General features: G+C 44.6%; 1 protein-coding gene across 5 annotated transcripts; it reads left to right on the top strand.

The window, feature by feature from the left end:
* Positions 1 to 14,706: 14,706 nt before the first annotated feature.
* bcor (BCL6 corepressor) lies at positions 14,707 to 55,337 on the top strand. 5 transcript variants are annotated; one of them, XM_038299647.1, is made up of 14 exons: positions 14,707 to 14,771; positions 25,244 to 25,325; positions 25,956 to 29,096; positions 31,690 to 31,746; positions 32,292 to 32,460; positions 33,341 to 33,628; positions 35,413 to 35,700; positions 37,892 to 38,211; positions 39,153 to 39,428; positions 49,491 to 49,657; positions 50,038 to 50,183; positions 51,834 to 51,911; positions 53,937 to 54,090; positions 54,175 to 55,337. In XM_038299647.1, exons 1-14 carry the CDS (start codon positions 14,722 to 14,724, stop codon positions 54,503 to 54,505), a joined length of 5,547 nt encoding a protein of 1,848 aa, XP_038155575.1. In that variant the 5' UTR covers positions 14,707 to 14,721; the 3' UTR covers positions 54,506 to 55,337. The 5 variants fall into 5 exon arrangements, with proteins under 5 accessions (XP_038155575.1, XP_038155578.1, XP_038155574.1 ...); XM_038299650.1 differs by having other exon boundaries at positions 35,410 to 35,700; positions 39,225 to 39,428; XM_038299646.1 differs by having other exon boundaries at positions 35,410 to 35,700.
* Positions 55,338 to 56,426: the final 1,089 nt, after the last annotated feature.

Below are 56,426 nucleotides of genomic sequence, written 5' to 3'. Positions count from 1 at the left end.
GAGGGGCCTTTAAAAAGGGGGCACAACTGCATGGGCACCCCTGTTTATCTGTGTCTAGAACCACCCCTGTAAAAAAAAATAAAAAAATATATATATATATATATATGTGTGTGTGTGTTGTTGTGTATGGTGTTGGCAGCATGATGCTGGGGATCAGTTCGCTCAGTAGGACTGGAGCATGTTAGTTTAAGAAGCTGTTTTGTTCATTTCATTAGAACTTTTCCATGGATCACTAGCATCCTTTTTTTTATTGCCACTTTGGCGCCTACCAATAATTCATGCAGATTAAAGCTCTGAAGTACAGGCTTGCCTTAATAAGTATGTAGAGCACGGTTAGGATCATTTATTTTTACTGTGTGCTGTGATTTCATATGCAACACTTGTCGATTTCTCTTTCCCTCCCCTCAGCAGTGACATTGAGTTTGTGTCCATCCCTCAGAAGGAAGCTATGTAGTTCCTCTATGGTTCTGCATTAATGTACCTGAAATATCTGTAGAAAAATGATGGATTGTTGGATGCACGAGAATATATAAGGATTAGATTTATACTTTAGTTTGTCATGAGTAAATTATTATTTTTATTATTATTATTATTTTGGCACATAATGAGGGACATACTATAGATTCTTCAAACAACATTCTGCTATCTACTTTGGAATATCTTGATATTAAAATATATTTCAACCGAACATATATATACCCAGATGTGTAAAAGATCAGCCTCCGTGTATATCTGGGCATGCGTTTGGAATAATTCTCCAAATATCCAGGAGCAGGCGTTCCTGCCGCTTCAGGGTCGTTGTGTTTTTTATGTCGCCTGTATTTCCCAGCGCGCCTGTTTTCTGCCAGAGCGCAGCAGCGCAGCGGCTCTTTTAGCGCTCCGAACCGCTCCCGAAAGGGTTAAATTAATCTCTTTCTCTAGCCTCTCTCCACACACACGGACACACACACACAGGCTGCCACCGCCCCAGATAACAGAGGGGCGCCTCTCCCCAGCCAGCCAGCCTCCGCTAATCGCAGTGGCAGGAGGGGGGAGTGGAGTGCCGGCGGCCTCTCACAGCGCTGGGCTTTTTATTGACGCTGCCTGCCTGTGTGTGTCATTGCAGTGAGTGTGTGTGGCTCCACGCACGGCTGTGCGTGCCCGTGTATGCGTGGCAGAGCTATAAAGAGGTGTGTGCGCGCGCGTCCCTGTCTGTCTGTGTGTGCGCTCCCTGCCAGCAGCGGAAAGCAGGGAGAGGCGGGGAAGTGGGAGGGTGGGTGGCGAGGTTATGAGCGGAACTCGACAGAGGCCGACAGACGAGAGAGGAGGAGGGGGGAGAGGAGGTGGAGGAGGCGGGGGGAGTCTTTCTTGTGCTGCGCTGAGAGCCGCCGCCGCTTCTCCTTCCTCTCAGATAAGCTTCGTTTGAAGGTTTTCATCTTTATCCTCTAATGAAAACCGACGCCGCTGTTCGGTGTTTCTGCCCTACGCGTTTATGATCCCCCCCTCCTCCTCCTCCTCCCCCCCAAGGTCGGAATAAGACAAGTGTGACTGATCGCTTTGGTTAGTTTATGTCACCCCCCCCCCCCAACCCGCTGATTGATCCCATCGATGAATTTAGCAGCCTTATCGATCAGAGCTTGATCTATAAGGCTCCGCTGCTCTTATTGGAAGCTCTCCATCTGCTCTCCCTCCATCTCTCTCGCTCTTTTTGACTCTCTTCTCGCGAGCGCTGCGTTTGGCTGGAAGCCACGCTCGCCCTGCCGAGCCAGGCTGTAATTATCCCCGGTGAGGCCGCGCTAACGCAGCGTGGCGCGCCTGTGGGGAACCGGTTAGCCCTGCACCATCGGTGGGGGCGCGTGTGTTGATCCCGCTCCAGCAGCTCTTATCATGGCGATTTTAAAGCTATTTCACAAATGTAAAGCAAAAAAAGGGATTCCGATCTATGTTTTTATTCCAGGGCGCAAAAAACCGAATGGAGTGCGCGTTTTGGTTTTTTATAGAATGTGTTTTGAACGCCATAAATCTATTGATTACGCGCACGCTCGCGCCTGAACGTGCCCGAGAGTGCTCAGGCAAGTTTCTGTGTGTGAGTTGCAGTAAGCGATCCATAACGATCTGCAGGTGGATTGTGCTGATTAGTACCGGCTGCTGTGGACTGAGCTGCGTGCAAAGAGCTTCCTGCAATCTGAGCCTGCCGACCGAGAGCCTCTCTGTTTGTGTGTGCGCGCTGTGCTCGCCTGTGTGTTGGCAGGCAGCCCACTTTCTTTTTTTCTCTCTGCCTTCCTAAATGTGAGTCAGTCGGGGCCGTGCGGTTTTCGTCTCTGTTTTAAGCATATCTGACGAAACGTGCACTGAAGGTGCGTTTTGAACTTGCCATGCGAGCGCGTGGGTTTGCCAGACTTCTGCTTAAGCGTTTGAATGCAACAGCAGATGGCTGGATCGCTGATACGCTGCGTGTGACTGTTAGTGGGTTTCTGTGTTTTCACCATTATTCTGACTTTTCAAACACGCGCACGGTGTATATATGAACGTAAAAACAATGGGATCAATACTTTTTAAGCATGTTTAAAGGAAGTTTGAGCGTTTTTATGACCATGGTGGGAAGCTTTCCTAGAGAGATGAGGCAGCTTGAGGGGAAAAGATGGTTGCCCTTTGTTTGCCATGTTCTCCATGAAATTTGGTGTGGAAATGTTCTTTGTGATGTAAAGGTTGACCCTCTGATCAGTTAGGAACTGTGTTTTGAGCCGTTTGGTCTCCTGAAAACATGTTCTAAACTAACTGTTCATCACAATACTCCATTCCCCACTGTGCAGCACGGCAGTGGCAGCATCATGCTGTGCAATGCCTTGCTGAAACTAAAAAAAAAAAAATGGTCCAGATATCACATCTAAAATATTTGACTTCACAGAATCTGAATTTAATCGCTTGTTATGACCTGATTATATTATGTTGATGTAAATAATAATACTGCACTTGACACAACTTAAAATCTGCCCTGTTCCAAATGATTTTCTGAACATTTCAGTTAATAAACCAAACTAATATATTGACATTGGACCAACCTAATCTAATTACTTTTAACTAAATTAACAAGAGTTAATGTTTGTATAGAAACCAGGTAATTTAAATATAACCAAGTTGGATGTTTCACATATCATTTGACTTAAAAAATAATTTCCATTTCCCATCTTACAAACTCTACATCGTGGAAAGGTTGCCAGTCCATCGCAGGGCAACACCACCTCTAAACTTAATTTAGAGAAGCCAATTAACCTAACAATCATGTTTTTGGACTGTGGAAGGAAGCCGAAGTACCCAGAGAGAACCCAAGCATGCTCAGGGAGAACATGCAAACTGCATGCAGAAAGACCACGGGCCATGAATTCAACCTGTAACCTTCTTGCTGCAAGGCAGCAGTGCTAGCCACTGAGCCACTCTGTCATGGTCTGGGACTTGGACTTGTACATCTATTTAGTTCAGGTTAAATCAAACTTGATGTCTCAAAATCCAAAAATAACGAGTTACAAAATCAAATCAATAATTTTATCTAGTTTAGAGTGAAGAGCATTAGTTTCAATGAACAGTCATGTTACACTTTTTTTCAGTGTGGAGAGGATTTTCTTCAGATCAGACATAGAAGCTGGTTAGAGCATTCTAATCTCATTGAGAAGCCGTGATTTTAATGCATGGGATTTGCAGAAGGTTTGGGATTTTATTTACATGTGGGAATCTCCATTAGTTTTTGCTTTTACTTTATTTTTTTCTTTAGTAGCATCTGGCTGGCTGAAGTGGTAAGTCACCCGCCCTGCAAACAGGAAGCCAGGGTTCGTACAGTTGGGGGGGGAATGAGCTGCCAGTGTGGGTCCTTTGGCCAGACCCGTTAAGCTAATGCCTGTTTTGGGGATTGGCGGCCTAGTGGTTAGAGTATGCGTTTAGAATCCTGAGGTTCTGAGTTCAAGTCCCACTCCCAGTTTCTGCTACTCTGGGTCCCTGAGCAAGACCCTTAACCCCCACACTGCTCCCTGGGTGCCGCACAACGGCAGCCCACTGGGACTGGTTAAATGCAGAGAGTTAATGTTGTTGCTATGCACTTGTGAGAGTGTAACGACAATAAAAAAAAAGCTGGAAAAAAACAAAATGCTGGAATCTATAAATCAGTGTCCCAAAATGGAAGCAAGAGGACAGGATCTCTGTTTTTAAGCGACATTCTAAGTCACTAGTACACAAGTGTGAGCTTTTTCAAAACCACATGCCATTCGTGGTCTGGCTTTCTAAACCACAAAGTTCACACACGGCCATAAAACCACTGCATGGTCATAAAAAAAAAAAAAAAAGGTCTGGACTCGCTCACCAAGCCTGTTTCACTCTCAGCAAAACTTTTTTTTCCTCCTCCGTCTGGTGAAAGTACTCTGGTGTGCTTTTCCGACAGAAATCTGGTTTGCCCCTTGGTTTCTCAAAGCAATATTCATCTTAATCCAGTTTTCCGTGAGTGATGGAAAGGGCCGGCTGGCTTCAACACCCTTGGAGGCTGAGCAGAAGGGAGAGAAATGAAGGAAAGACCTGATGTGTGCTGTTGCTTCTTTTTCCACACCTCCCTGACCTTTTTGCATGATTATAGGTGGGTCATTAGCAGGGATTTGTTTAAACTGCTCAGGGCTGTTTTCAGACGTTACTTGAAGGAAAGTCTCTTTGGCGGAATTTCTGTTTTTATTTAACTTTTTTTTCTTCTTTAGAATAAGATGAACTAGGGGGAAACATGTTTAATTTTGGTTTGGTTGCGTTATTTGAAGAGCTGCAGGGTTGAGCCTTCCTACAGAAGTATGGGCAGAAAAATGTTTAAAGGTTTTGTTTTTCATTTTTCTAATAAAGTGGAATCTTTTTGTTTTTGTTTTGTCTTATAAAATTTAATGAATTTGGAATCTTTGGTAATATGGTAATATGCTCTGCCTCAGTCTGAATCAAAATGATTTAGGTTCGGAAAGTGCAGCATCCCTTGATCTTAACATGGATTTATTTATTTATTTGATATATATATATATATATATATATATATATATATATATATATATATATATATATATATATATATATATATATATATATATATATATATATATATATATATCCTTTTCAGTTGAGTTCAAAACTTGTATATTTTTTCTCAGAAAAATGAACGGTGCTGACTTAGAATGGCTCTTTGGATTATCCCTATGTCGGTGATAGGATTTCCACTGGAGACTTGCATCTGATTTTAATTCAGTTTAGCCTCGGGGTCTTAGGTAAAAAAATAAAAATAAGAAAATAGAAGAATATCAAGGCTGTTGACTTTTTTTTTTTTCTCACTGGCCTTGTAAAGGGGCTTCTCCAGAATATCTAATTACTTATTTTGATTTTATGCACAATGAAGATCAGCCATCTGAAAACACTTTTTTCACACCTTGTGCTTCTCCCTGTGCAGCAGCAGCAGCAGAGGAGTTTCATTTGGATTGCACCTCGTCTTTCAACACTTTTCTGTTTCTTTTTGGTTTTTTTCCCCCCACTGTTTCCTTTGTAGTGGAAGCCCCTGCTGTGTAAGTGGTCCACTGCTTTCGCTGGAGCTAAAGTCACACTGAAAGGTGCTTGAGTGTCTAATCATAGAAGTGAGATGAGCAAATAGTTTTTTCAATTTATCTGGCCATCAAAACTTTATAGTATAAACTTTGGAAACAAAGAATAAATGGTGTTTCTCATCACATGGTTCCCGATGTTTAATGGATATTATTAACAGCAATTTAACATTTTTGCAACTAATTATGCCTATATTAATGTGACCTGCGAAAGTTTATATTACCCTAAGAAATGTTTGAAACTTATATATTGTATTTGTGTTTTATATGGTCGATCAACAGAAAGCAGGAAAATTATTTTTATTTAGCTGCAAAAACTAAAATAAATCCATTGTCACAATTTTTTTTTTTTTTTTTTTTTTTTTTTTTTTTTTTACAGTGTCCTGTCTGGCAATGTGGCAATAAGAATAATTGTCTTGATGCCAAACAGAGCCCAACAGATTTTACTCTCACAGGTGTAGCAGTATGGCAATTGCCATATTGCTCCACTTGTTTCATGCATATAAATTGCTTTATTATAATTATGCAGGGAGTTTTACAGTTTATATGGACACTGTAATGTAAATAGAGCAGAAAAACAGAAGAAGAAAAGGAAAAAAGAAAAAAAAAGAGAAAAGATGAAACAAAGAAGAGTTAGAAAGGAGACAATGACAAAACATTTTCAGTCTGCTTCATCACCTGTAACGAGATGAAAAAAGAAAAGCACCACCGAAAGACAAGGTACGAGATATACAATAAATCAACACCTTGAAACTATCGCTCAAGTAATATTATTGAGGCCCCGTCCACACGAAGACGAACCCTGGCCTAAACGCACAAGTTTTTCACCAAACCAGCCTCTCATCCACACGAAGCCGGCGTTTCGGGGGTCTGTAAACGATCTTTTTTTTATTCAGCCTTCAGAGTGGGAAGATTTCGAAACGCCGTTTTCGCGTTTCCATCTTTACCCTCTAACCGCATTTTTTTTTTTTTACACGCATGCGTCATAGCGTCGCCTCTAAACACGCATGCGCGACACATCACAACAACAATGGCGCCGTTGCTGCTAATGCTACTCACCCTGCTGTCGGGCTTACAACAGAATCTTCTTCTTCTGGAATATCTCCAGGAAGAACAGAGCAATATCGACGACATAGTTCAGCACCTGAATTTGACTGAACCACGAAAATGGACCCGCAGGGCAACCATGTATAAATATTAGTGCGCATGCCCAACATTTCGTCGCTTATTTTTGCTTTGGCACCACAGCGCCACTTACAGGCATGGCATACATTTTGCAGCGTTTTCATGCATTCGTGTGGACGCTCACATTTATTTTACGTCTCCGTCTTTACGGCAAACGTTTTGGAAAATATCAGCGTTTCGTGTTCATTTTGACTTCGTGTGGACGGGGCCTAAGTCTGACATGTACTCTGTGTTACCTGAAGATATGAATGTGGGGTTTCTCTATTGTTACAAATTTTAGAGGTCAGTAGAACCATTTATCCCAAATGCAAACGGTCACCTGTGATATAAATCTACAGAGCACATCACTTTTAACACACCATCCCCACTATGAAACATAGCTTTGGCAGCATCATGCTGTGATATTGCTTTGCTTTGGCACTAAAAGGGAAAAAAAAAAAAACTTCAACCGTAAGGGTAGAGGTCACATTCTTGCAGGACAAAGACCTCATAAAATGTATTAGATGAAGGGATTATTCATTAGTTAGAATGGCCTAGTCAAATCAGGGTATCAAACCATTTAAGAACAAGTGATTTGACTTTGATTTTCACAGACACTGCATTAATGTAACTGCGTTAGAGCCATTTTGCAAGGAAGAAATGCCAGAAATTGTCAGTCTCTAGATCTGCAATGATGAAAGTATTTGAAATTTGTGTTGCTTAATTATACAATGTTGGTTTATTGCATAAAATCCAAAAAACTTTACCAAGGTTCGTTTGTGTAAAGACCAAAATGTGCAAAAATGTGGTAAATCAATGTATATCTGAATTGTGAATGGATTTTGGTTTTTCTTTAACCGAATCATTGTAATTGCAATGACCTGCAGTGTGAATTTATAGTCCCCCGCTCTATATTGTGGTTTAGCAGCTGTGGTCAAAGCAAGCAACTCTCACTGATGAAAGGTGAGGAGAGGGTGGAGCTGAGCAGAGCAAACATGCCCGCTAATTCACCCTGGATTTGTTTAGGTTTTAGAGAGTTTTTCTTCCAATCGGTGTGTCAGAAACTCCATGCAGCATTTTTTTTTTTCTCTGCAGAGAGGAAAAAAGAGGAGCTTTTGTTCTGAATGCAGGCGGACGCCCATCCTGCTACCTTTTCGCCAACAGCGGAAGCCCTGAGCTCCACTTCCACCGGCCTCCTAATCTAAACTTCTGGACATCTTGGCCTTCGAGATGAGCTTAGCTTTTTTTTAAACGCATCCATATGCGAGTGCTCTGCGAGCTTTGTGTTTATTTGTGTATGACTGTCTGGTTTAACTCCCACTTTCAGCAGCTGCGGCAAATGCAGCCAGACCTTCCATTGCCAAGGCTCCCTCTTACTCCTACTCTGCTTCTGTCTGCCTCCAACGGCTGGCTGTCTGTCTTTCTGTTGGCCTTCTTTCTTTCTTTATTTTCCTGTCCACAAACCCCCCACCCCCCCATCTCTCCTACACACACGCAGGCACATGATGCACACACCTCGGGCTTGATATTCATAGCCTCCTCCTCCTTTGCTTGACATGGGAGCTTTAACAGATGTGCCCCAGCCTTGAGCTGCCTCCCCCTCTGTCCCTCTTGCTCCCTCTGTGTCTCTTGTGTTTCACAGAGATATCTTTAGGCTTGGAAAAAAAAAAGACAAATAAACAAAATTGATTTGCAATCTATTCCCATAGCGTCTAGTGAAAAGGCTGAATGAAGCAAATGAAAAATGGTTGAAAAACTGTGATGGGAATAAAGAGTTTTGTTATGAAGCCTAATGAGGTTCGGACAAAGAAAAACATTCGGATTATTAAGATTATGAATAAATTGTCATGATTAGAGCAACAAACTGCAGCGATCTGTTGTGTATACAGAGGCAGCCTGAGGCATACGCGAACAGACCTGCTTCTTAGGGCCTCCAGGCCATCAGGGGGCACCTGAGAGCACTTTAGCTATCATTTTTTTACCTCTTTCCTGTAGGTGGAGCAGCTGGAGGTAGACCGATTCCCCCAAGCACTTTAACAACGTCATCTAATAAGTTTTGTTGGCTTGCCTTTTGCAGAAAATCCGCTTTTATCTAAATACGTATGGACTTTAATGGATGGAACTAGACCGGTTGACCCTTACACACACACACACACACTTACTGGATGGATGGCGTCTCCACTATTATATCTGATTGATCAGCCTGAAATCTACACCTAGCTAATTAAAAAGGATAAGGGTGATACAAAGTAGATTTTTTTCGCCAAGTTCTGAAAACATCCATCTTGGCTTGGGTGATTGTAAACAGAAGAAACAACTGCAACCGGACAAGCAATTGCAGTTGCATGACTTATGGAGTTATGTTGCCTAACCAAACCATAATCCATACTAACGAAATACAATATTTCATTTATCTTAACTTACCTGCAGCAGGTATGCAATAACATTTAAAATAGTAATTTCTGGCAACTGACAACACAACAAGATGCCATTTTTAGCCACTTGTATCCAGTCCTGTGCTGGTTTTGACTGGCCACCTCCAGTTGTCGGTTCATTTGCCTGCAGCTAACGTTGACTTAACTGTGACATCAGCAAAGAACGGTTTATTGAACTTAAATTAATAAAATAAAAATACATAGTTTGATATTTAACAGAGCATTACAATATTAAACATTTCTGCTGCTTGTGACTTTGCTGGAGTTACATTTTGTTAAAAATAAACTTTAAGCTATTCAATTAATAAGAATGGTCCCTCCTCTCCAGGTCCACAGGGTCTGCACTAAATGACTGTAAAACTCATCTATCGTCTGAATTAAATGCTTTGAAAATCACCTTCTCTTCACAATCTTTCTACTTAGTAGATATTAATCAAGTCATGCATTAAAATGTTGAAAATATATATATTTTTTGTTAATTCAGTTAAAAATGTGAATCTCCAAAGGATTCATTAAAATGTGCAAGTAGACATGAAGTGATCAGCGTATGGAAAAATTGGTGCAGAAATATCCAGTAGAGAACCATAAAAACCATGAAGCTTAAATACTCGGCCGCTCACGTTGCTGTCTGTATATATTGTGACCCTCCAAGGACCTGGCCTACCCGAACTAGGTCCTTCAAAGGCCATGAAAATAAAGAGGCCAGAAGAGTTGGGGTATAGATTCAAACAGGTCTAGCCTTATCCCCCGTCATCACCTAGCGCCCGTGACAGCTGACTCAAAAAGCAGGTAAAGAATGGATGCCGAACTTCTTACTCCTCTTGTGCGTGCTATTTTCATTTTTGAGGAGCTTCAGTAGCAGTACCATTATCGCACATATCAGATTTGTAGTCCCTGCTCTGCAGAGATATTGGAATCTGAGCTGAAATATCAGCCAGTCCCATTTGCACAGGGACAGATAAAAGCTTTCACTAAACCAAACAATACCTACTACATATCTGACTCAATAACAATTTAAAACAACTATTTTAATTGCTTTAAGTCAAAATTATTCATATACTTATATTAAACTGCGCTTGAAATATTCACCACTGTTTGTTGCCTTTTCACTTTTTCCTCTTTTTTCCTCTTCGCAATGAATCATGGGATACCCTAGATCAGCGGTCCCCAACCTTTTTTGCGCCACGGACTGGTTATACCACGTCCTCCTACACTGCGCAGGGCCTGCCCCATGTTTGTTATTCGTCACCGTTGTTGGGAAGCAACAGGCTAAGGCAACAGCAGGACGCTGACAGCAAATCCCATAATGCTTTGTGAGGAGAGTTCTCTGCGCAAAGCATTCTGGGATATATCTGCCTTTTCCGAGGACGTTCTTTTCTTCTTATATACTACGTAGCCACTTTTTCTCCTACGACCCTCGGCCATTTTCAAAGAACCGCGGTAAGAAAGTTGAGCTTCAATGACTGTCTGAAACCATAGCTCACCACACATATACGCCTGAAAGTGCTCATGTGCAGAAAAATATAGCTAACGGAATGAGCACGTAGGACGGCCTTAGGTAAACATATCATCAGAATGATTGACAATTAGGAGGACAACTTATTTAGATGATCCTCCCAGAAATAAAAGATCGTCATCTATACCTTTAACTGGCCGTTTGAACAGATGATCACTACTTTCTGCTCCCTGTTGGTCAGGTAACTCCGCCTCCCTGCCATCTTTGTTATTTGTCGCTGCCATGATGCTTTGTTACGAGAGCTCTCACAAAGCAAACTGGGATATATCTGCTCATCTAGTTACCATGGATGATCACTACTTTTCAAGGTGCATTGTGGGAAATTTCGAGTCACCTGATTTTTCATCCACTAGATGTTCAGACGCTCATCTAAAATGGCGTAATCACTATATAGGGCCCTATATAATGAATCACTATATAGGGGCCTATATATCACTATATAGTGAATCACTATATAGGGCCCTATATAGTGATTCACTATATAGGGCCCTATATAGTGATTAGGGTGAAAGTTTGAACACAGCCCGGATCTGTCTTTCCAACCGGGCATAAAGAAGGCTGCATAAGAAGGAGTCTTCGAATCCCAAGGGGCCACAGCACCACACTATACACAACATAATCGGCTGAAGAATCTGGCCTTCGGAGGACACAGCTGCTGAATTCGAACTCAACCATTGACAGTCAAACGAGAATGGCTAATCACAAGAAACATGCTGCAGCTGAGGCAGAGAGAAAGGCACGGCACCTGAGGAAGAAGTACCAATTTAAATGGAGGTAGCATAATTGAGATGCACAGAAACCCAGGGAAAAAACTTACAGAAATCTTTCAGAAATAGTTCTATAAGAACAAAAAGCACTTAAAGGAATAGTACACCCAAAACATGATTAGCCTTCATTTTCTACTCACCCCCATGCTGAACAACACTCCGGAGTACTTTTTTGATATCTCAAATGCATCTGGAGATCTGGGAGGCTTCTTGCTGTCTGCTGACATTCAAATAATGGAGGTTTATGGCGCTCGAGGCAGAAAGGTCCATAAAAGTCCACAAAAAACGTGTCAATATTCCTCCATACTGCTCGTCCAATGTATTCCAAGTGTCCTGAGTGGGTAGCGTCCAGAATTTACTCGAAACGAAGTCATTTAGAATGTTTTTAGAGCATAAACAGTAGTGTATAGGATTTCCTGAAAGCGCGCGGCGGCGAGCTCACGATGCTACGGAAACCGTGGCAGACCAAACCAGATGAAAGTGCGCATTCAGCTCGGCAAAGAACTCGTGCTCTTCCTCAACACTGAAGTCCTCAGACATTTTTCTTTCGTTGTTTCTTTCTTTGCACAGGTAAACAGCACATTTCTTCTTCTACGCTTGCATTATCGGCAGAGCAGACGCTGAATGCGCACTTTCATCTGGTTTGGTCTGCCGGCTTCCGTAGCGTCGTGAACGCGCAGGCGCACGGATGCTACCCACTCAGGACACTTGGAATACATTGGACGAGCAGTATGGAGGAATATTGACACGTTTTTTGTGGACTTTTATGGACCTTTCTGCCTAGGGCACCATAGACCTCCATTATTTGAATGTCAGCAGACAGCAAGAAACCTCCCAGATCTCCAGATGCATTTGAGATATCAAAAAAGTACTCCAGAGTGTTGTTCAGCATAGGGGTGAGTAGAAAATGAAGGCTAATCATGTTTTGGGTGTACTATTCCTTTAATAACCTAAGAAATTAAACATAAAGCATGAACCAACAAATGGTCACCATGGAAAACCCCTAAGTACAAATTCTCAAAAAATCTAATCATTACATGAGCAAAATAATAAAAGGTCAATCTACTAAATATATGCCTATCAGTCTATAGTGTGTTCCCTTTTTTAATGAATCACTGCATTAATGCAGCATGGCATGGAGGTGATCAGACTGCTTAAAGAGGCCTAAGTTAAACCCTTCTGCATTATGGAATCTGTTGTATCTTATATTCAATACTCTATTTATCCTCTGCAGGATTTGGGTCACACAAGTTTTCTGTTCACTTAAGTATAGTGGTACCTTGCCATTATAGCAGGTAGTACTTTTATCAGTGGGGGCAGTTTGAAAAATAAATCGGCATCTCTATGTCAGTTGTCATCAGTGAGGCATGAAGTGCTACTATTGTTTTCTGCAGCAGAAGATGGTATGGTTCTCTAAATCAGCCTGGGAAGCTGAATCCAAGATGCTCGGATTCTATGCTCTCTTCCAGAACCCTGGACATAGATTTCTAAACATAAAACCAACCTTATCTTAATCTGATTAAGTCAATCCCTATTAGTTCAGGAAAGATATTGGAGTTTCTGAATAAGGCATAACACTTTTTGTTTCCCAAGAGCTCCTACTCCAGCTGCTGTCTGTAGTCTGAGAATCACATATTTCTAATTTCCATTTCCGTAATGCATGACTTAAATTATCTGAGAAACTACACGCTGGTGGCAATCTGTCTTTTTCCTATGGAATCTATATAATATATTAATTTCACTTTTAAAATTCAATTACTGAAGTTAATTAACTTTTCTATGATGTTCTAATTAACTGCGACGGACCAGGAATGTGAATTCGGGCCCCAGATCAAATTCAGCTTGGAGCCCAATACGTTTATGTTTAAATTACCCCAAAAATATATATACATAGATGAAAAAAGTAGATTTTTAACAATAAGTGGTCTTTATTGTTTAGTTTATATCTCGCTCTAAATGATCCATGTGCCTCATTTGGCCCCTAATGTGTTTTTAAACCCTGCCTTGTGCTCTTTAGGAGTTTCAGCGGAGCCTTCTAGGTGTGTGCGTTTCTCTCCGGGAACGTGTTTGTGTGTGTCTCCGTGTGCGCGCGCAGCCAGTGCCGTGCGCTGAAGGCTTATGGTAATTGCGGTCTCCCGACTGGCCTTCTGGGTAGAGTCTGCGCGAGTGGGAGTGGAAGCGAGTCGCTCGGTCTCGGCAGCGTTCATCCATTCTCTCTCGCTCTGCGTGTGTGCGGCACTCCCCGTAATCACACAGCTCTGTGTGCGTCCTCGGAGCGAACCGAGGGGCTCCTGACACGAGCTGCTCTCTGCGACTCTGGAGGAGGAAAAGAGAATCACGGGAAGGAGCTGAAAGAAAATCAGAAACTAAACAGGATACATTTTCTCTAAAGCTTTTTTTGTTTGGTCGTCGCACGGATTGGAAGCAGAGAGGTGGGGGGACGCGCTGTGATGAGCGGAGCGACGCAGAGCGGGAGGAAAAGGGGCTTTTTCCGAGCACGGCGTGCTCAGCGCAGACCCAACATGGCGCTGCTGCGAGGTACGGACGAGCTGATTTAATTTCTCCACCAGACTCGTTTCACCACCTTTATTCTACGAGGGTCTCGGAACATTTTTTTTTTATCTTTATGTCTCATCGGACCTTCGTGTGGATTTTTTTCAGGACCCCCCCTTCCATCTTTCAGCGCAGGATCTTTTTCTAGCTCTATGGAAGCTCCTAAAAAGTGCGCTTTAAATAGAGACTAAAGGATGAGAGTCTGGTATAGACAATAGAACAAACACAGAGGGACTTATTTATAAATGTAGCTTCGTTTCGTGACAAGTGGATAACCTGTTAGACACTTTTTTTTTCTTGTCTCCTCCTGGTCGGGATCGTTCGTCTCCAGCATTTTGGACCAAGCTCTGCGTAAAAACAGGACAAAAGAATTGAATCAAACTCTACGGAACTTGCACCATTTAATCAGGTGAGCCAAAAACAAAAGACTAATCTGTGTTTTATTTCCTCATCAGCATATGTGAAATCCCCCTTTTTTCCGGAGCCCCGGAAAAAAAAGAAACGTGCTCAGTCCTTTATAATTGTCCTCATAACGGTTTGACTGCTTTACATGATTCATTGTGATTTTCATGTGGATAAAAAAACCCCAAACGGGCTTGATCCTGATCGCGCTGATGTGCGCAGGGACTGTTGGAGAGGATCGGACCACTTCTAAGAATAGCGCATAGGGTGGTCTTTGTGCGTTTCGGCGGGGCAGCGGCATGTGGCTGATAAACAGCAGCGATCCGAGGCTCCTGTCAGCCGGGCGGAGGTGAGAAGGACGTCCCAGAGATGAGCGAACTTGAAAGTGGCGCCGTCCTTGGGTTGGTGTTGGTTGTGGTGGTGCCTGCTCGGGTTTTTCGCACCCCTTTGTGTGTGTGTGTGCGTGCGCATGAAAGAATGCCTTTGAGGGGGGGGTGGCGCGCGTGGTTGTGCGCGCACACGGAGCTTCTGCGCTAAACAAGGTTACAGGAATCCAGCCTCGCCCTGAAGCAAAAGGCAGAGCAGCGCTCCTCCGTTGAGACAGTCCGGTTCAGTTGGAGGGCATCCCCCTCCTGTGCGCCCCCGCTGCTGCTGCGCGGTGAGGAAAGGCTTTGTTTGGACAGATTGGACCCTCGTCAGTCCCACAGGCATGTGGAGTTGTGCACCGCTCACCTTCCTGTCTGTAGAAGTTGATGAAAACCGCTCTGGGTCCGTGCCGCCACCCCCCCCCCTCCTCTCAGCGTGTCTCGCAGGTGTTCTCGGGTCTGACTTTATGCGCTGCGGCTTGTTGTTTCTCCTCCCTACCTTTCCGCACGCAGTCTCTCCCTGCGCGCAGGATTAATGGACACCCCTTATTCTCCACAGGATCCCCGGAGCTCCGTGATGCCTTCCCCTTTCTCTTTATATCCAAACAACCTAGTTTCAAAACAGCCATTTATCACTGCCACTGTAATTTCCCTAATTGCTTGGCGAGTTTCGCGTAGTTTCCAAAAGCAGTCTGGTTTTTATTTTATTTATTTGTCGCCGTGGAGCGCATTTTGCAGCCTGAAGTTGCCGTTTAATTGAAATGAGAGCCGCAGGGCTTGTTGGATGGGTTCCAAACTGACGGTTTAAATCTCATCTGCAGGCTAGGCAGACTGCTTTCTGACGATACCGTTAAGCATGGATCTTTTTTTTAAATGTATTTATCTTGCCTGTTCGGGTAGGATGGAGCGTCAATCCATTAATTAGGGGGACGCCCACCCCCTCTCAGGTAGATCGATGCGCTTTCATATTGGCTGGCTTTAGCTCAGTGACTGATTTAGTAGCAGCGACAGAAATAACTCTTCATCCTTCCCGGCGGCCAATCTGCACAGATTAGACCGTATAGGCTCTATATAAGAGCGCGCGCATAACCCACTGACAGATTGGAGGAACAGGATCAGGACCTAGCGTTTATGGGACGTTTCCAAGGAGCAGAGAAGGGGGGGGGATTAACTAGTGGGGGGGCGAAGGCTACTTCAGTGGGCTTTGATGCAGAAAGGGAGCTTTGTTGTTTGGATTAAAGCGCGGCCCCAAACCTTCCAGCCTGATGCTTCTCTGAAATCAATCAAACTTACTTTAGATATAGTTTGTCACATAAAACAAGCAGCCACTGGAAAATTTCATTTTGATTTATCAATAAGTCTTATTTATTATAAGCACATAAGCTTTGCGTGATGGCATCAGGATTGGCAGAACAGTATTTCTTTTGTTGTGCTTTTTTTTTTATTGTCCGTTAAATGAAACCCCTCCCTAAACGTGTTTACACTCATTGTTTTGCAAAAAGTTGAGCCTTATGCAAAAATACTGCATGGATTTCAGGAAGAATTTGGCCCAATTAAAAAAATAGCCTTTTAAGGAACCAGAGCGGATTGAGCGTCAACATCTGTTGATTTGCTCATTAATATTCCTAATAGGCCTACTGTTTTTCTAGGAGTTCGTATTGGTGCCATAAAGTAAATACACCTAAAGAACCAATAGTGCACCTTTTGTTAAACCATACTTTATCCCTCTACTGGGTTTTTCTCTATGTTCATTTGCATGTGGAAAAAAAGCACCTGGTTTTCTATTTTAAATAAAAGAGAGGATATTGGTGTGGAGAAAAAAATACTTAAGTTTGTTTTTTTAGTCAGTGTGAAAACATTCCTCCCTCCAAAGTTCTACATCTTATTTGGACTCTGATGGATCCGCGTAAAGCTGAGAATAATTAGTGCAGTGTTCCATCCTAAAGCACGTCTCCTGTCACATTACATTTCAGCAAAACCAAAAAAAAAAAAGTCGACTGCCTCATGCTGTGGACGCCCGAAAGCACAACACTTCACATTTTGTGTGGGCCGAGTTTATTTTTAGCGCGGCCCCGTCGGACTGTTTTGCGCATCATTTTTCCACTGAGCGCGCTGTGAAAGTCGCTGTGGGGACTGATCTGTTCTCCAGGTGTTAGAGCACAGACAGGGAGGGAGCTTTGGCTTTTTATTATTCATTTTTCTCTCCTCTGCACGTGTTGAAGGAGTTATCTCTCTCATAAGCATTGTTTATGATTACCCAGTTTGTCAGATTTCATTTGATTCTAATATCTGGAGGGTGATATTAAGGACAATATTCACCTGTCGGTTTATAGTTTGTTGGATCGTTGTGGTTAAATGTCACCTGGATGCAGCTCCGGCTCGGTTCCTGCTCCTGGTGGGTGGGGTGGGGGTCGGGGGCGCTCATTGTCATGGTGAGTGATGTGTGACAGTGTTTGTGTCAGCGTGGTGCTCCGTGAGAACCTGCTGCGTTAAAGAGAATGGGAACAACCACACCGCCTCCATTCTAAACCCATTAGCCTCGTGTTTGTCCCCTTTTTTTCTAATCTGGGATCAATAGGGACCACGGCGGGGGGAAAATTACGCACGGGGAGAGCGCGTCGATGCAATCACGGGACGGGCTTTTTGCTTATCAAATCCATTGTGTCAGAGGGGGGAAATGGAGATAAATTAGTTTGAAAGAACAACTGATGTTCTGTTTTATATCCAGACGGAGTCAGGAGGGTTTTTTTTTTTATTGTTGCCATGCTTCCCAGACTTCAATCACGCTTGGATATAAAACAACAGACTCGTCGCTGCCGGCGCTGCGCTGCTGAGGCGAGATGCATGTGAACAAGAGCTGAGGCGCGACAGAGAGCCGCGGAGAGATCGGTTTTCCAGGCGCTGCGCTGCTCCCGGAGGAGACGTCACGGTTTGATTGAAGCTATGCTCCGCGTTGGCCTCCAGGGACTTGGCGATGAAACAGGAGAACCTCCCTCCTCCTCCTCCCCCCCAACACACAAAGCCCTCCATCTCCCTCCTCCCCCTCTGTGCTCCACAAAGCTTTTTGTTTCGACGAGGTCTGGAGCGCACGGGTCACTTCCCCGCAGAGATGTCAGGGCCCCCAGCGCTGCTGTTTTCACCCCGCGCGCAGGGAGCGCATGGAGACGGAGCGCATTATCCACGAGCACAGCTTCAGCTTGGCATTTTCAGATCGGATCTCCCTGCAGCCGAAAATACATATTAGGATGAATTTGTTGTCGCATTTGAATCGTAAACATACACAAAATAAAACTATTTTCGTCGTTTGGGCAGTTTAATCCGAGGTTGGAAAATGCAGATGGTTTTTCTTTGTTCCTCTCTTCAGATCGTTCAAAGTCCTTGGTTCTTTTTCTCTAGAAGACAAAAAAACAAACAAATGCGAGCCTATTTTCCCTATTCAAGCTGTCACCTAACCTTTAATCCTGCCCTGGTATTTCACAGATCTCTAGGTGTTCCACGCTCTAAAAAAGTTCTCACAGCCTTTGTAAAAGAAACAAGCCCACAGCACCATAGAGCCTCCGCTATGCTCAGCAGATAACATTTATTGCTCCGTCTTATTTCACTCATTTGACCAAAGTACACGATTCCAGTCGAGTTTTAGTTTAGTAACTTGAACCTTTTTTGTTTGATGGTAGGACAGAAAAGGCCAGCACGCCTCTTCAATAGGGTTTGCTTAACGATGAGCCTCAATCTGCCAGGATTTGCAGCAGTTCTCAGGGAGATTTTGAAATTTTTTCAATCCCTATACTTCTGTGCTCAACGCAAATAATGTTTAGAAATGGGCTTGATTTTTTTTTCTTTTTGCACCAAAGAAACAAACTCCTAAATTGCCAATCAGATATAAGAGACTGATAAATCTAATCAAAATTATATAGAATTTTGGTTACGTTTAGATTTAGATGGATAATTTTAAGGGTATTATAACTGTGCTGGGTAATCTTTGTTAGAAACTATTTAAGTTTTTTTCTTCCCAATTGTTATCAGAGGCTGGCAATACCGTTTTAGAGGAGTTCAAAACGTAAAGTTCTTTTACTTATAAGCATGGCACCAGATAGAACATGTGCTGGTGAACTATAAATGCTTTTAAATACAAAAACTTAGCACTCCTCCTCAGATTGCGCCGGCCTATACTGGCCTCACTGTGGCCTATTGGAAGATTGATTTGACAGAAGAGCGTTGATGGCATGCATCCCTCCCCTCCTCCGCAGCCCGTACAGGCACGGTCTTGATCAAGGCTCCTGGTTTGTTTTTAGACCTCGGTGCCTCGGGCATCTCTGACGAAACCCCACAGATTTTTTTGGGCTGCGCAGTGGGGAGGTAGCCAGCCAGTTTATTGCACCACATAGCCTTCAAAGCTAGAATGTGTTATCTGCTGTTTGGATGGGCTTCATGTTGGCTGCAAAGCTTTTTAACCTGTACTTCTGGGGCCTTTTATACCAAAGGGCCAATAGGATACCTATGGGGCACCTCTGAATTTATTCTGCGTTCTTGTTTTTGCTGTGGAAATCAGAAATAAGACGTGCAGAGGATTGATTTATTAGTTTGACCACCAGTGCAGATGTGTGTTGACTGTTACACTGAACTGGTCTTTCTTTTTCCCAGACTGGTTAAACATGAGTGTTTGCTGCAGGAACAAATACCCTGTTGTTTTCCAGAAACATCTTCCAAGCTATTAGAAAGCATCCCTGTCAGAGAGGTAGTTTTTTTCTCTGAATTTGGAGTACTTTGTTGGAGTATATCATGTAGTATTGTCTGGATGTTTACTATCCTGGTGATTTATTGTTCATCTTTTTGATTGGGATGTTCAGATCCTGTTCATTTTGCTTTTAATGACTGAAATGCTGAAAAGCTTCACCATAAGAAAGCAACCTCACACAAAACTCAACAACAACAAGGTTCAGGGTAATAAAAAAGCTACCTCCTTATCTGGGCCTCTTTATGGGACACATTTCTGCCCTGATGATCTAATCTGTGCCCATTTCCTTTACTGAAAAGGACAAAGGTAAAAGTGGCCCCAGAAAACTAATCTTGTGAAAAAGGTCAGAGGGCAAAAGAACCAGAAAACTTGCCTGGTTCAAATATGCTGTTGTGAAAATCTTTGATCACCTTATGTTTTTCCTCGGATATTAGAGGTAGTACTGATGAAGGAGAGACCATCCGCTTAAAAATAAACTCCGGTAAATGCGGGGCGGGTCGTGCATGCGCATCTCTATTACAGTCGTGTCCTTTGGTGGCATAAAGAGCCATTTAGTCCCCCATTTGGCCCGGGATGAATAGAGCCAGTTCAGTGGCCGCCACCCGGGTCCCTGTGACAGCACCAGGGGTGGAGGCGGTGTGGTGAGGGTGCGCACAATGTGGCTTTTGTTGTCCACCGGGATGCCGAGGGGTAGGGATTGAACCGTGCACCGACTTGCATGCGGCTGTGAAGCGGCCCCGGGGAGAACGCATGCAAGCGCACCCCCTCACTTGTTTACAACTGGCACGCTAATAATGGGACAGCTGAAGAGCCGCCGCCATCTCCCTCCAGCGTCCGCACCCCCCCTTCCCCCGTGCGTGTGCGCGCAGTGCCCGCGGTGGCTCCATCCCCTCTTTGGCCCCTCTGAGCTCCGATCTAAAATGAGAAACAGCTTGTCAACTTTTCACAGGCTCTTCATTGTGATGATCAGTCGGACCATTTGGCACGCGTCAGCCTGATAATCAATAACAATTAAAATTGCGCCGGCGCTCCGCGCTCCTAAGCTTTTTGCTCATTATGATGCTGGGTGTGATGCTGGTGAGAGTGAGGCCCGAGGCGCAGAGATAGTTTGCAGCCAGACTGCACTTCTGCTCCGCGCTCTGGTTGTATTTCCCTCGGATTTGTTCCCACTGCTTTCCGTTTTGTTCACCTGCAGCGCCGTGCGCGGCTTTTCCATTTTCTCCCGTGTGTGCGCGCGCCATCGCGCTCGCATTTAATCCATGTTTATCCTCACCCCACCCTCGTCGCTGCGGAGATTATCCTGCGTCACAGTGCATTTTTTTTAGAGCTGATCGGAGCTCTGCGCTTCAGAGAGCCTGCTGGCAAAGCTCCAAGGACAAAGAGCGAGAGGGCGCGCAGTTAGACCTACATTCCCCGGTCTGCCGTCACTCTAACGAGCTTTAAAACGGGACACAGCAAACGCAGCTCATTTGCTCCGCTCATGCGTTCCACTTGGCGGTCAGATCAGTTTGTCTAAAGATAAATAAGGCCCAAATAGTGGTGCTCATAAAGACTGCAGTCGCGCTGCATAAGGGATTTACAGAGGGCCTCCGCCATGCAGGAGGAGATGATAAGCGGAGCACCGTGTTTGTTTTTGTTTCCACACCGCGGGTCACTCAGAGTTCAAGGCGCAGTCACCAGAAAGAACAAAAGGGAAAGGAACTCGTTAAAAAATGTTCAAGTTTAAAATGATTATCTTTAATGAGATTTGGCACAGAAGCCAGAACCTGCTCACTTCGAAAAGCAGTTCAGCCCATTTTTTACTTCTTTCAAACCTCCTCCTCCTGCTGCTGCTGGTGCATGCTGGTGGTGGTGCATGCTGCTGCCAGCCGCGCAGTGACTGATTGCTCGGCCCTCGGGAGTTGTTTGTTGCCCCAAACTATTCTTAGCTGCAGGGATGGGCGTCGACGCCCTCCCTTCCCTTCTTCTCCTATCTCGGGTCTCTTTCCAGTCCGTTCTCTCTTGTGCTGCAGTATTATGTTCGGATCTGGTCTCAGAAAATCCTCCAGCAACCAGACTCCCTGGCTTCTAACAGCAGGCCTGTTTGATATCTGACACCCTCTCTGCAGGCCCGCAGCTCCCTCTGTCTCACTGCCTGTACAGGCTGCATCTTATTGAAGGGTTAAAACAGCCTATAGCAAATGATCAACATTTAGAACGTTTTAAATAAATACTAAACAGCTTGATCGTTCTTCCTCCCGAATAAAAATATCCACTTCTTCTGTTAGTGAAAAAACGCTCTCTAGTACACTTCTTTCTCTATTTCATAGCATTTTTTATGGTAGATTTCCGTTATCATAACCATAAATATGGAATCTGACAAGCGCGTTGTCCGCGTGGCCTGGTCACTTTGCTGCATAATCACCTCCTAGTGTCGCACTGACATATTTCTGAAATTACGATCTGCCAGGGGACGTTTAATCTGACTATTTCTATTGATCTTCTATATGCTTCTCATGTGAAATGTGGATAGGATTCTAATAAATAATGAATATCAATCAGAGGTGGGCTTGTTTTGGTTTGATCTTGGTTATAAGAGTCCTCTGGTAGGTTCTTTATCATTTCGTGTATATTAATACATTATGCATGCGTATTTAATAGTGATTTAATTCTAGAAAATACTTTAAAAAAACTAAATGAATACAAAAAATAGATATGGTCAACTATGAATGGACATGACTTTTTCTTAATGAAATATGGGGGTATAAGAAGTGACACAATGGCGATTTCCTACTAAAACGGTCGAATTGTTTTTTATTTTTATTTCACATTCTTTTATTTTGTCCGACTGTTAGTTAGCCTATCTGTTCCACTCAGTCTTCTGCAGTGGAATAACGTCTAGTCTTAACTGCGCGCAGGAGGTCGCAATTAGGCTTAATTAGGGGATCCAATCAGGTGGTTTTTTTTTTTCTTAAATCTGATTCGGGATACAAATAACGGAAAATGATGTCAATATTTGAGGGAAATATAGCCAAGTTAAATTAGATGAGGACATTGGATCTTTCAAAACTATAAAGCTGGTGATTATTGTAAGAGGGGAAACTCCGAGAAGCAGATAGCCTAAAGATGGAAACCAACCGACACGTTGTACGAAAATGGACAAATGGACCCTGAACTTTCATGTCTTACATTTCATACCTTTGAACAATGATATATTATAGGAGACGATACATCACCGCTTGTATCAACGCATAAAGTAAGTGTTTTTCTTTGTTGTTGTTGTTGGGCAGAATAGTTCACCTTTATTTTGTTTCGCTTGCCTTTTTTATTTCTGTAAGGGATGCGCAGCTTCGTGAAAACCAAAGCAGAAAGAAAAATAGCTGAATGGTTTGATTTTGACTGATTCCTGGCGCCTCGCGCAGACTTGTCAGCGCACGAGGAGACGCTGCCTGCCTGCCAGACACGCGGGGAGTGAAAGTGTGCGCATGAGACGCTGCGCGGACTCGGAACAGGAAACGGGAAAGAGGTGATTTCTCAACAGCGTCTGCGCTTTCAGGATGCAGTCAAAACGTGCAAGTCTTAGCGCGCTTTGAGTCCGCGCGCGCGCACAGACGCGCCGCTCCGTTTCGGTTCCGTTAGATGCGTGTGTTGTTGGAGCAGAACGGGCCGACCGGAGCTGCAGGGCGAGGAGAAGGAGTGGTGGTAATGTAGAGGGGGGGCTGTTTCTCGGCAGGCTGATTAATGTTCTCCGGGTCACCGCAATAAAAAACGTGGCGTGCCAGCGGCGCGGCAGCGAGGCGTTTCACCGCGATGATCGAGGAGCTCAGCTTCTTTGCTGCTCTCAGCTCCGGAGAGCTCCACAGAAGGCTCAGTCTTTCTATTTAAAGCAGTTTCTGTCTCTCACTCTGCTCCTGTGCAGCCTCTTCCAACCCGACTGGAAATATCAGTCAGAATTGCAACTCTGGGGGCGCTTTAAGTTTTTAATAAAACAGGTTGAAAATTTGCAGGGTGGAAAAAAGTCACTTAAAGCCTCCGTACAATAATGCCGTGGCTTTGTCATTTAACAGATATATGAATATAAACCTGCTGTGTGTTGCACTGATGTTTGGAGGTATGGCTCCCCACCCAGGGCAGCAACACATGGTTTTTGTGATGAGATTGACCCAAAATAGAAAAACCTGCGTTTTTTATTGTTAATTGATTCTGAAAAAGTAAAAAAAAAAACTGTTTCCAAGGTTTGAAGATGTTTTGCTTCCCATCCAGGAAGCTTTCTCAATTCAATTGATCTTAATTGATCTTATAAAAAAAAAAAAACACTGGGTACTGGGTAGATGCTCTTAGTTATATTTTTTCCCCCTAATGATAACTTTGTTGAAACTAAGGCCTCCAGTGTTCACTCTTTGAATGCATCAACCATGCCTGCACCTTTTTCAATTCAATACTTTAGATTAAATCCAGAGACATGCACTATGATTCATAATGGTTGCTTTATTTTTAGTTGGCCTTTATCAGACAAACTGCAGCATATTTATGTTTTACAGGGATTTAAGTCAAAATTGGTAGAGGGCTTGAAATGTCGGATCAGTGCATTGCTAAAGTAGAAAGTTTCCTTTTTTTGCAGAACAGTTTTCTTTTTGTTTTATAATTGTGGCGTATTAATGTTTCAGGAGTAGCAATTAAAACTGGACTGAGCTGGAGATGTAAAAGATGCCTGTCCCCACCTCCAACTTCTTCCTGCTCTCTCCGCCATGAGCATGTCATCTTTTAATTAATGTACAAGGACACCGTTTTAGCAGGTGTTTTGCTTGTATTATTACATCAACGTAAATGTAGATTAGGAAAAAAAAAAAATTTCCCCACTTCTAAGGCTTAGTCTTAGAATATACACTAAGTCTGTGTATATTTAGAGTGGATGTAATCACAGGATCAGAAACCGGTTGTGGAACTTTTTTTAAAACTTGCAGTGAATAATTGGTCTCTAAACTTTTTCCCAGCATATAATAATTCATATACTGAACTACCTGAAAAGAAATTCAGACTTATACAAAATAATTAAGTGATCCGGGGGCATCTTTATAAGCCTTGATGGATTCCCCCCCCCCCCCCCCCCCCCAGTTTCTTTTGTTTCAGATTTCAACATTTCTTTTGTAATGCATTTCAAACTTTTGCATATTTTCTCGCTATACTGCTCCAGTCTGTTTATTCCCCTCTATATGGGGCGTCTTTTCTCCTACACACTCTACCTTCGTGCGTTTTCTGGTGCGAGGGTATTGTTGATCTGAGGCTCTGTGTTGGCGGGTGGTAAATGGGCTCCCACCGAAGTGCTCTGCGATGCATAATCTTCCCTCGCTCTGCTGGCTGAGGCAGCCGAAAGAGCGGGTCAAAGAGGGCACAGAGAAAGCGGTGTGTGTGTGTGAGGAACGTGACTGAATAGACGTGGCCTCACAGTGCTCGACTAGCCCAGTATGAGGGGGGACAAAGGGAGGAGGTGTGGGCGCTATAGGGATGAAGGGGTGATGATGGATGGGAGGGGGTAGAGGTATTGTAACTGTCCGCTTTTCTCTATCCATATTCAGTCTGTCATATTTCACGCCACAATTTTTAGAATGAAGCTTAAATTCTATACAGTGTGTGTACGAGATTTTGTGAAATTTAAGTGGCAGCGTTGTGGCCTAGCATCCGCAGTGTGTTTATGTGACAGAGCCAAGGCGCCGAGTGCTAACTGTTTGCTCATCTCCACAGGGCAACATCTGTTCGTGATGTCGATGCTGAGACACAAACTAACCTGGCAGTAAGACGAGGAAACAACATCACACAAAATATGGCAAGTTCCTGTGGTTGACATTTGCTTTGACAACAAAATCCGTGGTTTGCTAGAAGTCTGTGTAGATGCAAAAACCAAATAATTCCTACTTGAATTTTTTAAGACTTCTGTAAGAGGAATCCGATTCAGTTGAATTTAAGGTAATTGGTCACCTAAAATAAAAAATGTCATATCTGGTTCTTGTATTAGTTAAAATTTTCTGTTGTAAATTTTTACATTTAGGTTGATATTGTTCCATTATTAAACAAGCATTTTGCATACATCTGAGGACATCACAAAACCCATAGAGCAATTTGCTGTTTTTTTTTTGTTTTTTTTGACTACATCCCAATGCATATGTCTCTTTCCTTTTTATTATTATTTTTTTTTATTTTATCAATTTCCGCCCTCTGAAGTGGTTATTCAACAAATGCTAACTGGTAGACTCTTATTATTTTGATCAGCAGATGTCATCTACCCAAATACAAATGGAACATTGTTGGTATTAGTTTAATTTAGAAAAACCTTTTTTTTTTTTTTTTTTTTTTTTTTGTGGAATCCTGTATAGAAAGTCTATACTTCAGTAGCCAGCTGTGGTTTTGTCATCAGGATGCCCCGTAGAACTGAACAAAATATATATTTTCGCTTTAGGTGGATGCGAGGTTGACGCCCCTGGCGGCGATGGGCCTGGACCGAAGCAGTCTGATACATGACAGTCTTCGTCTTCACGGTGGGGTCGTATATCCGGGGATCAGAACCCTCCCAACAGAGAAGAGCAGAGAGGCACCCACCCTCCCACTTGCCTACAACAGGGATGGTCTACCAGAACTAATTTACAAACCAGACGGCCCCCTGGATAGTCGTAAGACCTCAAATGGATACCAGAGCCTCTACAAGGGCACCCATCCAAGCCTTCACAAGCCTGTGCTAGTTTCTGGAGCGGAGGGTCTTGGGTTGGAACGGAGAGTGGGGCCTGGAGAAAAAGTGACAGAGCTGGGCTTGGCTGGGGCTGGTGGAAGCTACCTCCGCATGCCATTGCTGAGCCCATACCCTGAAGCTGGCATGTATCCCTTTATGGACACATCCAAGTACGCTGCTTTGAACATATACAAAGCCTCCTTACTCAGCCAACCCAGTCCCTACCTTCCCCAGCACCTGCCCTACCCTCCCCTGTGTGCAACCCAAGGAGGCAATGTTACGTCTGCTGCAGCTGTTTCTGCTGCTGAGAGGCTCTATTATATGCCTCCCTACCCTCCCTCTCCCATTTCTTCTCCACTGGTGGCCACTCCCATGAGGATTCCTGCGGTCACAATGACCCCCACTTCGCTGGTACACTGCCAAGACAAGGGGCTCGGTGTTACATCTCCATTTGCACAGCAGCTTCATCAGCCCTCTCCTCACCCTCAGCACCATCAGGCAGCTATGGAGAGAGACAGGTCTCCGAGCAGGAGTAGCAGACCAAGCAGACCTCCCTCCAGGAAGGGAGCAAGCAACAACAATAGCACCAGTAGTACCAGCACCAGTGGCACCACTGCTGGGAATAATAACAGTCTGCCTGCTGATTCTTCTCATATGTCGTCCCGCCTCCCCCAACCTCTCCCTCTGCCTACCCTCCTTGACAAAGCACTGGATTTGCAAAGGCCAGTTGCCAGAATAGGACAACCATCCGCCTCTTCTGCTGCTTCATTATCGGCATGCCCCAATTCTACGCAGTCCATTGCTCATCCTTTTTCTATAAGCAGCATGGCATCAGAGCAGTCCTCCTCTGCCAGACCCAGCCCCCATAAACCTAGGTCAAGAGATGGGGCATCTGAGAACAGAAGTTCAGGAGTTGAAAAAGTACGCAGCAGGTCTCCTTCTGTAGTCAATTTTGAGAGGCCAGCTAACCAAGCCCAGCAAACCAAAGACTCTGCAGAGAAGCCCTTGGATTTGTCAGGAAGAATTATTGAGTACGGACTGCCTGCCAATGGTTTTTCAGTTAAAATGGACACCATGTCATCTGGTGCCCGCTATGGACTTCCCTCTAGTCGGGATCTTCTAACGGAAAATGTCTCCTTGTCCCCTTCCTCCCATCCTCATTCTGTCGTTAGCAGCACTTCTTCAAAGGTCTCAGAGAGACCAGAGATGATCAGCACTTTACACTCTACCTGGGTTGTACCAAGCCCATCTCCCTCACATGCACAGCACACGTCAGGTTTGCCGCCCTCTCCAAGGTCAAACACAGACCTGGGTCTTTCACAAGCCAAACGCGCCTCCCCCTCTGTCATTAAGAACAAGAGCCTAGAGAGGGTTCTCCCTCAGCAGCGGAGCTCCTCATGCCCAAGGATAGGAGAGCCAAACCTCAGCGTTCCCTCCTCTCAACACTCTGGATCGTCTCTGATAAGCTCCAGGGTGCATTCCCCTAAACCTAATGGTGAGTGGGTGAAACACAGCCCCAGCCAGTCAGAGCAACACAGAGAAGGACCAGAGAGGTCTGTCCAGATGAATAAGAGAAGTGAACAGACTCCCGATCTGTCGTCATACAAAAGGCCATGTTTGGAGAATGGAAACCCTCCTCACCTTTTCCTTCCCCAAAGCGAAGCTTTTCTGAACCACAGCTTGGCTTATGCTAATAGATATCTGCAGTACCCCATCCCTGATGGCCTGGCGCTACACTCTGTTCCAATTTCAGGGAAAGGCCCAGTGTACCCCAATCCTGTTCTGCTGGGCAACAACGGCCTTTACCCAGCCCACTTAGCTGGAAAACATCCTTTAACCTATCCAAACCTACCAGCTGGTCCGGGCTTAGAATACCTCACTTATAACTCGCAGGAGATGGCCCATCCTCTGATGCAGACGCACTCTGACAGCAAGCCGACAGAGAGGGCAGATGTAACACTAAAACCCCGGGGACAGGAGAAACCACGGGTAGCTGAAGAGGGGGGGAGCCACAGAGTTCACAGCACTGGGAAAGAGACAAGCGAAGGCAACCAAATGAAGCATGATAGGGAGATAGGAGTACAAGGACAGGGTGGCAGTCAAAGCAAAACCCTCCCTTCATCTGCAACATCTAGAGAAACGATTGTCTGCATTGACCTTGTACACTCAGACACAGATATCGAGTCTACACCAACAGTCCAAAAACAGTCTTCTGCAGAGAATAGCAACAAGGGGAAGGAAAATGAATGTCACAACAGCCAGAACCCCATCAACACTGAAACTGAGATAAAAAACCATGCACATCCAAGTCACTCTGTAAAAAAAACAAACTTGAAAGGAAGCAACACTGATGGGCAGCAGGATGCTTTTTTTGGGAAAGGAAAAATTCCCCAGGAAACGCCCTGTCCAGCCGAGACACCCAGGGCATCCCAGACCTCTCTTCCAGGAGAGATTTCTGAAGCAGAAGAGAGCACAGAGGAGAGTAGCCCCAGCCCAGACCCCGAAGATCAAGATCAGAGCACTTTACGCTGTGCCCGCACCTCAGGGGAGCGTAGCTCTGGCAAGGACAAAAGAGATGGGGGCAGCTGCGTTCCACTCCCTACACAGGACAATACGAATGTGGTAAAGGAGTGTGAGAGGGAGGTGGAAAAGGAGGACAGTATTGTTGATCTTGGGGAGTCCCAAGCAGAGGGAGATGACGATGAAGAGGAGGGGGAAGAAGGTACTCAGACTTCATCTAAAAACTCTCGTAGGTCCAGCCTGGCGAAACGGATTGCCAACTCCTCTGGCTACGTTGGCGACCGCTTTAAATGCGTCACCACAGAGCTGTATGCAGACTCTAGCAAACTGAGCCGCGAGCAGAGAGCCCTACAGGTAAGTTCACAAGTTTATCTTTTTACCACATATTGTATCAGGTTATTTGTCATGTCATGAGCAGACATTTCAGACTTACATGTGTAACCACAAGAAAATAAATATCCATGGGCCACTGCCTTTATCCCCTTTGCCTGTGGAGCAAACCTTGCATGAACTTTGCAAACTGCATTTAAAGCCCTGTGGAAAATAAATACTACCCATGCTACTGTCTTGGCTGAGGGGTTTGAACTTCCCTTTAGTTTATCATTGGCTTGATTCCAGGCCCTCTTTTAGGGATGGTCGGTTCAAAGTTTAAACAGAACCACCATTTTTTTTGTATGTTGATTACTGAGAAGCCATCGTAAAGGTTACTCTGTGTGTGTGATTCTGTACGAGCCTCTCCTTGTGTGACTGCCTTCAGGCTAAAGCATGTAGTGCTGACTGTGGTGTAGACAGTAGATTCAGAGCATGATCATGACAATCTCAAAGATCACATCGCCTTTGGCTGTACTTAACCCCAAGGTTAGGAGACATTTGGTTCTTGCAGGATGCTTGGATACTAACAGCCTCAGCCTTCTGAAGCCTTGGTTCTCAAACTACAGCCATGTTGCTTGGGCTGCGTTTAATAATCAGATTTGGTAAATATAAACAAACTGGCTCCTTATGCAGTTTCATCCAACGCTTTTCAAAGTCTGAAACCACATGTCATTTACCAACTGATTTGTCCAATAAAAAGGCGAGCTACCTTTGGCAGCACAAGCTACGTTAAATGCATTGGTTCTCATAAACACTGTAGTAAAGCAGACTAAGGTATAGTACAGTTTTTAACCGAGATTCAATAAGCTCCAAATAGTCAAATGTTCAAGTAAACTACGGTTTGTACTCATTACGGCTTTATTGAATTTTCTCGATTAGGAGGGTTAGTGAGAAATCTTTGGCTCTCACTCTGAGAATTCCCACTTCAAGGGACTTTACTGTTGATTTTTTTCAACTACAAAGTGGGAGGTTTTACCCTCCGAGTGTAAATGAGATGTCCATTGGAATAGTATTTGAAAAGTCAGTGAGTGTGGTGGTACTTGGAAAACCTTGTCATGTATTGAAGTGGCACTTCTGATAAAAAGTTTGAGAACCACTGCTCCAAAGCTTTCTGCATGCCCCCTGTCTGCCAATCACAGCCCTTCCCCCTAATCCCAGCTCCTTTTTGGCCTGAGCTTCCCTGCCTGGTCTTTGCGAGGTCATAATCCTCCTCACCCCACTGGATGAAATGCCTTGCCTTCTAACATGCATCATATGACCTCTATTAATGTAAACTTGCCACTACTCTCGCCCACTACCATCTAGGCACACAGATTAAGTTACATGTTTTGAACAGTTGTCTCTAGGGTTTCATGTGCTTAGAAACACAAAGAATATATATATATATTTTATTATCCACTGGCTCTGAGGCAGATATCTTAATAGGTTGCACATGTCTGTGTATGTCACGAATGCATTCGAGAAAACAGGGTTTTGTCTGTGTCATGCTTTTTTTTTTTTATTCACAGCTGCAACAAAGCTATCAGACTTTGCATTTCTGGAAAATTTTAAATATGTTAAAACTTTTTATAAATCTAAAAATTTTATTAAACATCTTTTCTATTGTGTTAATATTGTATCTAGAGATGCACCAAAAAATTAATCAATTATATCTTAGGCTTTAATTTTCAATAGATATAATGTATGAAAACTAAGAACTCAACATTTTATTCAGTAGTTCGTTAAGGGTGGATAAAAATCAGAGGTTAGAAATAATTTATAATGCATACCTTGCAATAAGGTTCATACATTGTAAACTGTTCTACAAACTGAAGAATGTTTTCATTGATGGACACAAAGTGGTGTACCAGAAGTCCAGTTAACTAAATTAAGTTAAAATTCTCCCCACTGTTCTTACAGAGCTGGACTGAGTTTGCAAAGACAAATGAGCAAACTCTAAATATTCAAAAGTATTACTATTATTGAGGCATTTGCCCCATAAGAAAGGTAGCCTCCACTGCAGCCGAAAGTGGTTCAACAAAAGTCTCATCTCAGGAGCTAAATGCTAATGCACCTTTCATTTTTTTAAGATTTAATGTGTAAAAAATATATTGTTTCCTTCTATTTACCAGTATTGCACACTCTTGTGCTGGTTGGTCATATGATTCTAGTGATAAAAATGGATTTGGGTGAAATGTGAGTCAATATGGAAAAATGTAAGGGTTTTTAATCAATTCATAAGCCGCTCCAGTTTTGAATCGAAAACTACAACTTTTATCAAGGAGCTGCTGTTTATTTTCTCACCAGGTCAAACCTCAAAGAAACCTGAATATCAGTGGATGGGAAAGTCTGATTGGTGCATCTCTATATATACGTACATTTGCTATATTTTGTCTGCCAGTTTGCTTCAGAAATGAATTGATGGCTTTGATGCGCATTTGATTGACCTGTTGAGTCACTTTACTTTGTGTCATTATGTGGGACTGTAGCTGCTTATTTATGTGTGAAGAAATATGTGGAGAAACAAATTCATTAAAGAAAAAAAAAAGATGAAATGCTGGACAGATATATTGAGCCCCCCATTCTAATTGCTTAGATGGAAGTCTTATCACGAGAGGAGAGTAATATAAGCCAACCTGCAGCTAACTGGGAGGTCAGTTCTTTACATTTCTTATCACATCTGTCTCTGACAGGCTCTGTCTCCTTTTGTACTCTGTACCGCTGCACACTCCTCCTTTTTGCCTCCCTTCTTTCCTCTCTCTCTCCCCCCCCCCCCCCCTCTCTCATCTCCTCTATCTGCCTCAGGGCCTAGATGTATATGTTTCCAGTCCATGTTTATGTTTCAGGAAAGGGAGATGCCAGGACTTTAAGGCCCAGAGCGCATGGACTCACAGTGGCTGCACTAGTCTAACCTCTGTCTTGTGATTTATCTGTCTTCCCCCCCTTTTTTGTCTTGTGTGTGTTTGTGTGCGTTCGTGGGTTTAATTTATTTCTTTGGCAATTTCTTTCATATTAAGACAATGTAATTGCTGACGCAATATTTGCTTCTGTAGCTGTTGAGGCCAGATTTAGGCTTAGAGAGGTGTGTGTGTTTGTGACGTGGGCAGATGAGTGGTTTTCATGGGTTCTCTCTGCTTTTGTCCCCCCCTTTTTTTCTCTCTCTGTCTTTTGTTTTGTTGTGTGTTTGTGTGCGCACAGCGGGCGATGATGCGGTTCTCCGAGCTGGAGCTGAAGGAGAAGGAGGGCGGCGCCGGCATGTGCGTCTTTGCCTCGGCAGCGGCAGCAGGACGGGAGCTGGCAGACGGCCAGCACAGAGAGAGAGGGCTGAAGTCCTGCCAGCACACCACCAGGCAGGCAGAGAGGGAGGGTGAGTAATACACACACACACATATGCAAGAGGACAAGACATACTCATAAAAGGACTCATGCAAACAAAAGGTACGCGTGCACACTTGCAGCAGAAGCTGAGGCAAAACTGGGGTCACTCTTAAAAAAGATGCTCTCTCCTGCAAAAACACGCAACTCTCGCATAAACTGGGCGGGCATAAGCGAGACGGCGAGGGGGAGTTTTTATTTTCAAGGAGCCTTTTGTGCTTATCTGTGCAGAGCGAGACGGAGGAGAGAGAGGGGGCGAGCAAGAGAGGAGAGGGAGGGGCAGGGGCTGCGTGAGTGAAAGCAGGGGGAGAAAGCGGATGGGAGAGCTCAACGGAAAGGGGGGGGGGAGAGCTCAACGGAAAGGGGGGGGGGGGAGAGAGCTCAACGGAAAGGGGGGGGGTATAGTTACGTTGGCTGGGAGCCCAGCTGTGTGTTGGAGCGAGGCCTCGGCTGACGTGTGAGCCTAATTATGGCACGGAGAGGGAGACGGTGAAAGGGATACGAGGAGAAATGGGGGGGGTAAAGTCATGCTCTGTGTGAAAAGGGCGTGGCTCGGTCATGCCGTGGGGGAGAAGAGAGGAAGGTGGCATGTCTCTCTTCTATGCTGAAAGTAGGAGGAACCATCAGACGCTGCTGGCTCTGCTCGGCTTGCATCAGATTAAAAAGTCTTTACCCCATCAAAGTTTTACTGCCTGCCTTTAAAGCAGAATAAAAGCTGGCTGGTGTTTAACCGCCACTCTCCTGCTCGTCGATCCCTCACATCTTCCTGCCCCGCCCGTCGGTTTCCCCTGCCCGCGCTTGGTCTGTCTGCGTACTTGGTGTCCCTTTTCATCTCTTCCGGCTAACCCTGTTTCCCGGTCTGCCTCGTTCAGGTGTCCGCCCGCTGTACGCCAACAACAGGGTTCCAGTTCTTCAGAGGTGCGTGGCCCCGAGGGACCACGTGTCCCTGGGTCACCAGGGTCAAGATGGGGCCAAGAAAGCTGCGACCAGAGAGTCTGAGGAGGGACTATGCATGCCTCCCACTCTGACGCCATCAAAGGAGTTCCTGGAGGAAAAGTTCAGCCCAGGGTTTGGAGCTGCCAGAAAACGCCCGCTCACTAAGGAGGAGCAGGAGGATACAGAGGAAGGGGAGCGGGAGAAGAGAGCCAAGCTGTCCACAGGTGAGAATATCAGAGAGGTGGATTCTTACTTCCACCTCACCCCCATTTCTTTATAAAATCTAAATTTAGGACAACCTGCCATAATCTATAATAACATTTTCTATTAGTTTTGCTGTTGATATGGCTCACTACTCAGAGCAACACAAGCTTGGGGTTATTACACTAAAATGATAATTTAACTTAAATTAATGTTTAAATGGAAAAAAAAATATATATATATAAATATATATATATATGTGTATATATGTATATATATATATATATATATATATATATATATATGTATATATAATTTATTTTGTGTAAAACCCGATAGGGTTAGAATTACTGTTATCTAAACCATTTTCACAAAATTTCTTCTGCACAGGTTAATGTATTCAAATAAAACCTTTGATTTGTAGATGAGATAAAGCTCGCCTTATAAATGTTTCCGGCCCACAAGGGAAACCAAAATACTCATAACTGAGACCACAGGGTAACTGTGACCCCATGTGCAATTCTCTGCTAATGTTGAAAAATGCACAAAACTGTGGTTTGTGAAATGAGTGACCAGGCTCAGTGCCCAGGGTAGCACAGCCATGGGGATGGCACACCACTTTGAACCTCATTTTAACGTTATGTGTTATGGGATATAATGTTTGTTTTTTCTATTTGTGTTGTTTTTTTTTAAACCTTAATTAAAATACAATATCTACCTTTCCAAAAAGCCTCATTGTTCCATAAGACTCTGATAAAAGGCATGAGGGAGCAGGTTAGAGCTCTTTTGAGTATATTTATTATGAAGTTTCCTTTTTTACACTTTTAATTCACGCTACTTGTTTAAAGAGATTTTTAAGATCCTGGTAAATGTACATTTTAAAATGTATTTGATTTAGGAAAATGTGGCGATTGGAAGCAATTTTTGAAGCGGACCAGTGTATACTGAGATAAAAGTAAAATAAATTTGTCAAAATCTCTTCCCTAGGCATAGTTTTTACCAGTAGCCTACCTGCTGATGAGATTTATTATTAGGCCTCTTGCAATGTCTTTAGTCTGCAGAAAAACAGCGCTTGCTGGGGTTTTTCTTTCCTAAAAAGCTTTTATTTTGTAGAATCCTGCTATTGAAATCCATTCATTCTCATTCTTCTGTGTTTTTTATAGTTACTGTGCATTTGTTGTTTAGAGAAAAAAGCCAAAGAGAAAAAAAGACAACCGGATAGCAGCTTTAACCATAGCACCACCCTCCTCCTCTTCCCACTCACTGTCCTGCACTTCGCTCTGTGTGGCAGCCAGCTCCGAGGGGCGTTTAATCCTTCCCTTTGAGCAGACAGCGCGCTAGAAAAGCAAGGAAGAGGGACAGCCATTCTTTCTCCCTCCTCTTTCAGCTCTGCTGTTCCTCCGCTGTGCTTACCCGCCCTCTTCAAAGCTGCTCTTTTTTTTTTTCCTCCTTTCTCTTTTCATCTTTTTTTGCCTCATCTGTTTTGGTTTCTTTTTTTCTTCTTTTCATCTGGCATGGGATATCGTGCTTGCTCTCCTCGGCACTGGCAGACAAGTCAAATACCCATTCCTTGTGAATTTCGGCGGGGAGCAGTCTGTCTCTGCTCCTTTATTCTTTATTGGTTTGTTTCTCCGTGTTTTTTTCTCTTCCCTTCTGTCTGTCTCTGTTTCTCACCCTTTCTCCCTTAGCGCATAGAAGTAAAGTATAAAGTTTAGGCCTTGTCGTTGTAGTTACTTTGTCACTCTTAAGCTTGCCGTTCAGGTACTATTGTGTGAGGATTAACAAAGCTTGTTTCACCCGTCAGCAGATGAGCATGAGCAGACTAGACCTAACGAGGATGACGACGATGACGAGGTGCGAAAGCTCAAAGTTTGCATTGAGCTTAAGGGACTGCGACTCAGCAAGCCCGCAGCAGGGGCAGGGTCACCCGACGGGTCCCAGTTCAAACAGGAAAGGCCGTGGCCCCAGCCCCGCGCGGCAAACCCAGCACAGACCCAACGAGAGCACAAGATCCATGCAGCAGAGCCTGAGGACAGGGCAGCAGCGCAGAGGAACGACATCAACGGGAAGTGGGGCTACGAGAAGCTACCTAATGGTAAGAACGAACCACCAGTCAGGCTAACCGCCACCTTTTATTCTCAGAGTTCAGCCAGGGTAACGGAAATCTATCTTTGGCTCACGTTTCACTTTCTTGATGAGCAGGCCGTCTTTAGGGGATTTCCCGAGAGCAGACAGAGAAGATTCGGGGGGGGGGAGAGGAAATCACTGGTGGGACTCTTGGTCCTGCATGGCAGAAGGGTTGAAGGGCCTTGGGGACCACGGGCCAAAACGTGCAAGCCACGACCCCAACCCCCGTTTCTTTTCCTCTTTATTAAATGTTCAGTTGGTTTGCGTCAGCTCTGTGAGGAGGATGAAAGAGAGGAAGTGGTTGGCGGAGACACGCAGGTGTGCTGTGACTAATGTGTGATCAGTGATTTTTTTTTTTCTTTTTTTTCTTTTTTCAAGACCAATCACAAGGGGACTGAATGGGGGGGATTTATTGGTGCGTGTTGTTGAAGGGGATTGCTGTTCGCATTAAAAACGAAGGAGTTTCCCTTATTCTTTGGTTGAAATGGGAAGCAGAACGTTTACAGTGAAAAAGAAAGTTTATCAACAGCAAAGGAAACTTGAGAATTGATCAATGATTCCAATTTTCTGTCACATGTTTAGACATTATCCCCATGGCAACCCATCCATTTAACAATAATAGTGTCTTTAGCATAACAAATGTTAAAATGCTTAATACCAGTAAGAATCTGACAGTGCAAGTATTTTCCTTTTAAGGTGCATCAAATTGAAAGTAGGCCATTTCTCTAAGCTTTGCTCAACTTTTTTTGTCTACAAATTAAATATTTACTGGAATGCAAAACTTGCTGAATACAATTTTCTTTACTGCATAAATCTTTCTACAAATCACACTAATAACGGTTGTTTCTGACAAAGCTCAGCAAGGTTTTTGATTTCTCATGAGTATATTTGCATCATTTTTTGAATAGCTAGAGGTGTCTTTGCTGCAGGAAATATTCCATGCCACAATGTATTTTATTGCCATTAAGTTATAAAGTTTGAGAAAAATAGTTGATGAAAGGAAATCTGAGACTTTTTAATTTCTGTTCAATCCATTTACGCAGATGCTCCTAAGCATGATAAAGTGCAACCATTTTCTTTTAGAAGTTGTGTGTTGAGTAAGCAGAGTCCTCCTATTAATAAATTAACCGTACTGCACACCAGTCTGGATATATCTGTCCAGCTAAACTCATAGGTCAGGTAAGCGGAGTGTTAATCAGAGGTAACACAAGGAACCCTCAAGGAGCTGCAAAGATCCACAGCTCAGGTGGGAAAGTCTATCAAAAAATATCTCTCTTGGATGGCCGCTCACACTGAGCCTGGTTCTGCTGGAGGTTTCTTCCTGTTAAAAGGGAGTTTTTCCTCTCCACTGTCGCTACAAGCATGCTTGGTGTGAGGAATTGCATTAGTCAATGAGTCGATGCAATCAACTGGTTTTCCTTAAATAAAAAACTTTGAATCAATTTGACTGGATGATCTGGTGAACTGTAAAGTGCATGAGTTGTGAATTGGCACTATAGAAATAAACTGAACTGAATTGAATCTCTCCTCTGTCATTTTATGGAAAACTGTCAGAATGACAGGCAGCCTGTTTGCAATTTGTCACAAGCCATGCAGGAGGCACAGCAAAATATGCTTCGGTCAAAATTAAGACTCCAGGCTGATGGAGGTTTTCCTTCCAGATGGAAAAACTGTCCCAAGTATAAAGTCTCAAGTAATAATGGAAAGGTTAAAGCACATTGTGGTAGAATGGCCTAGTCAAAGGGTGAAATTGAATTCAACCAAGACTTCAAAACTGATCAGATTCTCTCCATCCCATTTGGCTGACCTTGAGCTGTTTTGCGATCAAGGACATGGAAGTGCAGCATTGTTGGAGAAACGCTCTCGAAATGTAAGAGTCGTAGAAAAATAGGGATTCTTATTGGTCTACTGCATTAAATCCTAACAAAACACTTGTTTTATTTTCTAGAAGCATAAAGTGAAACTGGTATGGCTAATTTCTCAATGCACTACAATCTTTGTGTTGTTCCATTTCCCTTTTTTTTTCTTAGCTAGGTTAGACACGTGTGCTCCCAGACAGCTCTGTGCTCATTAATAAACTAACAGTGTGCCAGAGATGGCCTTGCGTCCTCCTCTGCTCAGCTCTCTCACTCCCTGCTCTCCCTCTGCTCCCATTCCAGGAGTAGCTGCTCCTGCCCTTCCCCCCGGCCAGCCAAAGGACAGAGCGCACCAGCCGAACCTCTTCTCAGGTGACCGCGGCCTTAAAGAGTCAAAGAGGGGCCCCCCTTCGCCGGCCCCGGAGTCCTGCGTGGGAAGCGTCCCTCCCCTCAAGCCCCGTCGCCATAGTGACACGGACAAACCCAAGGGCAAGCGGCCCTGCAAGACCAAGCACACCAGCCAGCGAGACAGAGAGAGGGAGCGCGAGAAGAGGAAAGAGGCCGCGCCCACCAGTCCGGGCCAGCGCTCTGCGCCTGATCTGGAATCAGCCGCGGACGACAAGGTGAGCGCCGATAGGAGCCGTCTGGATGTGTGCAGCAGCAGAGTGTGTTTCTGTATGCCTGTCGGCTCCTCTCATTATGCAGCTGGGAAAGGGAGGGAGGGACAGAGGAAGGAAGTATGTTTACAATGTTTAGAGGGCTGCTGGAGCTTTGACCTCCCTGTGCCCTTTGCAGCTCCCTGAGGAGGCCCTGCTCGCTTGTCCCCGTGTGTGTGTGTGTGTTTGTCTCTGGCCTTAATTGTCGAGCGTGTGTCATCTGGGCCGTTTTTGCGTGCGAGTGTCCTGCGTGTTGGTGAGCATTCCTGACAACAAAACCCTGGAGCAATTATGCATCTCTGTGTCCTGATTGAGTATGAGGAATGTGGCAGCATTGGTGGAGCACATGACGCTCACAAGGAGGAGGAGGAGGGAGAAAGAGGGAGCAGAGGGGAAAATCGAAAAAAAAAGTATTTTTTTTTTTCCTGCCTGTGCTGCTTCCGTCCCCCTGCTCCTCCTCAGGCTGACAGCTGATCCAACATGGAATTCCACTGAGAGGGCAACGCGCTGCTCGCACGCACTCACACAAGCACAGGCAGGCAGCTCCCTCTGTGAGGGCTCAGCGATTAAAGCAAAGGGGCATGGCGGCCTTTAGTGTTCGGGGTGTGAACGCTCACTGTGAAAGATGCTTTTTTTCCCCTCATTAATGCATAATGTCTCCCCGAAACATAAGGGAAATCTTGAACGCTTATGAGTTCATATTGGGTTTAAAAACCTACCAAACTTAGTTTTTTATTCTAAAATTTCCCACTGCTGCCATTTTCTTCCCCCCATTTAGCTCAGGTATGCATAATTGTCTTATGTCAACATTTGTCAGGTTTCATCAATGTGCCCTTGAGTGTCAGATTTTTATACTGTGCGCTACACGGCGGCGCCTGCTCACTCTTCTCCCCCACATCTTTTCTCAGCCGGCTGAGCGGCGCAGCGCTCCGAGGAAGAGAGCCGCCTCTCCTAATCACTATCCCTGCTCTCTGCTCCAGCCCTGCTCCCCCGCCGCGCTCTGTCCGCCCGCCCTGCTGCCACAGGCGAATGTCAAGGCCCCGCCGGAAGTACCGGGGCTGCACAGGACCCCCCCTCCTGAGCCCTCCGCCGTGCGCCCTATCCCACCGGAGGCTCGGCGACTGATCGTGAACAAGAACGCAGGCGAGACTCTGCTGCAGAGAGCTGCGCGGCTCGGCTACGAGGTAATTTGTTTTATTCTACTCATCCTCCCTCCTTATCGCTCTTAGCCCCCCACATTTCACACTCTTACACCTCATATCCCCTGAACTTTGGCCCTCTTTTTTTTTTTTTTCCTTTCTAAATGAACAAATTTTCTTCCCCAGACTGCTCCTTTCTCTGACTCTGCCAGATGCTACTTTGGCTTTTTGGAGAACCTTCCTCCCTCAGATATCTCCTTTGCTACCTCTTTCTAGCTCCCATTTCATTTGCTTTTTTCTCTCATCTCACCTTTACTCATTTTTTTTCCTCACATGCTCCATCTTATTACTCTCCTTGCCTGCTGCTCTCCTCTCTCTCTCAGGTTTCCACTGTCTCCCTCCCTCCCTCCCTGCCTGCCTCCCCCCTTTCCTCTCGGCGCTCTCTTTCTCTTCCTCTCTTTGTGACTCAGATTGTCGTTGGCAACCCCCTCCCTCTCCTCCTCCTCACATGTGCAGTCGCTCACACACAAACACGCCGCCTCGCCTCCTCTCGCCTCACACCGCTCACAACTCGTTAATTCTCCACGAGGCAAAGTGTGACGCACGCACATACACACACGCACGCACTCAGGCGCATGCGCGCCAGCATGAGGGATCGTTATATGGAGACGGATGCTCGCCAGCTTCTCTCCCTTTCTCCCTCCAGCATCGGCGAGGTAATCCTCAGTCTGTGTGCGGAGCTGCCGATCATTCCTATTCCAGCGGCGCCACCAAGGGGGGACCAGGGGGTTGTCTTGGATATATATTATCTTATGCAAATATGAATATAAGGAAAAAGACGGCATCGTTCATCTAGAGATGCCCCCATTTATCTGGAAAAGAAAAGAGAAATGTGTTTTTTTCCGCTTTTATGTTTAGCTCCTAATTTAACGTGGATGGTCTGTGGTTTTGAGAAGTTTTACAAATTGATTTATTGATTGCTGCCGTTTGGCTTTGGCTCATCGGGGGTCTTGCTTATTGGAATGGTGCTAAACGCTCAATGATGCATTTTTTTGTGTGCATGTGCATTATATGGAGGTAAAACATGGTGATTTAAACAACCATTATGCATTGTAAATTGATCCAGTTCAGATTTAACCTTAAGGTGATGAAATGTGCTGCAAATTTCTTTAAAGATGCGATTCAGTGGTGTTTCCTTTAACCAACAAATGTAAGCTGACTATATGAAACATTTTTAGAACATAAGAATTGAATCATAAACATTCATTTTTCCAGTCCGCTGAACTGCTGCTAGCTTTACTCGCGTACCTGGAAGATGCCCAGTGCTACTACCACAGATGATCTCGCTCTCCTAATGGAATTGAACGATTCAGTTTAGCTAGCCGAATGAATATAAGGGGTAAAGCGTAGCCGCCTGTAGCCCGGGCTGCCTGTCACATTTCCATTCCGGCGCGTGGATGACGTCATACACACTCCGCTTTGTTTTAAAAAAATATAAATATAAAAAATATAACTGCATGCTGGCGTACCATAAATGATAAATTGTAAACAGTTTAGTTTGTGCCTTCAAGTCGTTTGCCCATAGGAAGACGTTACTTGGATATAACCTAACAAAATATCTTCAGAACAGCTCCAAATGACACAAAACTCATATGGGTGAATAGAACATGATGTAATAACGTAAAATCAAGGGCCAAATGTTAAAAAAAATGGCGTTCCCCTTTAATGATGAAATATGAATGAAAGTTATATTGGTTGCAAAATTTAATTACATTCTTTTTAAAGGAAAGTGCATCTAAAACTGCATATTATTGTTACCTTTGGACATGGCGGGGTGACAACTCTTTCCCCAGAGGAAAAAAGCAATATAAAACTTGTTGGAGGCATAACTCTGATAGCTATGCAAATGATAATTGTCAATAGCTGGGTCCTCTCCTGTAGGTCCTGCCGCCCTGGGCGGGTAGCCTTATCAGGAAGCTCCTCTGCTCCCATGTGTTTCTGCATGCCTTTGTGGAGGCTTCTATAAACTGGTATCTTCACGCCATGCTTGTTGGTGACTTTCTTTATCGTTAGTCGGACACGTTTATGGTGATGAGGGGAGAGGGTATGTGCGGGTGATTATGTGTGAGAGGCTGAATGGGAGAGAGCAGGAGTGTGAATGGGAGGTAAGCACTGGGAGTATAATCGCGTTCTAATGGCCCTCTAATGTGCCGTGGTGACTGTGGTTAGCAGCGGCGGCGGCTGTTTTTCTCTCTCTCTCTGTCAGGATGCAGCAGCAGCAGCAGGGCTCAGTCAGCCGTGCTCGATTGAAGCTGGCTCTTCTCTCTGATTTATGCGTCTCTCTCGAACGTTTTTTTCCCCTCCCTCTCCTATATATTTTTTTCCTTCTCCTCTCTAGCTTCACATTTTCCCGCCGCACTCTTCCCTTCCTGCGCTCCTCGTGTGGAGAGGAGGAGGAGGGGGAGGGGAGGAGAAAACCTGAGACTACACAAACAAGGCGCTGACCGCTGCGCAAACAACACCCCCCTCCTCCCCCTCCCACCCTTTCTTTCTCTCTCTCTCCCCCTCCTCGCTCAGGAAGCTCGTCTCTCACTGCCTGTGTGTGATAAGCCCGGGGCAGGCCCCTGGGGCTCCCACGCACACACACACAGGGACGGCGCACATCTAGACACAGCAGTTTATGCACTCTGTCTCTCCTTCACACACACACCAACCCCAGCCTGTAGCTGCGCAGAGCGCTTGTATCACGCTGGTGTTTTAGCGCCGCGAGCTCCGGGCTTATCACACACAGGCAGAGAGATACGGAGGCCCGCGAGACAGAGGCGCGCGCGCACACACACACAGCTAACATGCTGATTATGAAGCATGCAAGGAAATATGCGGAGAGAAACACCCGCTCTGACCCAGTAAGCACACGCACAGGCCTCCCCTGCGTGTTCCTCTCCATATGCTGCACACAGAGACCGCTCTTCTCCTCGGTTCCCGCTGCTGTCACACGCAGGCACGCGGCACTGAAATAATCGCGTGCACAGACGCAGACAGAAAAACGGAGATGGAGATGCACCGGTTGTTGTGTTTTTTTTTTTTTTTTTCGGTGTGTGTGTGAGAGAACCTGCACACGCAGCAGGGCAATAATCTGTACGGGTACGCGCAACGTGGCGCGCGCTTGTGCCGTTTTGTGCCCCCCCCCCCCCCCCCCCTACATATTTCATGTTCATTTAGTTTCGCAATCCGTGCCTCTGCACATGAAAGCCCACTCTCTCTGCCTTCCTTCCTCCCTCGCTCGCCTTTTATTCTTGCCGATCGCTCTGCCTCGGTTGCTGAGCATTTGAAATGGTAATGAGAAATGCTGCGGATGTCTTCATCCCTCTCACGGCACTGATCGGGGGCCCTCTCAGCTCTGCCCGCTCAAGGCTCAGATAAAGGTGCAATCTGTCATTTATGCTCCCCCCCCCATGAATCGCATCTGAGCTTGGCTGTCAGATCGATAAGATCCAAGCAGAAGACAAAAGTTGGGTTTCACCTGCAGCCCCCTTCTGTGAAAGAAAAGTTTGCACAATCAGAGGGTTTGGTAAATATAGAGCCCCACAATTACATCAAAGGTCATTTGACTAACAGAGGTGGTCTGATCTAGAGGAGAATTGGGGAGCATAGGAGATGTAGATGTGAAAAGGTTTTAAAGTTGCAGTTTAACAACTGCAAAAATATTGTCATATTGTTGTAGATGTTATAGGTCATTTATTTATGAGATGCCAGAAAAAAAAAAAACAGACTAATAGGTTATAATTTACTCTAGCTGTAGGTTGCATAGATAAAAACCCAGTTCTGCCCCTCCCAAACCTGTTACTGCTAACTAGATAAAATAATGGTTATATATGTTTGGCTGCAAAAGCCATTATGAGCGTCTTTCGCACAACAGTATGGTCCGAATGTGGGCCAAGAGTCGAGCCTCTCTCTGAACTGCCACAGTTCGTTCATAAATCACAGATAGCTGGCTTTGTCTCAGACATATGTAAGCATTGGAAAAATTAAAACATTATGGCAGAAAGGGGGGGGGGGGAGAAAAGGCATTGAGGGGAACTCTGCATAGTGCAAGAAGAAAATCACAGCCAGACATTTCCAAAGGTTAAACGCTTTGGTTTAGTCTGATTCTTTATTAGTTTTGCTCTGTTTTCAACCATCACTACCACTGAAGGAACTCCCCTTGGCTTGAGTCCAGTTATTGTCTTGGTCTCGGAGTGTTTCGGATGTCCAATGTGTGCTAATGACAAGAATGTCATTAATACGCACAAGAAAATGTGTGTGTGCTCCTGGTGTTTGCAGTGTGTTTTTGCCTTGGATTCCTCCGCCAGCTGGCTGTGCTGACCGTCTGTCATCACTGCATCACACTAAGCCTGAGAAGCCCACACACAGACACACACATATAGACTGTCGTGGGACCTTGACTAACTAACCTCCTCATCCCTAAAGCCATTTTTTCTTGTGACACAAAACACAAATAAATTATGGAAAATTGTCTGAACACCAAAGAATTTCCAACATATTCTTACAATTTAAAGTCCTTTTTAAATATATATATATTTTTTCCAGTCAAAATAATATTAATAATGCCCCACTTCTCTTGCCTGTTGCTGCACACTGCTTATCAGCTGGCAGAAAGGGTGTTTTCTTTCGTTTGTATGACCTCCATTATGAAAAACAGCTTGTTGAGATGGACCAGCTAGAAGAGCGAGGCGTGTGAGAACGCTGGGACCCTTTTCCCACCTGGATCTCCGCTCTTTTTTTGCCCTCATGTCTCTAAGTTGTCACGACAACTTGCCCCTTGCGTTTTTCCACTTCCTCACCTCCTCGGCCGTATCACAGCTAGTTTATGATTGTCCCTCTTGCATTGCGACGTGGAATAACATAGTTCAGATCACGCTTCAAAATTGGACATAATTCAAAAATATCTGTGACAAGCTCACTGCGACACACTGCTGCGGGGAGGATAACTAGCCCCTAAGCATTTAATGCAAAGAGTGCTTAAAAACCATTGCTGAATTTAGCTAATGTTTATGGTAAATTAAGTTTGTGCATCAAAACCAAAATAGTTATTTTAAGTGCAAAATAGCTGTTTAGTTTTTGGAGGAATAAGAAAATGTGATACTTTTTAAATGTTTGCTTACCGCTTGCATCTCATTGGGCTTGTTGGACGATACCAATGCTGAACCATTTTAAATCGGTGCTTCTTGATTTTTCTTTAAGTGTTTTCACTTCCCATTTTTGGATTGGTTTTGTTGGAGTTGCACAGAATAAAGGCATATCTGCTGCAAATAAACCAGCAAGAAAAGGACGTTAGCTTTTTTTGGGGGAAAGTTGGCCAAACTTTCATCATTCAGATTATAGGACACTAATTCCCTGGCACTTCCTTTTTATTGTTAACCTAAACAAATCCTTGGATCCAGATAATTTGATAAAATAAAGTAGATTTTTGATTGAGTTTAACATATTTTAGTAGTTTCTAATATTAGTTGTATTCTAATATTATTACATCTAAGTGTTTTTCTACATTTAAAATAAGCGCATGTAACATCATTACCTTTGGAGAGAACAAGGTAATATGATTGTGAATTTGAACAACGGCCACAAAATTATTCCTTTAGCTTTCAGCTGCAATATTTTTCTCCCAATGGGTTTAATATTAGAAGACTGTGTAACTACTTAGCCACCGTTTTTAAACTAGTCTGCTAATAATTTAAGTTTGGACTAAAGTAGGGCCTTTTGAACAAAGAGGCTACGTGGATTCATTTATTTTCAGAGCTGGGCTCAAGAGGCCATTCAAAGAACTTGCACGGGTTTCTTTTTTCCACTTCGGCGTTTGCTTGGTTTTTATTACCCTGAACTTGCCTCCGAGCGTGGACATGGGAACCAAACAGGCTTACCTGCATCTGGTAGCTGGAAAGTTGGTGACCAGCAGGTCAGCAAACTGTCACCCCAAGCCATGGGGTGGGGAGGGGGGGGGGGGGGTGTTTTGCTTTGCTTCACTTTGCCTCACAGGCTGTCTGACATGCCACCAGAACAGACAGTGACTCATAATAGGCTTCTTGAATCATTCGTTTTGCATGTGGATGAGGGGAACGTGGTGCAAATTACTGGTTGAAAAGGAGGGCATTTATCATGGCAGCCAGAGGTGACTTTTCCTCCCTTGCCACGCACCCAACACACACACACACACACACACACACACACACACACTTCTCGTTTTCCTTCTCAGTTTTGTTAATAGAATCTGAGTGGCTCAGTGTTAGATTAATTAACTGTGAGATCATCAGCAGCAGCAGCAGCGCCTTCAGTCTCACCGAATCCTCGCTCACCCACACGTTTCACTTTTCCGAGCACGCACCAACTTTCCTTTCGCCGGAAAACTCCAGTCTGGCAGATTCGCTCATGCATCACCTACACATGTGACACGCATCCAACCCAGGCAGCGCCGGAAGGGGTTAAGTGTCTGAGTGATGCATTGATTGCAGGGGAGTGCAGGGAAGCATTCTAGAGAGGGAGATTAGAGGAAGAGAGTGCAAGAGAAGAGAATAGAAAGGGGGGGTGGTCTGTGTATGCGTGCGTGCATGCTTGTGTCTGTGCATGTGTGCATCTGGCGGGAAGCCGGGGCTTTCGTGCTTAGCTCCTCGCTCTCTCCCAGCGATATTAAACACGGCTCTGGAGGTTTAGCGCTGCGCCTCCTCCACAGCCACACGCGTCAGCAGCACAGAAACACACACACAGGCTTTGGCACGCTGCATATCAACTCTCCCTAGCCGTCAGTCTCTCTAACACTTGCTCTCACTCTTATACACACACACACAGAGCGCGTGGAATCCCCTAGAGGGGAGCTTCAGCACGGCTGAATCTCCCCTCTAGGGGAGAATCTCTCTCCAGCAGGCAAACAGAGTGTTGGCAGCAAGAGAAAACCAGTTGGAGCGTCTTCCCACCCTCCCCTTATTTCTCCTCTTTCACTCTCACTTGCTCGTACTTGCTCACCATTTTCTCCCATCCCGGATTTCCACTTCTACCTCCTCCTCAACGTCGTCTCCTCTACCCGGTTTCACACCACCACCCACACACGCCACCCTTTCATCTCTTGTTATGATCAGCGGGGGCCCAAAGGACGGCCCCGGCAGATTTCGTCCACGGATTCATTCATCTATCATCTGGTGCTTGCCTCTCGTCTTTGTCATCCCTCCGTCCTCTGCTCGTCCCTCCCGTCCGTCAGCCTGTGTTCTCTCCACCGCTGGCTTTTTATGCCCTCCAAGCGCTGAATGGGGGTGGGAGGGAGTGCGATAAACACTTGGACTAGATGGCTGGCCAGCATTAGCATAGAAATGGAGGCTTGGTGTCGTTTAGCCAGGTTCAGATGAGCACCTCGGCTCCCCTCGGCACAGGACCGCTTGCAGGACGGCACTGTGAATGCATCTGGATAAATGAATCCTGCATTCACATGCATATATAAATATATAGTAGTTTAGGACAAAATGAGGAGGGGAAGGCTTTGGTCATTTGAATTTTCTTGGAACGTGAAATAATTTTTCATTAATTTTACTTTGAATTATATTTTCAAAGGTAATTTTAAACAAGTGAAATAATTTTTAGCTCATCTGCTCTAAAAGTGCTTTTCCCTTCTTGTTTGCATGAACAATAACATTAGATTCTCATAATGTAAAAAAAATAGATAAAATCCTTGAAGTCTCAAAAAGCCTGGAATCTCATTTGATTTCCCCAAGTCTTTTTCCATGTTAAATAATACATAAATAAATTAAACTTTATTGATCTCACAATAGAGAAATGTACCTCTGCAATTAACCCATTCCCTTTAGGGAGCAGTGGGCTGCCATCATATTCCCCATTTACACTAACCTTGAAAAACCGTGGTGAGACCGGTCCGAGCTCAGTAACTGAGATAACTTATGGTGTATAAATGGAAAGCAAACTGAACTGAACCGAGCTAGACACAACCGAACCGCGCTAACTGCAGACCAGTTCCAGACGTGGGCTCGGCTCGTTTTTTTCCCTGGCTCGGTTCTCTGATAACAAGAGCGCATTAGCAGAACGCGTCATCTCCGTCTGGCTGCACATCCCCATTGGCGGTAATGCCCCTCCGGAAGTTGCTTGCCAACCCACACAAAACAGAAAAAAACAACTATAAACAACAATCGAAATCTAAATAAATAATGGCATTTTAAATAACACCGAAGTACAGCAATAATAATCAAGCATAACTTTCTGAATGTGACGGACTCAGCCATTTTGATTTGCTTGATTCCCTCCTTCTTTGTCGTCTTGTTTTATGGCGGTTGGCAAACAACTTTTGGTGCATTACAGCCACCAACTGCTTGATTTCCTCCTTTAATACTGGCTGTAATACCGCAGATCGCCACTAGAAGGCGGAGAGTCGAGGAACCGAGATAGCGTGATGTGTAAACGGTCGTCAAAACCAAGCTCGGCCTGGTTAACTGATCCAAGCTCGGACCGGTCTCGGCATGGATCGGTTTTTCAAGGGTAGTGTAAAGGGGGTAATAGGGCGCCCAGAGCAATCGGGGTTAAAGGAGAGCCTGAGTGGCAGTCTGTGGGAGTGGGTTTCAGGATTCCAAGCCCTATGCCCTACCCACCACGCTCCCCAACTAGGCAACATCTCCCCATGTTGTTAAACTTCTGAGGATCTCAAAACCAGCTCTAGTTGCTGTGTTGGTCATTGACCAAACATATATGATGTTGAACTAAAATCTGAATTCCTGAAGAATTTTTTGGCAGACCTTTGCAGACAGAAGATTAACTTAAAGTCTGTGGTTCAAGGCATCACAGATAACGCAGTTTGTGTGAAATAGTCTTTGTGTGTTATGGAGTAGTCCAGGTCAGATTTGACCCTGACAATTTGTTGCAGGTATTAAAACTGGCCCCATCTAAATTTGTAGAAAAAGCTCTGCTTCTAAAAAGGAATCCGTCTGGAGGATCGCATTGTCTCATAATTAGCGTGCTCCAGGGATCAGAATGTTGTAAGAATGGAAAAAAACATGTAATTTTTTAATGGAAAATTTAAAAGGAACCATAATGCCTCCTTTTCAGTTGGTGTGAATTTGAGCAGGAAGCAGCTGAGCGCTGCTCTCAGTGCAGCAGCAGGAGGTAACATTTTCTTCACCACCAGTCTCAGCTGTAGTTCTTTGCCTCAGAAAAAAAATCTTGCGATATCTGTAACTACTAAGTTAATCGTCGGCAGCGTACGAGAGCATTTGTGCTTTTGCGGTGCAAAATGCTCGTCTTTTGCAAAGGCTAGAGATTATATAGGTTTTTGCAGAAAAGATACTGATGGTATGAAAAACAACGAATAAAAGTACAGGCAGTTTCCTTTATTTAAAGGAATAGTTTTTAATAGTTTTTTAAGCTTAACACATGCTTATGGAAAAAATATTTTCCATCTATTACAAAACGGCACCTAAAAATGTGTTATTCTGTAGGCTTCATATTAACGGTGTTGAAATTCAGCATCTGACCCAAGCAGACCTTGTTTCCACAAACTGCCTGGCAGCTTCCTGTCTCTCTGTTTCCTCTCCGTCTAATGGCAGCAGACACTGCTCGGGTCCAATAAAGACTATTCTGACTACTTAGTGCCGGACGGCCAACTGTCACAGCCTTAGACCAGAGAAAACGCTTCCAGCTCTTAAGCGCCTCCATCAAATCTCTTTGTTCCGCTTCCATTATGCTGCGCTCAGAGCCCAGCCATTGTAGCTGGCTGCCACAGCGGCGTCCGAGCCCAATCACTGCACACAGGCACGCACACTCATATGCGCGTGAGCAGAATCTGGCAGGCGGAGAGCAGTTGAGTCACTCTCGGGCTCCTCGATGCGTTTGGCGCCAGCTCTGATGTTATGAAGCATTTGTGCACAACTGCGTATGTTTGTCCGGCACCGGAGCACACTCGGTTCCTCCTTTTCCCCTCATTTCTTTCCCGCAGGAAATGTAAAGGGAAGGGCTCTTTGCGTCTGCCTGTGTATGTGTGCGTCGTTTGAGATCACACGTAGGAAAAAAAAACCTTTTTAACTAACACAGCTCTCCTTTGTTTTGTCGTCCCTCTTTTAGGAGGTGGTGCTGTACTGCCTGGAGAACAGAGTCTGCGAGGTGAATCACAGAGACTATGCGGGCTACTGTGCTCTGCATGAGGCATGTGCCCGGGGCTGGCTCAGCATTGTCCAACACCTGCTGGATTATGGCGCAGACATCAACTGCAGTGCACAGGACGGGACCAGGTAAATAAAAGCTCTTCTCTCTTTGTCCGTGCTCTTCTTTGCACATTGCAGACATGATGGTGTCATTATCCACATTTATTAATTCCGGCTGAGCTATCTGTTAGGAAGTAGTGACTCATGCCTGCATGCAGCGTCCTGCAATGAGCGTGTTCGCTCATTTTTATGTTACACCCATAAACTGTGCTGTATGTGTTGACCAGCTTATCTAAGCTCAGTCGCGTTGCATGGTGATGGTTTAATGCATTTTAAATTTGGCCACATATTACCCATTATTAGCCTAAGCTTTGGCTATGCCAGTTTTTTTTTTAGTACATTGATATTTTTTATTAAAGCATGACTATTTATAACACAGGCTGTTATTCACCCCACTGTGTGTTTAGACCCATCCATGATGCTGTGGAGAATGACCACCTGGACGTGGTGCGGGTGCTGCTGTCTTACGGAGCTGACCCCACCCTGGCCACGTACTCCGGCCGCAGCCTGCTGAAAATGACCCGCAGCAACGGCATGGAGCGCTTCCTCACCGGTGAGTCCAGTCCTCTGTGTATGTTCAACTTCAGCAGCAAAACTGGAGTGTAAGCTTATTAATGAGCTGGGATGATGAATGCTTCAAGAAAATGGACCACATACCGAGCACCTGGAGATTGGTATAAATTGGCCTGATTGTATTGAGCTTAGAAAATGGCTCCCAAGCATCAGACCGAGAGAGAGAGAGACACACACATAATCAGCATTTTAAAAGCAATTTATCTTTATGTTCAAATTACAAAAAATTTCTAACTTGCAAATCTCATCTAAATCTCATCATCTAAAGTGAGCACAGTTCTTTAAAGTTTCCTTCTCTCAGCCCATTTAAAAATGGATCAGAAATCAAGGAGATTTTGGATTCCAGTTTAGCTGCAGAAAGCCGACTTAGAAGAGTGGAGATCAGGGTTTGGGTGAGGGTAAACGGGTTAAAAGATTGGTCATCAACTGCTCCCAGTAGCCCCCTGCACCCCCACCCCATCTCTGCTCTCTGTTTGCTATTCTCTCACTGCTCTGACCTCTGCTCAACCTCCTGGCAGGACTCCCTCTCTGTAAATCCTCATCTTCCACTTCAGAGCAGCAGCTCCACACGTCCATCTCTGTCATATCCCATCTCCCCTCCGGCGCCCTCCTCTTTCCCTCCCTCCCTCGGCCACCTGTTAGACAGGGATTCTCGGCTCGCCCGGGTGCGCGTTGCTGCTGCCTCTCGGCTCCTCTATCTCGTTACCTAGCAACGGTGACTGTGTTTGCTCGGCATACGTGAGGAGGAAAAAAGGGCTTCACTCTGGCTGGAGAGCGACTGTCGTTTCGCACGGCAGCCTCGTTGGAGTCTGACGTGCTGTGTGTGTGTGCTGCGAGGGCTCGCCTGGATGTTTATAGTTAAGTTGAGTCAACACAGGGACGTGTGTGAGAGGAGAGGGAAATGAAATCATGCTCAGCTGCCTCTGCCTGCCTCGATGCCCAAACTAGTCAGGACCCGTTTCATGAGAAAACAAGCTAGAAAACGGACAGGTGGCAGAGTGGATGGTGTTGAATTTTGAGACGACGGGACGGATCGATGACGGAAGAGCTGGAGAAAAGCGAACTCTGCAAGCGAGCGACGACGGCCCTCCCTCCACCTGGTCCCACTCATCTGGAGGCCGTTAATCCCTCCAAACACACGCCAGACGCCCCACGCCTCAGTGCTGGCACAAAGCCCGGCTCTCGCTCTGCAAATGTGCGTGCTGAATACACACCGCGTTGCTTATCCAGCTCCCTCTGCTTGTTTGTTTCCAGCCCTCTTTTCGCCCTGCGTAGAAATGTGTGTGTGTGTGTGTGCACGCGCTCTCGCTTTTGGCGACTGTGTGTGGTTCTTGTTTGATTCCTGGCAGCCGTCTGTGGCCTCGCTCTGAACTGAGCCAGCTCTAACCCAGCAGAGACGGTCGCTCTCCTCCCCCGCGGTACAGCCCCTGGCCTCTGACCATCACCACCTCAAAACATTTCTCTGTTTGTTTCTCTTTTCTCTCTCTCGCTCTCTCGACACCAACCCTCCCCCTGTTTTACTGTGCTCTTTATCCATTTTTCTGCTGTAGTCTCCAAGGGCAATTGTATTTGCCTCGTTGGCTGTCCCCAGGCGCCCGGCTCTTGAATAACAGGCTTCTCCTCTCCGCAGATTATTTTGCTGACCTTCAGGGACGCTCAGATGACGACGCAGGGCTTTATTGGGAGTTCTATGGCAGCGCTGTGTGTGGTGAGTACTGATCAGCGCTCTGTGTCCTTTAATTTGTACAAAAGGTGCAGCTCCATTATAAGGAACCTTCTATCTTAGGCGGGATTTCAGTTGAATGCGTTTCTACTGTTTAAACTGCTAAATTAGACAAGCGATTATCTCACAAGTATGGCAGTTACAATTTAAGTAAAGCCGATTTAATCTTTGAGATGTAGATTTTCACTCCAGACTTGAAGCGGAGGAAACAAGTTCCAGTGTAAATGAAAAAAACAAAAAAACAATTATTTGGCTGAGGGATGGTTAAAAGGGGCTACATGTAACATTATATAGAGTAACTCCGAACTTTATTTAAAGAGCTAGCTATATGAACTTAAGCTGCAAGTTGGATTGTCGCGAGATCTAAGTTTTCAGTCTCACAACAAATCCGTCGTGAAAGACTCCCACTAATACGTCCGTCTCGTAAAGACCAGTGGGTCGGACCAATGACATGCAAAATTTTTTGGGGGCGGGATGTGTAGGAGTGTTTTTTGGGGCGGGACATGTAGGAGTGTTTTGTGGGGCGGGACATGTAGGAGTGTTTTGTGGGGCGGGACATCTAGGAGTGTTTTTTTGGGGCGAGACATGTAGGAGTGTTTTTTTGGGGCGGGACATGTCGGAGTGTTTTTTTGGGGCGGGACATGTCGGAGTGTTTTTTTGGGGCGGGACATGTAGGAGTGTTTTTTTGGGGCGGGACATGTAGGAGTGTTTTTTTGGGGCGGGACATGTAGGAGTGTTTTTTTGGGGCGGGACATGTAGGAGTGTTTTTTTGGGGCGGGACATGGAGTGTTTTTTTGGGGCGGGACATGGAGTGTTTTTTTGGGGCGGGACATGGAGTGTTTTTTTGGGGCGGGACATGGAGTGTTTTTTTGGGGCGGGACATGGAGTGTTTTTTTGGGGCGGGACATGGAGTGTTTTTTTGGGGCGGGACATGGAGTGTTTTTTTGGGGCGGGACATGTAGGAGTGTTTTTTTGGGGCGGGACATGTAGGAGTGTTTTTTGGGGCGGGACATGTAGGAGTGTTTTTTTGGGGCGGGACATGTAGGAGTGTTTTTTTGGGGCGGGACATGTAGGAGTGACGACAGTCAGAAGGACCTTGCTGGGTCATTTCAAACATAGCTACGCTGGAGGACTCACCTGTCGATACAGCAATTGACTCGGGGTTTTAGCTAAAATAGCAACGATTTGCCCATTTGTAGATGGGAAAGATGTCTGAGCTTTTCCTCCGACAGGATTTGGAAAAAAAATTGATTTATCAGCTTACTCTGTTAGTTGCTCAAAAAGCTGCAGACAAATACTATTGTGATCTGAAATGTCACGATTCGCTACTACGATTGGCTGAAAGCGTATTATGGAAGGCGGATACTAGCTGGCATGTCACCCAATCAGCTCAAAGTATTGTACTAGTCGTCCCTCCTCATCGCAAACAGACTGAACGGCAGCCATCCCAGATTAATAACGTCAAACTCAACACAGTTCTTAGGTTACTAGCTATAGCCAATTTATATGAATCTCTTAGATACAAACTTATTTGACGCTGACTCGATTTTTTTGGAGCAGAACAATGGGAATTTGTTTGACTTATATTATTTAACAGGGATTATCCTATAAAACCATCTAACAAGTTCAATTTCCTTCAAACTAAATTCACGCTTCAGAAGATTTTATTCATGAATTTGAATGTTAGCAATGTGGGACACAATAATATTTAACATGGTTTAAATATTACTTCCAAACAATACAATGGTGTTTACTCCAATAGAGGATTTAAAATGAACAGAAAATATAATAAAGAATTAAAAAATGTCAACAGATTCTTAAAACGCAATGCTGGAAATGATCAAGCAGTTGGATGTTTACTAGCCTCCCACTAATTTTACTTTAGTTTTGCTTCAGTCAAGAACCAAAGAGTTGGATGTGATCACCATCTTTAATTTAGCTGAAAATGTCACCAGAAAACTACCCTTGAAGAAGAAAAGGTGTTGAAGTAGAATCTGTGATTTGTTTCAGAATCAGGCGAAGAGGGCGGTGTTTACAACATCCTGGCAGACCCTCCAGGTCCAGACGACGAGGACGAGGATGAGAGAAGGGAGGTGTTTGAATTTGAATTCTCTGATCGACCTCTGCTGCCATGTTACAACATCCAGGTGTCCCTCTCCCAGGGGTGAGCTTAGATCTCCAAAGCAGATAAAGCAAATTATTCCTATTGTCTCTGCCTGCCCTCATCCATCATCTCCTTTCCTTTCAGACCTAGAAACTGGCTGCTGCTGTCAGATGTGCTCCGCCGGCTGCGCATGTCCGCCCGCGCCTTCCGACAAGCCTTCCCCCACATGGAGGTGGTGACTGTAGCAGAGGCGGAGTTCTACAGGCAGGCGTCCCTGTCGCAGCTGTTTTCCTGCCCGGAGGAGTTGGAGGGCTTCCAGCCGGACAGCAAGGACCTGTTGGACTTGGTTGAAGACAGCGCGGAGCTGGCTGCTCTGCTGGGCTCAACACTGGAGTGTCTGGACGACCGCTGGGACCACCAAGCGGACAAACTCAAAGACAAAATCAAGGCGGCGGGCAAGCTGGGCTCATCCTGACCGTTTTCCTCACTAAGTGGAGTTTGCTGTTGAACCAATCAGAGGTTACAGATATGCCTTAGCGTGACCCTTAGTTCCCTCGGCTCTGGACCAGCACTGGTGTACTGACGGACTGACCCACTGGTTAGCTGGGCTGTGGAAACCTTTCCCTCCATTAACTAAGGATCAACACATTTCTGACTCAAGAGACTTAATAATGGTCTTATTTTTATAAATTAATATATGTATAAATAAATATATACAGTATATATATGATATGGAGAGCGTTTTCTCTTTGAGATGTTGCTCTTGGCACCTCTGAAAGCTTTTTTTTTTTTTTTTATGGAGCAGTCGCGCTCTAAGCGGCTGGACGGTGTGTGAGCATACAGCACACTGTGCATGTTGTACAGAATAGTTCTGAGGCTGTGCTGTTCGGTCTGATATTTGTGTTTATAGGAAGCACATGATGTCCATTTTTTTTCTCCCCTAGTTCTCCTCAAACTTTAGTGCTTGTTTGAGCCTCAGGGGCTACTTTGTTGTATTTCTTTCCTCCCTTTAAGATGTTTCTTTCTGTTCAGGCTGTAATTTAAACGTTAGAAGCTGCAAAACTGTTTGTATAATAAAGTTTTAAGACCATGTTGATATTCCCCTCCCCCCTCCCCTGTGGCACAGAGCTTGTATATAAAGGGGAGGATACTGCAGTACTTTAATTTTTTTTTTCTTTGGAGTGTTCATTTTTTGTTTTGTTTTAACTTTGTAATTAAAATATCCCATAATTTGTATTTATATTTTACAAAAGAAGTTGCTTTAAAATAAATCTACAAACTGCAAGTTGAACCAAAGTCCGAGTTTCTGTTGTCATTCATTAATCTGAGATGTCAGCTCCTGATGCGTGTCAAAACCGCTTTTCATGCCTAATTACCCAGCATGTGATCGAGGTGTGAACACAGTGCTATATTGCCCCCTTTTGGAAAACTGATGCTTGGCAAGTAATGGTTACGGCCTTGGAGAACCTTGCCACCTCTCTGGATTAGAACCCGAAATTGTGGCTGGAGGCGCCATCTAGTGGAAAGAACTGGAAACAAATTATAGCTGGTGGAAAATAAAATCTAGTTCAGAGGAGCTTTTAGTTTTGAACCCAGCCATAAATGGGTTGAAAAATGAAATGTTTGCAGTATTTGAATGGATTAAGCTATTTTTTTTAAATGCCTGTGATTTTTATATTTACCTAAAACAGGGGTCTTCAAAGTTTTCCAGGCCAATGAACCCCAAACTGATGGCGAGATGGAGCAGGGACCCCTGATTATAGAAATTGTTACATCAAATGCTCCTATAGTCGTTCTATTACAGATGGAGTAATGTAACAAAAGTAATTTCTCCCTGGGATTATTAAAGTATTTCTGATTCGGATTCCTGGTTGATGGGACAGGTGTTGTGAATGAAACGGTGCCCAGCTTGAAAGAGCTGCTGTGTGTCGCTGAATGTGAGCATTGATAACTGAAAGACATCTTCTGCCTCCATTTATCTGTTTACTACAGTGTGTTGAATTCATGTTAATGTGCATTTAAAGACATTTCAATTAGTGGAAAAATTGCAGGGGGGAATATATATATAAAAAAAAAAAAGTCTAATCAACCAAAACTCTGGCGACCCCCATACAGTAGCTGTGTTGAAGACCTCTGACCCAATACATTACTGCTAAAATAGGCTTTGTTTTTAATCCCATATTTCCTGTTTTGTTTCTTCAGTTTGGTTTACAGTAGTTTTTACATGGGTGTTTTTCTTCCTTTTTAAAAAAAAATTTTTTTAAACTAATTTCTTGTTGGAGCAAATAGAAAACAATCCAGCCACACAATGCTACTGTAACTCCTTTAGTTTGCATCTTTAGAAAACAAAAACCAAAAGATAAGATGCTTTGAAACACAAGATTAGGACCATCACG

This window comes from Cyprinodon tularosa, unplaced genomic scaffold (assembly GCF_016077235.1).
Source record: "Cyprinodon tularosa strain WSP-4 unplaced genomic scaffold, ASM1607723v1 ctg432, whole genome shotgun sequence".
NCBI lineage: Eukaryota > Metazoa > Chordata > Actinopteri > Cyprinodontiformes > Cyprinodontidae > Cyprinodon > Cyprinodon tularosa.
Note: the sequence above shows the minus strand (reverse complement) of the source record. Positions and strands in the feature narration are given on the sequence as shown.

Bases quoted from the DNA above. Each gene is read 5' to 3' on its own strand.
- bcor (XM_038299646.1), top strand. From the start codon at position 14,722: ATGTGGCTGATAAACAGCAGCGATCCGAGGCTCCTGTCAGCCGGGCGG. The intron at 25,326-25,955 runs GCAAGTTCCTGT...TTTTCGCTTTAG, and splicing joins ACAACATCACACAAAATATG to GTGGATGCGAGGTTGACGCC. The intron at 31,747-32,291 runs GTCAGTTCTTTA...GTGTGCGCACAG, and splicing joins AACCTGCAGCTAACTGGGAG to CGGGCGATGATGCGGTTCTC.